Source organism: Salvia splendens, chromosome 11 (genome assembly GCF_004379255.2).
Source record: "Salvia splendens isolate huo1 chromosome 11, SspV2, whole genome shotgun sequence".
NCBI classification, from domain to species: domain Eukaryota; kingdom Viridiplantae; phylum Streptophyta; class Magnoliopsida; order Lamiales; family Lamiaceae; genus Salvia; species Salvia splendens.
This window is the reverse complement of record NC_056042.1, coordinates 12568702-12640343: the sequence shown is the minus strand read 5'-3', so window position 1 is coordinate 12640343 and position 71642 is coordinate 12568702. Positions and strand designations below refer to the sequence as shown.

Below are 71642 nucleotides of genomic sequence, written 5' to 3'. Positions count from 1 at the left end.
GGGGATCTCCGTGGTCTGCTCGGCCGGGAACAGCGGCCCGGACCCGCGGACCCTCTCGAACGAGGCCCCGTGGATCCTCACTGTCGGCGCCTCGACAATGGACCGGAAACTCACCGCCATCGTCGTCCTCGGCAACGGCGAGGAATTAACCGGAGAATCGGCGCACGGCTTCGCCCCCACAACGAAACACGAAATCGTTTACGAGGATCCAGCAATTTGCGAGGAAAATCAATTGAGGAATCTCAATGTGAAAGGAAAGATAGTGGTGTGTGAATTAGGGATTATCACAAGAACCGGAAAGGGGGCGGCGGTAAAGAACGCCGGCGGCGCCGGCATGATACTCATAAATTCAATAGCTCAGGGCAACACAACCTCCGCAGAAGCGCATGTTCTACCCACATCACACATTAGCTACTCAGACGCAACCAAATTGAAAGCATATCTCAAATCCACCAAAAGCCCCAAAGCCAAAATCATTCACAAAGGAACCCTAATCAACGGCAGCACAATCGAGGCCCCCGTGATAACATACTTCTCATCACGAGGGCCCAGCATTTCAAGCCCGGGAATCCTGAAACCCGACATCACGGGGCCCGGGAACAACATCCTTGCGGCCTGGTACACGGCCGCCGACAACGCGACAGCAAAGTCCGGCTTCAACATGATCTCGGGGACGTCAATGTCGTGCCCGCACCTCAGCGGGGTGGTGGCGCTCCTGAAGAGCGCGCACCCAGACTGGTCCCCGGCGGCCATAAAGTCTGCCATCATGACCACCGCCGACCAGGTCAACCGCGGGGGGATGCCAATGAACGACCAGAGGCTTCTGCCCGCGGACGTGTTTGCCACGGGGGCAGGGCATGTCAACCCCACCAAGGCCAATGATCCCGGCCTCGTCTACGACCTCAAGCCAGAGGACTACATTCCTTACTTGTGCGGCTTGAATCTAAGCAACGCGCAAGTGGGGACCGTGGTGCATCGGAGAGTGGACTGCAAGAAGGAGACGGGCATCCCGGAGGCGCAGCTGAACTATCCGTCGTTCTCGATAAGGCTAATTGGATCAGCGCCGCAGAATTATACGAGAACTGTTACCAACGTTGGGGAAGCGAACTCTGAGTACAAAGTGAGCGTGGCTGCTCCGGCCGGGGTGGATGTGAAGGTCGAACCGGCTGCGCTTCGGTTCGAGAAGGTGGGGCAGAAATTGGGGTATAGTGTGAGGTTTAGCCGGTCGGGTGGTGACGGAGCGGAGAGCAAAGTAGTTCAAGGAGAGATTAAATGGAGCTCGGGCAAGCATTCTGTTAGAAGCCCGGTTGCAGTTATGTTTGGATGATTACTATTCGCTATTTAATAATAAAACTTATGGGTGAAACATTTGAACCTATATATTGCATACAGCAGATGTGCTCAATTTGGAATATTGTATTTCGAGATTAAATATGTAGTGTGTTTGGTTCATAAAATTCAGTCTCATGATTCAATTTTAGATGGATAATCATGAGATAATTAGTCATAGTTAACCCCCTAAAATTAAAATAATCTCACAAACTCAATTCTAGAATATATCTTGACACTACTTTATCTAAGAAACCGAACTGAACTACGTATATTTTCCTAAATAGGCAGTCAACATATGTTTTTTATTTTATTTTCTGAGCTTTGCTTTTTAACTTCAACACTACATTAGACGAACATTGAAATGATTCTAAATATCTTCAGATGATAATACTTTAAAGTTGAAACTTCAAGAGAATGGAAGTGTTGGGTGTTATATACTTGGCTAAGTTGGGGTTCAGTTGGTACAAACGCCTCTGAGTTATGAAACTTGAACGTGGGATCTAACTAACTTAGGACTGAAAAGCAAACTTATAAACAACCAAATCCAGTTGAGCAATTTGAACTACTAACATTATGCTAAGATTGGATGGGGAGTGCTTTAACTACTTGAACTAGGCAAGAGGAATACTACACATGTTGGCCTGATGCTATGTGTCTTGCTTCCTTAAATATTACTCCCTCTGTCTCACAAAGTTTAGCATGTTTTAAACTTATACGAGCTTTAAGAAATACTTCCTCTGTCCGTGAAATGTTATTCAGTTTTTTCATTTTGATTCGTTCATGAAAAGTTGTCCACTTTATTTATTTCTATTTTTGGTAAATGGACCCCACTTTCCACTAACTCTTTACGCCCACATTCTATTATACTCCTTGCGTCCCATAAAAATATGTGCACTTTCCATTTTCGTCTGTCCCACAAAAATATGTGCATTCCATTTATGAAAAATTATATCAATTTAATAATGTAGGTCTGACTATCCATTAACACTACTTTAACTACCATTCTCCTCCTATCTCTTACTTTACCTTACTTTTCTGATCATCTCTCTTACTTTACCAATTTTGTCTTAATTCTCGTGTCATATCCATTGCCCATATTTTTATGGGACGCAATATAGCTAATACTCCCTCCGTCCGCGAAATGTTATCCATGTTTGGGTATGGGTTTTAAGAAATGCGAAGAATAGTGAGCAGAAAAAGTTTGTGGAATGTGGGTTCCACATTTATACATAAGTTTTAAAATGATTGTGAGTGTAATGAGTTAGTGAAAAGTGAGCTCCATTTACCGAAAATGGGAAAAAAGCAAAGTGGACAAACATTTCACAGGCGGACCGAAATGACAAAATTAGACAACATTTCACCGACAGAGGGAGTATATAAATGTGGCCGGGGACCCTCAGTCCACTAACTTTTTCAACTCACTTTTCTTCACATTTCTTAAAACTCGTGTCAAGTCGATCTTGGACAATATTTTTTGGACAGAGGGAGTATTATAATGGAAATTGGGTTGAAAAAGCTAGTGGAACGTGAGTCCTACTACTATATACTCCCATTATCCTCCATTTAAAGTCCATGTTTGACTTGACATGAATTTTAAGAAATATGAAGGGAAGTGGTGGAAAAAGTTATGTGAATTTAGTTATCACTTTTATATATTAATCATTTTGTCCCACTTAAGATGACACGTTTTCCTTTTTAGTTTGTCCCAACTAAGATGACCAATTTCTTTTTTTGTAAAATTTCTCTCTCCAATTAATATACCCAACCACTTTTTCCCGCTCATATTAGAATATTCATCTTTCTTTCTCTCTCTATTTTAATACTTACACCTACATTTTCTCTCTACAATTAAACATATTAACCAATAACTCCTAAAATCTCATGTTGACCTAGAAATGTGTAGTCTTAGCTGGGACGGGGGGAGTATTAGTTTTATAATACTCCATTTGTCCACTATTTATAGAGCTATTTTGACTCGGTACGAGTTCTAATAAATTGCTTGACTTTGTGAAGAAAAGTAAGGAAAAAATAAGTGGAATGTGAGAATGATTTTTAATATTAATTTTATAATGGATTGTAAGTGTAAAAAGTTAGTGGAATGTGGAGTCCGTATACCAAAAGTGTAAAAACTAGTAAATGGTTATTTAAATCGTGGACAACCTAAAATAGCAAAATGGTTCTCTAAATGGTGGATAAGGGGAGTGGTATGTGAACGTAAGAATTTAATGGAGTGTGGGGTTTACTACATAATATGGTAAAAAGTAAGTAACACTTTAAATTGCTGATGTTGCAAATTAGAAAATGGAAACATTACTTAATCGAAAAATGGAGTATTAGTTTTTTAATAAAAATTGAGTGGGATTAAATTAGAACAATGTGAGGTCCACTATCATAAATAACAAAGTGAAATATGACAAACTTTGTGGGATAGATTAAATGGAAATAAGTGACAAACTTTCTAGAACGAAGGTAGTAAAAAATATGTTTCAGTTGCATATAAAAAATGCATAGTACGTATTTCTATGTTTCTAGAAAAAAATTCTATATAAATATGTATCGCCGAAACATACGCATTGAAATCACTCAAAGAGAGATAAAATTGATGGGAAACTTTTACAAAAGCTCAACAATTAAAAAATATTAGATCTATTAATAAAAGCTAACCTCTGGGTTATGGGCCCACCACGTTTTCGCTGCGCCATTCTAATCTGATATATGTAAAATGTGTTATCAATAATAGGAACAATTACATTTTTTAAATTGAATCCAAAAAGATGAAAATATTAAATTTGAGTTGAGAAAATGGACTCGTGGGTTACGGGCCCACTACGCGGCCACCCCTCAACTCTGATTTGGCCACCGCTTTACTCTGATTTGGTAGATGTAAAATGTGTTATCAATAATAGGAACCATAAAATTTTTCAAATTGAATAAAAAAAATAAAAATATTAAATTTGAGTTGAGAAAATGAAATACTAAATATTGTCAGCCCCTCAACTCTGATTTATTGTGTCAAAAGATAGTGGTACGTAAGCAACTCTATCAGAGCCAGGTTTCGATCCTGGGACCTGTGGGTTATGGGCCCACCACGCTTCCGCTGCGCCACTCTGATTTGATATTTATAGAATGTGTTATCAATAATGGGAACTATTACTACCTCCGTCCAATAGAAATAAGCTAAATTTCCATTTTTCGTCCGCTCCATTGAAATAATTCATATCCATTTATGGAAACAATTTTTCCTTTTCTTTACTTCATCTTTTGTGGGCTCTACCATCCACTGCATTATTTCAACTACTTTTATTCCATGTCTTTTACTTTAAACTACATATTAAATCTCGTATAATTCCTAATTAGTCTATTTCTATAGAAAGGAGGAAGTATATTTTTGTAATTGAATGCAAAAAAGATGAAATAAAATATATTTTAAACAAAATTAGTGGTATGGATGTTACTCCGTCCGTCCGTGAGTAAGAGTCCCGTTTCATTTTAGTTCGTCCGCGAATAGGAGTCCTGATTAACTTTTACTGTAAATGGTAATTGATGCACTATTTTCTAGGACTACGGCTAGTTGCAAGTATACAAGACAGAAATAGTATATCTAAATATCAGTATCGGGATATCTAACATAGGGAATATAATTGCAACTGGCTATCATGTACTAAGCGCCATATACTATCTAGAGAAACAAGAGATTTGGGTTTAATTAACTAGAAATAAATAAAACAAATAAAAGAAAGAAAGCATGCAAATAGCCAAAGTAAATCAGGAAAAAAGTGGAATTCCAATGATAGAGCTTTCACAATTATGGTTTACACAAAACACAGTTATGGTACCGAGCATAGTCCATACTTAATTAGAACGAGTCACATAAATATTGCTCATGCGGCACAAATTAGATCACAGACACTAGGGGCGTCAATCCTAGATTTTTAACTCCTAAAAGCTCTTAAGACTCCTAATGTACTGTTTAAAGGCTAACCTCTTCTAACATACAAACCTCCTCTCACGATTATGTTGCGCGTCAATAGATCATCATAGAATGTGTCATTCAAACATGAAGCAATTATCCAATAGTTAGAATAGAAGCAAGTAATGAACAAAACGGTTACCAAAAACTGGAATTATATAAACCAATAAAAGTTACTAACACATCCCAAAAATTCTTACAGTTTAGCTACTCATAGACAAATAGCAAAAACTAAGTGTAAACTTAAGCGTCCTCCAAGTAGTAGGAGAGATGGAAATTTTGTGCTCCATAGGTTAAGGAAAAGATTTGGCATCAAAATATAATAGTTTATTTCCTTCTTTGAATTTTCGCTTAAATTCATCACTTGACAGCATTGCGCGACGTTTGTAGAATGTCCATATCTTTTTTTCTCCACGGAACTCCGATTGAGATGTGCGAGGTACCATCGCGAAGCTCTTTCGAAGACGAAGAGAATGGTATGCAGAACACCCTGATCGGACTTCAAAATTGCTGGGAAAAATTGGTTTGAACTGGGTCTACTGCGCACAAACAGGCCTAGCTGGCGAACGGAGAGAGTACTTTATAGAGCCAGGTTTTGATCTTGGGACCTTTGGATTAGGTCCAGTTTAAGAAAATATTCCATAGTCTTGACATACCAACTTAGCAATATGATTTGGTGTGACCAACTAATAGTTTTTTGACAAGTGTTATAAATAATCATGTGTAATATGGAAACTAAATACACTTAGGCCATGTTTGGTTGTCAGGATTCTGTCTGGGAAAGTAATCTGATTCCTTAAATTTTAAATTCCTGTGTTTGTTTCTGTTTTTAATCAAACTGGGAAAGTAATCAAATCCTGAAACAAGGAAAGTTAGTGCAACTTTCCAGGATTCTGAATCCTAACTTTTCTTAGGTATTCTTTTTCCCAGTTTTAGGATTCTTACATATTTAATGTAATATAGTACAGTTTTATTATTATTATTATTATTATTATTATTATTATTATTATTATTATTATTATTATTATTATTATTATTATTATTATTATTATTATTATTATTATTATTATTATTATTATTATTATTATTATTATTATTATTATTATTATTATTATTATTATTATTATTATTATTATTATTATTATTATTATTATCACCATCATCATCGTCATTATTATTGTTATTATATATTACAATGTTTTAAAAATAATTTAAAAGTATAAACCATACTTAATTTCAGGATAATAAATAACTATAATTCAAATTATCATAATTATAACTATATTATTAATATTTAATTTTATTTTATTATCATAATAATAATAATAATTTATTAAATAATTAAATATAATTATAATTAAATAATAATATAATAATTATTAATTTATAAATTAGTAATTAACAATAAAATTGTAGTGAAATTTTAAATTATAAATTTATTCAATTTAAATTAAGTAAATATAATGATTATAATAATAATAATCTTATTTATTATAATATTATTATTATTATTATTATATATTATGATGTATAATCCATATTTATACTATCCATTGTAATAATAAATAAAATAATATAATTATTATCATTTGTAATTAATAATTTATTAAATAATATGTATTATTATTTTTTATAAATAAAAAATGATAAGTATATTTTTAGTTTAGTGTTTAAATCAAATATATACTTTCAAATCTTGATATTTTCCAAACACGGGAAAGTAAAGTTATTAGAAATCATATTCCCGGGATTCATTTTCCCAGGAATCATTTTCCTTGCCAACTTTACTTTTCCGCCAACCAAACATGGCCTTAATATATGGAAGATTTCATCATTTTATTGACCTTTATTTCTTTTATTTGATATTTTTATGCATATAAATTTTATTTCTTATTTTAATTTTTTTATATCATACTACTATTTAAAATTGAAATTAATTAATTTAAACTTTATTAGTATATTAATTAATGAATTGATTATTTACAAGTTTTAACATATTTTATAACATGTAAAAATAATTTAAAAAATTTAAGCAAGAAAATAAAATATTAATAGTGTAAGAACACTTACATTTGTTATGCAACGGAACAAATTTATATGCATCAAAAACTTCTATAACATATACAGTAAAATGTTAAAGGTGGAAAAAACTTATTTTTTAATTAATATTAATTAATTAATTAATATTCCACGAAAATTAAATTGTAGTCATAATAAATTAATATACTAAAATGATACTTTAGTTTTTATTTTATAAACAATCTATAGAAGTAGTGATAAAATGTGATAATTTGAACTTTTTTAGTATATTGATTAACTAATCTTATTTTAAAATGACATATAAAAAGTTAATGAAAAATATTAAAGGTGGGATAAAACTTTAATTTTATTTTTTCTGAAAAATAAATTTAATATGCATCAAAATATTTAATTAAAGAAATTTAGGCCAATAAATTAAGGAAATATTAGGTGTATTTAGTTTTCATATTATACATGGTTATTGATTACATTTGTCAAAAATATATTAATTATTCACACCAAGTCATATTGCCAACTTGGTAAGCCAAGACCATTGAATATTTTCTCGTCCAGTTTGGATCATGGGACCTATAGGCTCATCACGCTTCCATTGTGCCACTTTGATTTGATATTTATACTTAGAAATAAATTTTAATATAGTTTCTCAATATTTGAATTTGAAATATAATATTACCATCAAATACTATTTGAAACAATGAGTTTTTCATTTTTGATAGGTTTATAACTAAGATAAAATTAAAAACAATTAATAAAATAAAGTAATAAAATAACTAGAATAGAACTAACAAAAATGAAAATTCTAAGATATTCATCATTTATTTTCCCTAACTCTACTTCGATCAACTATTATTTATGTTATATTACAGGACTGCTGGAATTACTAAGCATATCACACATATATTGTAGACCTCGTCTCCAATAATTTAGAGTGCTGATACACTCAATGTCTGATTAAAGCACCACATGTCGTAACTCCAAAACGATCTTATATTCTCCCTTGTCCTAACAAATTATTCTTAGAGTTCTCTACTAGTTTATTGATCTATTATGTGAGTCTCATTCTTCACAAATTCACTTCTTAATGCCGAACTAGAGACTAAATTTGGACCATAAAATCTTGAATTTGATGGATTAGATGATATGATATAGTGAAAAATTTCCCTCCTTATTAGGTAGCCAAATCAATTCAATCTAATTTTCATCATTCATTACATACTGAATTTACTTCAACTGAGAAGCAAGCCATAACACATTATGAAGTCATAAACTAGTGGAATGAGGTAATAAACTAATGGAGTGAAGTAATAGTCTAGTCGAATGAAGTAATATAAAAAGCTAAATAAACTAAACAATCTAGTTGATTGAAATAATAACCAAGTTGAATAGAACAATAAACTAGTTAAATGAAGTAATATCATATCCGAATGAAGTACTATGAAAACTAAATAATCTAGAAGAATGAATGAAGTAAAAACCTATTTGAATGAAGTAATAAAATAATTGAATGAAGTAATAGCATGACTTAATGAAGTAATAAGTTCATTACTACTATTTAACGTTTAACACAGTTAACATTGTATTTTAATAAAATGTCATATTTGCTTCATTACTAACGTTCAATTGGTTCATTATTTATTGAATATAGTTTATTACTACTGATTAACGTTTAACACAGTTAATTGTTATATCATTACTATATTTCAATAACATGTAAAAATTAATTCATAACATACATTTATTTAGTTCATTATTTATTAAGTATAGTTCATTACTACCCCTATGCGCATTTAGAGCGTCTCCACCGTTTCAGTCGCATGTTGTTGCCCCTTCCAGTCCAGCCGTCGTCGCGACTCCAATGGACAGTCACTATCTGTGTCACACTCCCCAACGTCGTCGCCAGTTGCAGCGTCGTAGCAGTGCCGGACGCCGCTCGCCGTGCTGCAGCGTAGTTGTCCGCCTCCATCATGCAGTCGCCTCTGCTGTCCGCCTAGACATTCGTCACTGCCGCCGCTCGAGCATCCCTCCATTGCTCGCTCTCCACCGCCGCTGCAGAGCTGGTCGCCGCCACCGGCGTGCAGCACGATGAGAGGGCTGGAGACGTTCTTGCTGGTGTTGGTGAGAGCATATGAACAAATTGAATATTTTCCTAATACCACAAGATTATAAAAATGAATGGATCAGATTTGATCTCTAGTTCGGTTTTTAAAATTGGTTCGGCATTGATCACAACTCTCTCTCTCTCTCTCTCTATATATATATATAATTTTTTTCAGTTTTTCCGTTTTTTCATAGTATAATTTTGGATTTTTCGGTATAGTTTGGTTTTTAAAGTTCGGTTTTCGGTTTTTCGGGTTCGGTTCGGTTACGATTTTGAACTAAATTAGGTTTTTCGATTTTGATTCGGTTTAGGTAAAAAACCGAACTAAAACCCAAATGCTCACCCCTAATTCAGTCTTGATATATTCAGTCTTCTTCTGACTTTTCTTGACTGTTTGATCTTTGATATTTGACATCTAATGTTCGACTTGGTCACGAATGGGATATTTATAACATTTCTTTTTTTTCTCTTTAGTAGTACATTCTTTTTCTTTTCTTTAGTGCATTTCTAATTTCATAATTCAACTCTTTTTTATGTATTTTTCATTTTTTTTCATAGTAATTACTCTCTCCATTTGTAAATAGAAGTCTAATTTCTTTTTGACACGGGTTTTAAGAAATGTTAAGAAAAGTGAATGGAAAAAATTAGTAAAATATGAGTTACACTTGTATTTATTAGTTTTAAATGATATGTGAGTGAAATGATTTAGTGGAATGTGAAACCTCTTACCATTTATAGTAATTATGAACTGAGATTTCTCTTCGCGGAAGGACCAAAATGAAAAATGAGAAACCTCCTCGCGGACGATGTGAGTACTTTTTTTTTTCTTTTGCTCCTTTCAACATGTTCAACATGTTATATCTCTAATTTTTTCTATAATATTTGTTATTTTATGCCAAGATCAGTAAGTATATCCCAAAGAAAATCAGGCTCAAGCCGAGCGGTTTTATTTTTTATTTTGTGTTTTTTTAGGATTTTGTGGAAGAAGAAGATGAACAATAATATTTAGGAATTGGGAATAAAAGAAGCGTTGGCATAAAAGCTAAAAGTAGAAATAAACCCTATCGACTCCACGTGGCGTTGGTCCTCATTAGTTGCCAAAATACTTATTCCTACAGACCATGCATTCAAGAAATTAATAAGAAAATAATGTTGTGACTTAAGTGAAATTAATCAAATAAGAGAGAATAACGAAGAATAATTTTAAAAAATTAAAATATGTTTTTATCTATGTTTTTTTCTCCCATTGATTTTGTTTCTTGTTGTATTGTTTTCCAAAATTATAATATAACAAAGATTTTACGTTTTTATATATTTTTTCCTCCCGTTAATTTCGTTTTTGTTATTCTAAATTCTGAGAACACCAACAATTAAAATGAATTAAATGGGAGGGCCGATAATATGGCAGGAAAATATTTTGGGAGTGAGAAGGTCTTCGCTATTATGAATGCTCTAAGACTTTTGGAGACTTCTATTATTTGTAGTAGGATTAATGTCATACAGTATATGGATTACCAAATTATGGTGCATATTTATTGGTAACTAAAATTGTAATTTGTTTTAAAATGAGTACAAACATTAAACTATACAGTATTATTTATAGTTTAATTCAATATATTTAAATATTTTGTTGTATATACAATTAAAATGCACCTAAGTAATGCTGTTTACATTAATTTGGGGGCATACCAAATTTGGTTGAGAAGCTTTTCTCACTAAAACAGAATCACAGTACTTCTTAGAGCCTTGAACTTGGATGTGTTGGCTCAGCAGTCAGCAGTAACACAAGGACCATATATAGAAGAGCCATGTGTAGCTATAGACACCACAAGCAAAACATGAAAACAGAGATCACTTGTTGTAAGTCACTCGATGCAATGCCACTTTCAAAATGGAAATTGGGAAGGGGAAACAAAAGAATCTCAAGAAATGATGAAATCTGCTCTTGTAAAATGTAACTCTTCAAATCTACAAATTTATCAAATACAATCACTCACATTTGAAAATAGTTTCAGCTCAGAAAGTGAGTAATTTTCCATTTTCGCTCATGGAGTGGTCAATTAACATACTTTAATAGTACTCATTTTTTAAACAAATCAAATTTTAGTAAAAAAATTTTATACAAGCACCATAGACCCTAAACCCTAAATTAACTTTTAAATTAATTTTTCTTAGATTCATATTATGGAATTGAAGATGTCCTAATAATTGAGATAATATAGTACTCACATTTTAAAAATGCTAAAAGCTAGTATTGTTTATATTTAACATAAATATTAGTATAATCCTTGCCAATAGTGTGTTCACAAAGAAGAATTCAGTCCATAAAGTTCGTTGCTGATTTGATTCCCTTCAAGCCTCAAGATTTTTCGTTTACATTATACATATCATCCACTAAGAATTACTACATGCAATGAATCTATTGTCAATGAGTTAAAGTTTTCCTCCCTTCGTAACTTAAATATTACTCCCTCCGTCCCCAAAGAATATACGCTTTGAATTCAGAGCGGGTTTTAATGCAAAATTGAGAAAGTAAGACAGAGGTAGTGAGAAGAAGTAATTAAAATATTGTTAGTGGAGAATGAGCCCCACCTCATTAGAGTGAAAAGAATTGGAAATTGCATATTCTTGTGGGACGGACTAAAAATGAAATAGTGCATATTCTTGTGGGACGGAGGGAGTATCACAGTTTGACCAGACACGGATTTTTAGAAATGTAATGGAAAATAGGTTGAAAAAGTTGGTAGAATGTGAGTCCTACTTTTAAAGTATTAGTTTAATACTTCCTTCATATTTTAAAAATAACAACTCTTTCCATTTTAGTCTTTCCTTAAAAATAACAACTTTCAAACTTTCTATTTTATTAAATCTTTATACTCCTATACATCAATTTATTTATCACTTATACCCCTAATAAAGTGGATCTCATAATCCACTAACATTAATTTTTTTCTCCCTCTCTCTTACTTTACCACTTTTTTATCTATCTTTCTTACTTACCAATTTCTCTCTCACTCTCTCTTATTTTACCAATTTTTCTTCCATTTCTCTTACTTTACCAAATTGTGCATTAAAACTCGTGCCGTTTTAAATATTTCTATTTTTAAAAAATGGAGGGAGTAATAAAATATAAGTGAGAATAAGTTAGTGGAATGTGGGGTCCATTACCAAAAATGGTAAAAAGTGAAATGTGATCAATTTTGTGGGACGGACGGAAATGAAAAAATATGACAAAATTCAGAGACGGAGGGTGTATTTTGTTTCACGTCTTGAAAATTTTCAATATGCTATATTTTATGGATTTGAAGTGTAATGTTCTCACCATAAATGAAAGCATAACATAAAAAAAAAGTAGTACTCCCTCCGTTTCAGCTAAGATGACACATTTCTTAGTCGACATGAGATTTTAGGAGTTTTGATTAATGTGTTTAATTGGAGTGAGAAAAGGTGATTGTAAATATTAAATGGAGAGATAAAGAGAATTGAACATTTAATTGATGAGAGAAAAGTTGGCTGGGTATAATAATTGGAGAGAATTTTTTTTTCAAAAATAGTAATGTATCATCTTATTTGAAATAAACTAAAAAAAAGTGTGTGATCTTAAGTGGGACGTATTGAGTACTATTTAAATAACTAAAAAATTAGTTGAAAGTGTAACCATGAGAATACTATATGCACAACACACACATCTATATATATACATGTTCACTTCACTAAAACACACAGAAATTACCTCTCTTAACTAGTCAATCTACATAACATATCATCGGTTCAATACAAAGACAAACACATAAAGAAAAAAAAACAAAAGTGAAAAGTAGACAAAATAAGAATAGAGGTTTTTAGGCAATGGCACCGTTCTCACTCTCACTTTCTAATATGAGTGGCAACTCTATTTGGAAAGGTACTTGAGGTATCCCTGCAACCAAATGAGTAGCATTTGTAGTAGGGAACGGGTTTGGCGGCATCACGAGATCCGTTCCGTCTCCCTCGAGCATCTGCACCACCGCTTTCATCGACGGTCGATCCGCTGGATACCACTGAATACAATGCAGCCCAACAATAGTCAACTTCCTTGCTATATTCCCCTCATCCCCTTCCTCAACATGCACCCAAAACTCATCACCAAGATTCAAATGATTATATATCCACTGTGGAAAATAAACCTTGCTATTATTTACATCAAGATCCACATTCTTCCTTCCCCCAACCATCTCAAGCAACAGCATCCCAAAGCTATAAACATCCGACTTATACGACACCCTCCCAAACGTCCTCGACAGCAGCTCAGGGGCGATGTATCCAATCGTGCCCCGAGCTGCTGTCATAGTCACAGCGCTCTGCTCCTTGGAGCAGAGCTTCGCTAGACCAAAATCAGACACCTTAGGGCTGAAATTTTGGTCTAGCAAGATATTATGAGGCTTGATGTCAAAATGGAGAATCTGCTGATCACACCCCTGGTGCAGATACTCAACCCCTTTCGCTATCCCTAGCGCGATCTCGAGAAGCTTCTCCCAGCTCAACGAAGCTCTCTTCGACTCAGACTGGAAGATGAACTTCTCGAGTGATTCGTTTGGTAGGAACTCGTACACGAGGACCCTTCTGAACCCCTCTGCGCAGAATCCTACCAAACGAACCACATTAACGTGGTGGATCCGACCGATGGTCTTGACCTCGTTCACGAACTCCTCTCCGTTTTCCTTGGAGTTGTTGAGGACTTTGACGGCGACGCTTATCTCCGTTGAGAGCTTGCCCTTGTAGACGACTCCGTAGCCGCCTTCCCCTAGCTTTTCGCTGAATTGGTTGGTGATCTTTCTTATGTCGGAGTAGCAGAATCTTGTGGGCTTGAGGGCTCTATAGTCTTCGAGAAAGCCCTCTACCTTCTTCCGATTCTCGCGGTCCTTAATGATTTTGTAGATCACAATGATGAGAATTGTGATTGCTGTCAACATAAAAAAAGATCCGACTGTCGCTGCTGCATATTCAAGTTAATTGTAAAGTTAGGTACCATAATTTACAGCCATAGCTTCCAAAAATGGTAGGAAGAATAGAATAAATACCTGCAATGATAATCTTCTCCTTTTCTTCTACAAAAAAAAACACAAGAAAAACATTAAAATCATAAAACATAAAATTAGGCTAATTCGATTCGCAAGATTATATATCGAATTATGTACACTCCTTCAGTCCATTATTTTTTCATTTTTGTGTTGTCTTATTATAAATGAAACATTTCCTAAAAGGAAAAATATCAGTATCTCTACTTTTCCATGTCTCTTACTTTATTCATTTTTTATTAACTCACAAACAGCACTACATAAAATCTCGTGCCAAAAAATAAACGTTTTTTATTTAATGGGACAGAGAAAGTATTACATTTGATTCATATGATTGAATCTTACTCCCATCCTACGTAGAGTTTTTTTTTTCTCACCCAACCCATCCTAGGTAGAGTTGTCCTAAGGTAATTGAGGTATTTTTTTTTTGGTAAAAAATTTATTCTTCTTTACTTTACTTTATTTTCATCTCCCATACCTTATTTTCTCTACTTTAACGTTTAACATATTAATTGCTTCAATCTTTCCCCAAAAAAATACCCAAATTACGATCGACGGAGTACAACTTAATCCTAAATGGGTAATACTAAATAATCTCATATATCAATTCATAGATGAGTTATTATACGATAATTAATAACCGAACGACACCCTATAAGATTGACGATGGAATGAGAAAAAAGATACCTTCATCACTGGGAGGTCTGTCAACGCAGATAACCTTCGTGGTGGACACATTGGAGGCCGCGCAAAACTTTCCGAAAGCTTCACAATTAGCGCCGCAAGCCGGCTCAGACCAGTTCAACACAGCATCGTTTTTCCCGAAGACATCCGACGGGACAGGTGGAACATCTTGGTATCTGGTGCAGTTTGTCAGAGAAACCAAATCGATGAAAGAGCTATTCGGCACGGCATAGAATTCATATGCTGAACCGCTGCTAAGGCAAGGAACATGGTATTCAAGATCTCTTTTGGAATTGGAGCAATTGAAGATGACGTAACCGTCGCCGTTGTTGCTGTTGTCGGCGACGAATTGGAACGGGGAAGACGACAAATTGAGGTCTTGGAGCTTCCTGGCAAAGCAATTTTGTGGATCGGAGAGGAAAATTCGCTGGGAAGCGTAGTCGATTTTTTTGATTTCGAGGTTGATTGAAATGGGCAGATCGAGCATGGTGTCGCCGTTGCTGCAGTAGACGCCGAAGCCGGGGTGGCTGCTGCAGTTTTGGTGCTGATTGTGTTTGAATCCGAAGGGGTATCGGATTGGGGGGCCGCGGCGGCGGCAGCGTGGCTGGTTATTGCAGTCATCTGCTTCTGCGGTGTGGAGTGAGGAAAGGAGATTGAAAGCGAGGAGGAGGATGTAGAAGAAATTGGACAAGGCAGACATTTTGTTGCTGATAAAAAAATAAAGGGAGTGGATTTATGATTGTTGCTGGGGGAGTTGACCCTGATGTACTTACAGGTTTACAAGTCATCGGTTGAGTTTAATCCATCAAATTTGCAATCCATTTTTTACCTTTGTTCAGAAATAGGGTAGTGATTAGTTTTAAATTATTGTAGGTTTGATGACAAAGTAAGAGCATCCACAATAGCGGCGAGCGCACCGACTCGCCGATTTTTGCGCGCTCGCCGGTCCGCTCGCCGAACTATTGCAACCGGCGAGCGCCAAATCAGCGAGAATTTCGGCGAGCGCACGCCAATTCCCGGGCGCTCGCCGATGCTATTGCAGCCTCCTGATCGGCGAGCGACCGACGAGCAATTTTTTTTTGTTTTGTTTTATTTTCGAAACACTATATATACGCGATTTGCACGTCATTTTCATTCGCACCACTTGTTTTAACGAGTACTCTCTCTATCTTAATTTCTGTACAAGATCAACATCGGGAAATGAGCAACGCTGGTGGTAGTAGTGGTGGGGATGCTGGGGAGTACGAATGTCGAATGAACGAAGCGTTAGAGGTCTATATGAACCGTGAGATTGATCGGCTGATGCAGAGGGCTTTGCAGCCGGCGGTACCTCGACCTCGACCACGACCAGTTGTCCACCGCTGAACAGTGATTGATCGTGATCACGTAGCTGCACATCAACGCCTATACGAAGACTACTTCGCACAGGAGCCGCGGTTCAACGCCAACCTTTTCAGGCGCCGTTTTAGGATGAGCAGAGCCATGTTTATCCGTATTGTTAACGTCTTGGAGCATCAATATCTGTATTTCCGCTTCAGGCACGATGCGGCTGGCAGACCCGGCCACACACATATTCAAAAGTGCACTGCGGCAATCAGGCAATTGGCCAACGGAGGCGCGGCAGACATGTGGGATGAGTACCTCCACATCGGTGAAACAACTGCCCTTGAATGTATGAAGTATTTCTGTCAGGGCGTGATTGAAATTTTCCGTGATCAGTACCTTCGAAGCCCTACCCTCGAAGATTGCCAGGATCTGATGCAGATGCACGGGGAGAAATATGGGTTCCCGGGTATGTTAGGCAGCATAGATTGTATGCATTGAGAGTGGAAGAACTGTCCCGCTGCCTGGAAGGGGTTCTACACGACCGGCTACAAGAGAAAGAATCCCACGATGATCCTCGAGGCAGTAGCTGACTACCGGCTGTGGATTTGGCATGCGTATTTTGGGATAGCCGGGTCAAACAACGACCTCAATGTCCTCAACTCGTCGCCCCTTTTCAACGAGCAATGCCAGGGCGTCGGTCCGGCCATTAGTTTTGTCGCCAATGGCAACCAGCATGATATGGGCTACTACTTGGCGGATGAGATATACCCTAGGTGGCCCGTCTTTGTGAAGGCGATCAGATGAGCATCAGATGAGAGGAAGGCCTACTTTGCGGAACGGCAGGAGTCGGCGCGCAAGGACGTGGAGCGCGCATTTGGTGTGCCCCAGTCTCGATGGGCGGCAATTAGGGGTCCAACGCGTTTGTGGCATATCGACTGCATTGCTGATATAATATACGCCTGTATTATCATGCACGACATGATTGTCGAAGATGAAGGTGTACAACTGACTAGTTGGGCCAACGATGATAATGAAGCCGGTCCAAGCCACGACATGGCCACCCCCAACGTACGAAGGGGGGTACCGCACGATGAAGCCGGCCTCCTCCAAGCACATGCCGACATGCGCCAAACGGATGCTCATATTCGACTCCAAAAGGATTTAATTGAAGAGTTGTGAGCGCGGAGGACTGCACGATGTTAGTTTTTTTTTATTATGTAATTTTTTTTAATGTACTTTTTTTTAATTTAAATAAAATTATTGGATTTTCCCGTATCTGTATTGTAAATTTAATTCCGTATTTTGTGTGATTGTCAATTGTTTGTTTTATATAATTTTGAGTGATGTGGCTAAGCTATTGCTGGACTATTTGCTTGTCCTGATAATGTGACATGAGGATTTTTAGTATTGATGATATGACAGGAGGAGTTTGTGGCTAGACTATGACTAGACTATGGCTGAGCTATTCTTATTGTGGATGCCCTAATCACTTTAATTGAACACACACGTGAGTGGCCGATAGGTGAAATTGTTGATCAGTAATAGAATTGTTAATGATGTCTTATGTTCGAGTTCTCGTAACATATACTCGTTTTTAATTTTCAATTTATTTATCAATTAAGAAATAGCCAAATTGTTTTTAATAATACACATATAGGAACCAAGTGTGATCCGCTTCTAACATTTTTCCTTAAGTTGCTAACATGCTAACTCATCAACATAATGCATTAAAAATGTCAACACGATGATAATGAAAATGTCAATATAAACTTAAGTTGATATTTTAATACATTTTGTTGACATTTTTTTAAAAATTAACTCCTATATAAGGGAGGAAATTACAAATAAACTCCGTTGATATTTTAATACATTGTGTTGACATTTTTTTTAAAAATTAACTCCTATATAAAGGAGGAAATTACAAATAAACTCATATACTATAGATATGAGTAAATTACAACTGATGTCAAGAGGGCTTGAACTCGGCACCTCATGCAATAATGTTTAAGCTCTTTGACGTTAGGACAAAGGCTCTGGACTACATTGTGTTGACATTTTAATGTGATCGTGTTGACATTTTTAATACAATACGTTAATGAGTTAGCAAGTTAGCAATTTAAGAAAAGTTAACATTATAACACACCACCACGCATATTTGCACCTAACTACTCTAAATCTAAATAGTTAACGCCTATTGATTAGTAGATGTATTTTTCTATTTTGGTTCATCCCATATCATTTGTCCCATTTTATTTTTACCATTTTTGGTAATTAACCTCACATTCCATTAACTCATTCCCAATTTTATTATAAAACTACTGTATGAAGTAGAACTCCTATTTTACTAATCTTTTCAACACATTTTCTACTTGCATTTTTTAAATCCGTGCTTAATCAAAGTGTGACACATATTTAGCAGTGAGAGGGGTCATCAACCTACATAATTATTAAAGTCAAGCTTGAATATCCGAATCTAATTAAGAGCATCCACAGTAGAAAGGACTTTCCCACGGACTAGCACTAGGACTTCCCAAAAACACATTCTGCCACATCACTAGGACTTCCCACCCCACTGCCACATCACTAGGACATCCCACTACACAATAGTGGACAAGCACTAAGACATCCCGGGGGACAAGTACAATAATAAAAATTCACAAATAAATAATTACAGAATTAAAATTTCGACACGAATACGGGCGGAGAAAGTGCAATAATAATTTTATTAAATAAAAAAATTAAAACAATACAATGCAACAAAAAAACAACCATTTAAACAAAGTTTAGTATGACTTGAATCTTTATAGTTTGCCGCTAGCCGAATGGGGGGCGGAGTGCCCCCGGCCCGACGGTATGATTTGTTTATGTTTTAGGCCTTCATTTTCGACGATCGTTATGCATGATATGAAATGCAAATGAAATGAAGTGCAACGAGCCGAATATATAGAGTTGAAATTAAAAAAATAAAAAGTAAAAAATAAAAAATAAAAAAACGAAAATTGCTCTCGTCCGTCGAGTGCCTGCAATAGCGGACGAGACGGCGGACGAGCGGCAAACCTGATGGACGAGGGGTCTCCGCCCAGCTCGTCCGCAACGCGCTCGCCGGTTGCTCGTCCGCCGGCTTGTCCACTATTGTGGATGCTCTAAGCAACTAAGAACAATAAAAATTTGTCCAGAGCATTTGACCTAGCGACAAAGAACTTAAACATTTTTGTATGAGATGCTGAGTTCGAGCTCTCTTAACATCAATTGTAATTTCCTCTTTCGAAAAAAAAACTAAATTTTGTTGTTCTTATTTTTTTTCAAAAGAGGAAATTACAAATAGGATCTGTGCTGTTAATTTATTGCTCTCCTTTAAGCCTACAGCAAGATAAGGAGGACAGCTACAAAATAAAAAAAATAAAAATGAACTAACAAATTCAACCGCGCAAAACAAAACCAAACAAAAATGAAAAACCTAAAAACTTGCGCTTCGATTCTACTACGATGAAGTTATCCAAGCGCCACACGAAATAGAAGAAACAAAACAAGTCTTAAAAATCTCAGCCACCATTCATCTCCTTCACTCACTCTCTCATCAATCTCCACACTCACTTCTTCTTCTTCCAAGAGAGAGAAGATAAAAGTTCAATCTTTATATAAAAATCCAATCTTTTTTATAGTCTTGCATAGTACACTCCGTCTCTGGTTAGTGGGGTTAGGCGCAATGTCTCCATGAGAAAGGCCCGAAACCCCTCCTCCACCACAAGCGGCGGCGGGGCTGCGGCGGGGATGCGGGTGATTGTGCCCTTGCAAGGACTTGTGCAGGGCAGCGGCGGCCTTGTCTTGGGCTCCGTCATCCCCTGCGCCCTCTTCTACTTTCTCCAGTTGTACCTCAAGACCCGCGGCCGCGGAGATCCGCCGCCGCCTGAGGTGGAGGCTCCTCAGCCATCTGCCGGGCTGCATAGGGTGCATTCCAGGCTACTTCTCTCGCCTCGTGGTGGGGCCACCGTGTCGTCTAGAGCTAATGCCATCGTTAGACAGCGTGACTTTGAGGGGCTGAAGCAAGCAGAGGAAGACGTTTTTGATGAGGTGGAGAATCCCAATGGTGTAATTCATCTTTGCTCCGCTGAAAATAGGGTGGGTCCACTTCAAAATTTGATCTTTTTTTATATATGTATTTATGAGAAAATGTGTTTTGCTGGCATGTTTCTTTCTGTGTGTGTTCTATGTGTTAGTGCTGTTCCATTTTCAATTGGATTCTGTCTGTTTTCATGAGATTTTGATTAAGGTCAAATGGATTGTGGTTTCTAGAGCTGTATTTCTGTTTAGGGGAGTTTGGTTTGGGTTGGTGATTAATGGATTTGGAAAAGTGCTTTTCTAATATGACAATTTGTTGGAGATGCAAATCAAAGCTATGAAAGTATAGATAGATTAATGACATGCTTGAGTGATGAAGGGCGTTTGTGAGAGATCTTGTTGGTTGGTCATGTTTTCAGCGTTATTGACACTGATTTGTGGACCAAAACTGATCAATTTTCCCTTTGTTCTTGTGTAGCTGTTGTGGGACATGGTTCAATGCTGGTTTGCGGATCATATGAGTATGACACAATCGGTAACTGGTGGAGAACTGAGCATAAGTGGGATCACCTCGTACCAACCATTTGATGGTTTAAAGGACCTGAAAAAAGTGAGTATTTGATGTGAATCAAATTGTACATTTTTATTCCCCTAACTTTACATGATTTATATAGTTTGATGCTTGCAAAAGTATGTTTTACGGTGTAGGAATGAAGCTCGGATGGTGAAAAAGAGGTTCAGAAAGCTCTCAAAATTGGCCACCCGGCCGGGTGTATTTTATGCCTAATAATTCTACCCGGCCGGGTATAATGTTCAGAATACGAAAATTCCAGGAAGTCCTCAAAATTGGCCACCCGGCCGGGTGAATTTTATGCCCAATAATGCACCCGGCCGGGTATTTCAAATCTAACTGCAAGTTGGCTGTTACTGTAGCGGTACTGTAGCAGTACTGTAGCAGTACTGTAGCAGACGTGCTGCAGAGAAAGAGAGTGATGGGACGGTTTTTGGGGAGAGCATTAATTATGGAAAAAAAACGGAGGAAAAGAGAGACGAGTTGGGGACAAAAAAATTGGAGAGGAAGAAAGAAGGAAGAAAGGAGGATTCCACGTTCAATCTTCATCACCTCGGAGAAGGACTATCGCCGGCCATTGAAGAACACCATTAACTTTACGGTTTTTCTTCTTTAGCATGTGTGGCTAGTTTTTCTCCATTGCTCCTAACACTAGTAGGATGAATTGATTGTAGAGATTATATATTTAATCATTTGCTTTGGTTTTTATCTATGGTTCGGATTTTATTTATGCTATTTTTGATGCATCAAATGTAGTATTTTATTTGCCTCTTTCTAATGTCTCTTTAACTTGGAAATTGGATGAAAACATAGATGAAAAGCTTGTGAATTTTACCTTGTTCAGAGATAGATGCATAAGTGAATGTTGATGTAAATAAGTCTTCGAAGTTGAATTAATACTTACTACGCATCCGTGAGAGTTTAGTTTGATGAGAAGAAGATTATGTGTTAAGTGTTCAGCTAACCATAATTGTTGTCGGCTTGAGAAGTTAGTCTAGTATTTACCGCGCTTCCGCAGGAATATTAGTCTAATGAGTATGTACTTCTGGCTATGTGTTCAGCTAGCATTAGTACTATAATTCTTTAAGTATGTTCAGTACTTTTAGAGTGTAAAAATGATACATCGTTCTCAATAGCTTATGAACTTGAATATAGAATCAATACAATAGTGATTCATCCGAATGTTGCTAGGAGCAATGTTCTTCATCTCTCGAGTTTTCCCATTTTCATTCTTTAGATTTAAAATTGTTTTTTAATCTCATCAAACCTTATTAAATAATCATACGTCTCCCTGTGGTTCGACACTCTTTTACTACAACTGCCTCTGTACTCTTGCAGATAGGTTGTAATATTTGAGCTATTTAATTAAACTTGTGTGTTTTTAATCCATTAATATAAAAGCTCGAAAATTACACATCAAGTTTTGGCGCCGTTGCCGGGGAGGCAACTGGTTATTTAATTTAGGATTCTTTTTGTTTTTATTTTTGTATAGTTTTCTAACATTTTATTTTTTGTTTCAGAGTTGTAGCTAGAAGACTAAGTCGAGCCAACGACTTTAAACAAAGGCGCTAGTTGGGAGGCAACCCAATGAGTTTTTAGTTTTTTTTTTTTTTTTTCTCGTAATAAATCGAGGGTTTTGTTCGCTCAATTCTTTCCTTCGATGTATTTTTATGAATTGAGTATTTTGTTTTCTTTTTGTTGTTTTTAATTTTTTCTTTTTGTAGGAGCAACATGGAGATGAGATTCACATTCGAGCTTATGAGGAAGTACACCGACAAAGGAAAATACACTCACCCACCCACCCGAATGCACTATGGATATCACGCCTAGTTTGGGGGAGTCTTCTTTCCCTTTACTTTTTATGTTCTTCTTTGCTTGCATTGAGGACAATGAAGCATTCAAGTTTGGGGGGGGGGGTTGTGATTGATTTGTTATGCATTATGCACGTTTATTGGGTGTATTATATGCTAAAGTGTTGTGAATCATGTAATTGACGGGTGCATGCTATATCTTCGGCTTTCTGGTTGGGAAATCTTGCTTGATTTTACTTGATCTTTGAAGCTTAGAATGGATGGAATTTGTGCATGTATTTATTTGAAAGAGCATGTTGTGACTACATTCGATTTCTTGAGTTGAGGAGAGTATGAAAGTCATATGTCTTGTGGAAATTATCTTGAATTGATTTGCTTTATCGAGTTGCGTGCTTGTATTCATTTGTATTAATGATTTGGGAGGATAAGGCACTAGGATGAACTCCATGGCCAAATGATCACATGCCTAGTCCATCTAATGATCCCCTAGAAGCCACTTTGAGCTTAATTCCCTTTTATTTGTGTAAACACTTAACCAATTACTTAGCCACTGAAATAAGCCTCATTTTAGCCTCATCAATGGACCTTGCTACTATTTGGGTGCTAAAAACAAGTTTGAGCTTTGGTGATTTGAGTTTTGAGTGTTGGGTGGTGAATTGTAGAGTGTAGACATTTTTAGACTTGATGTAATGCATAGGTGAAAAGAATGAAGTTTTTAGAGAGGAAAAAAAAAGAAAAGAAGGAGACGACCTCCAAATTTGCAAAAGTCGAGGTCTTATCTAAAAAAGAGAAAAGAAAGAAGAAAAAAAAATTGTGAAATAAAGTTAGAGCTTCTATTTGTTTTTAAGAGGTAATCTTGTCTAGAATGATCTCAAGTTTGGGGGAGTGAGAGTTTGGTTGTAAAATCTTGTTGTTTGATTTTTGGAAGGGAGTTGTAGGAGGAAAGAATTTGGCACTCAAATGTGTAGCCTTTGAGCTCACTATCCATATTTATCCTACCTCATCCCTAGCCCCATTACAACCTTAAAATAAGACCTTAGACCTTATTGTTGATGCTTGTGGATGTTTTGTAAATAACTTGGTAGAGTTTTTGAAGTTTGATTTGAAATCCGCAAGTCTATGTGCTAAGTAATGCTTGACGAGTCAATGATGACGGTTTGAGTTGTATGATCACATGTTTGGACTTACTTTGAAATGCACCATGACTTGAAGTTCTAGGTTGATAAGTGATGGTTCATGAGAGTGAGAAATCTTGAATGGAATTGTTGGGGGTTTAGATTTTGTCATTCATGTCTCTATGTGATTCACTCTTTTGGAAAAACTTTTGTGAGTTGAGCTTCAAAGTTTTGTGTTTTATGTGATCTTGCTCGAGGACGAGCAAGCAAATAAGTTTGGGGGTATTTGATGTGAATCAAATTGTACATTTTTATTCCCCTAACTTTACATGATTTATATAGTTTGATGCTTGCAAAAGTATGTTTTACGGTGTAGGAATGAAGCTCGGATGGTGAAAAAGAGGTTCAGAAAGCTCTCAAAATTGGCCACCCGGCCGGGTGTATTTTATGCCTAATAATTCTACCCGGCCGGGTATAATGTTCAGAATACGAAAATTCCAGCAAGTCCTCAAAATTGGCCACCCGGCCGGGTGAATTTTATGCCGCAATAATGCACCCGGCCGGGTATTTCAAATCTAACTGCAAGTTGGCTGTTACTGTAGCGGTACTGTAGCAGTTACTGTAGCAGACGTGCTGCAGAGAAAGAGAGTGATGGGACGGTTTTTGGGGAGAGCATTAATTATGGAAAAAAAACGGAGGAAAAGAGAGACGAGTTGGGGACAAAAAAATTGGAGAGGAAGAAAGAAGGAAGAAAGGAGGATTCCACGTCCAATCTTCATCACCTCGGAGAAGGACTATCGCCGGCCATCGAAGAACACCATTAACTCTACGGTTTTTCTTCTTTAGCATGTGTGGCTAGTTTTTCTCCATTGCTCCTAACACTAGTAGGATGAATTGATTGTAGAGATTATATATTTAATCATTTGCTTTGGTTTTCATCTATGGTTCGGATTTTATTTATGCTATGTTTTGATGCATCAAATGTAGTATTTTATTTGCCTCTTTCTAATGTCTCTTTAACTTGGAAATTGGATGAAAACATAGATGAAAAGCTTGTGAATTTTACCTTGTTCAGAGATAGATGCATAAGTGAATGTTGATGTAAATAAGTCTTCGAAGTTGAATTAATACTTACTACGCATCCGTGGGAGTTTAGTTTGATGAGAAGAAGATTATGTGTTAAGTGTTCAGCTAACCATAATTGTTGTCAGCTTGAGAAGTTAGTCTAGTATTTACCGCGCTTCCGCAGGAATATTAGTCTAATGAGTATGTACTTCTGGCTATGTGTTCAGCTAGCATTAGTACTATAATTCTTTAAGTATGTTCAGTACTTTTAGAGTGTAAAAATGATACTTCGCTTATGAACTTGAATATAGAATCAATACAATTGTGATTCATCCGAATGTTGTTAGGAGCAATGTTCTTCATCTCTCGAGTTTTCCCATTTTCATTCTTTAGCTTTAAAATTGTTTATTAATCTCATCAAACCTTATTAAATAATCATACGTCTCCCTGTGGTTCGACACTCTTTTACTACAACTGCCTCTGTACTCTTGCAGATAGGTTGTAATATTTGAGCTATTTAATTAAACTTGTGTGTTTTTAATCCATTAATATAAAAGCTCGAAAAATACACATCAGTATTTCCTTTCTTTGCCCGGGGTTCTTGTTCATTTATAGTGACATCTATTGAATCAAATTGCGAGACTGCTGCTTTCATGACTAATTTTGACTATTTCTGCATCTTAGCAAATTGTGTGATTTGCATCAAACGGATGCCTCTGCCTCCATGTGCATCTTGCTATTGGAAAAATCTTCGTTTTCTTTCGTTCGCGTCGATCATATTAATTCTGTACTGATTACTGAAGCAAGGTTGCTTCCTGTTTTGGCAGTAACTTCAGTCTGCTGTTGCCATTACTTCTAGGACATCCTTAGTTGTATTGCTGCTAAAATTTTAAGGCTAAAACTAGTAGATTGATCTTATCACTTCATCTATATGGCTAAGAATAGTTTTTAGTTCTTAATAGTGAAGTTCAAGCTGTAATCTTGGTTCATAAATGGATATAAACAAATAAAAGCTATGGAGAGTTTCTTTTCTTATCTATGGTCCGGGAATATTGATTATTTACATGCTCTGTACACATTATTTTCAATAAGCTTTGTACTAATTATTCAATGTCAAGGCTGTGGCAGGGTTCATGTGTCAAGTGGTGGGCAGACCGCTATTTTCAAATCCCGAACAACTAGTAATCACAGCTGGTGCAGCCCCGGCAATTGAGACTCTCGTCTTCTCCCTTGCTGATCAAGGAAATGCATTTCTCGTGCCATCCCCATACTCTCCCGAGTAAGTGTTTCTTTGTTTTCCGAGGTATGATGCATCATGGGTCATTCTTTTGTGTAACAAAGGCAGTAAAGTGAACTAAATATGCAGCCTCGATGGGGATATCAAATGGCGCACCGGGGTGGAGATCATACCAGTTCTTTGCCGCAGTGCTGATAGCTTCAGTTTAAGCATCACTGCTCTCGACAGAGCGTTCAACCAAGCCAAGAAACGCGGTCTCCGAGTTCGTGGGATAATTCTATCCAACCCTTCCAACCCCGTTGGTGTCCTGTACAGCCGTGAAACACTGTACAGCCTTCTGGACTTCGCCACGGAGAAAGGCATCCATATCATTTCCAACGAGCTGCTAGTTGGATCTACTCATGGAAGCGAAGAGTTTGTGAGCATGGCAGAGATCATCGACACAGAAGATCACGACAAAGACCGAGTTCACATAGTCTATGGTCTGTCCGAGGACATCTCTCTAGCCGGGTTCAATATGGGCGCCATCTACACCTCCAACACGAACGTCCTGTCCGCTGCCAAGAAACTAGCAAGATTCTCATCCGTATCCGTCCCTACACAGCATTTGCTGATATCTATGCTCTCGGATTCAGAATTCATCCACCAAGCTGTCAAGCTAGGCCGGGAGAGGCTTCAGCGGATGCATCACGAGCTTGTCAACAGGTTGAAGCAGCTGGGGGTTGAGTCCATGAAGAGCTCCGGAGGGTTCTACTGCTGGGCCGATATGAGCAGGCTAATCCGGCCCTACAGCGAGAAAGGAGAAGCTGATCTATGGAACAAACTGTTGAGCGTCGCCAAGATCAACGCAGTTCCCGGATCTTCTTGCCATTGCGTGGAACCCGGATGGTTCGGCTTGTGTTTTAGCACGTTGAGTGAGAGCGAGATCCCAATTGTCGTTGGACGGATTAAGGAAGTTACAGATACCTGTACATCTCTCTGAAAAGTTGTTTGGAAAGGTTCATTTTATAAGTATAGATGCCGTTGAGGGTGAAGAAGTCGCCAAAGTTTTTTTTTTAAAATTAACTCCTATATAAGGGAGGAAATTACAAATAAACTCCTATACTATAGATAGGAGGAAATGTCAAGAGGGCTCGAACTCGGCACCTCATGCAATAATGTCTAAGCTCCTTGCCGCTAGGACAAAGGCTCTGGACGAAGAAGTCGCCAAAGTTAAAGAGCCATCTGCTGCTGATGAGAATTGGAGATGCACATTGTAGTTTATTCATTCTTTTTTCTTGTGCATAATATTCCTACAAATTTGTTTTCTTACATCTACCAAGTGGAAAACCAGCCTTGTTTTGCTCTCTACAGATTATGGCTCTGAGGATTCGGCCGGTTCGATTGAAAATTGAATCGGTATTAGAAAGAAATCGATATTTTTACAATGTTTCAGGGCAAGTGAAGATGACATCCGTTTACATAGTTAGTTATGATTCTGAAACATTTATTATAAGAACTTCATCACCTGGCTCGTCAGCCTTCTGTCAAAACAGTCTGAAGCAGAGCCTTAACCTAACCTATTCACACAGGGTCACCACTTCATTTGCTGATGGGCTCCCTACCAGCTTCCAAGGATGACTTGAAAGCTATAAATGTCGATTTATCACTGATTCTCGAACTCTCTCATCAAGCTCTGCATTGTGAAATTTTTGGTGACCATTGCTTTCAAGTAGAGGAAGCGAAGCAGCTTCCCTAGGCCGAAATCAGAGAGCTTCGCTGTGTAGTTGTCATCGAGGAGTATGCTAGTGAAGAAGCGGGGGCTTGCAGTCATAGTGAAGGTAGGCTAGAGCTCTGGCGCTCTCGACTGCTACATAGAACCTTCTAGACAAGCTTCATTCCGGATTGCATCATACAGATTTCCTCTTGAGACAGAATTAGTTGCATGCTAGATGACCAAGCCGGCCTATTTCCTGCTCGAACTCATCCTGCCTCCGGATCCTTCCCAGTGTCTCGACTTTCTTCACTGCTAGCCTATGGCAATCCCACCTTCAAAGGTAGTCTTGTAGACGGGCCTAAACATTCCTTGTCTTATATTGATTAAGACAAACTAAACGAAAGTGAGCATCTTCGATCAAACGGAAAGAGTACTAGTAGTATATAAAAATGAGACTTTTATTCTACAAAGTATTTCTATCATTTTCATTCATGTATTTCTATCATTTTCATTCATGTTTTTCAAAAAAGATTAATTTCTATATCCTTATTAAATTAACAAAAATGTCCCATGAGATATTTGTATACATTTAGAATCAGTTTCATATCCAAATTAAGGCCAACAAATTTAGTATGGGGAGGCAAATTGGTCATGTTAGTTTCTTTAAAAGAAAAGAGAATGAGCTGGCCTATCATCATATTTGCCTAGAGCTATTGTAGATTCATGTACTTGAAATTATAATTTCTCCATTTGCCTCGGCACCACCATCATTATCAAACACAATCGCAAAGTGGCGAGGAGAGTGAAAGTTTCACTTGTTCTCGTGTACTGTAACGATTACTTGTCTTATATCTGCGCCACCAACAACATAAAGGAAAGCTTGCCACGTATTCTCCGATTTTCCCTCTCCTTCTCTTCCTCCATTACCGCATAATACATTCATCTTTCTTGCTCTATTTATAATAACACAAAATTGGGGAAAAAAAGCACAGAAACGGCTGTATTTTGACTATTGCTGCGAAACCCTGAATCGGAATGCCCCCCTCAATTGGTGGGGCCCCCAAAATTGCAATCTTTTTCGTTGCTGAGACACTTTAGTTTCAAATTCAATCCAATTGATCAAAATCACAAGGGTTTTTTTTTATATTCGGGTTTGTGATGACTCACAATGCCGGCCATGGCGATCTCAGGCTGGTGGGAGATTACGTGAAATTGGAGGTTGGCGTGGGCGGTGGTGGTGGTGGTGGTGGGGCCCAGTGCCTCAAGGCGGTCTCGCCTTCTTGCGGCGGAGGCGGCGAATGGCGGTGGCTGTTGTGGTGGTGGGCCAAGCTGCTACTGGTGTCGTTGTTTATTGCGGTGTTGCTTGCTGTTTTCTTGAAATGGATCGGACCCTTCGTCATGTACAAGGTTAGATTTTTCCTAATTTGGGTATTTGCAAATGAATGCATACATTTGTTTCTTTATGTTAATTTTTTGTTTGTGGATCAAGAAATTGCTAGCATTTGCACCAATTTTATGTTTAATGTGTTAGTGAGCACTTTGTCCCAACTTAGGGCACCTCATTTTGGAAACATATTGTCTAAGAATTGCTCCTTAAATCTTTAATCAATGGAGAAGTTACTTTGCATATCCAACTATTTAAGTGTAGTTGGAATCAGCCTGTGGTTTAGGAGAAAAATGTGCTTGTATTTGGCCTAATGGACTGGTCTCTTCTTTACGTATCAGTTAATGCTGATGCATTGTTGTGTCACATTCCATTAACGAGTTCACTAACACGGGATTGTGTTTCTCTGTTTTTGCTTACTATGGAATTCACAAGTAGAGTTGATGATGTTAAACTGGGGATAGTTCTCATACTGTAGTCTCTATCAGATAATCTTCGAATATGCAATTCAAATTGCCATTATGCCTGTGCCTGAGTGGCTAAGGTCGTATAACTCGACTAGCATCTGTTCACCATTCTATTCTTTAGTAGTTCCAATGTTAACTAAGTGTGATGTTTACTTTTGCAGGAGATCATCCCCTTAATTAATTGGGAGAGAGAATCGTTCAGCACCAAGCACCTAGCACTTTTAATCTTTGCTTCTCTGACAATATTCCCATCCGTCCTTTTGCCTTCTTCACCGTCTATGTGGCTTGCTGGGATGACTTTCGGATATGGTTATGGTTTTCTGCTGGTCGTTGGAGGAGTCATATTTGGTGTCTCTCTTCCGTATTTCATTGGTTCACTATTTTACCATAAAATCCAAGTACTGATATTGTTTGTCATTTTCTTTTTTAGTGTTTTGTGCTCAAATACACGTTTTAAACCTAATGTTCCTTTTTCTCAATTGTAGCTGTGGTTAGAGAGATATCCTAAACGAGCTTCGGTGATAAGATTGGCTGGCGAGGGAAGTGTGTTTAATCAGTTCAGAGCTGTAGCACTTATTCGGATTTCTCCTTTCCCCTACATCATATATAATTACTGTGCCGTAGCCACAGATGTCAAGTTTGGTCCCTACTTGTTAGGGACCCTCGTGGGGATGGTGCCAGAAATATTTCTTACACTTTACACGTTAGTTCTCTTCCTCCTTCTCTCCCTACCCCTTGTAGATGAATAAACTAACAAGATGTTAGATTTGTTTTCCTTGTGCATGTAGACACATCATTCAATTTTGTTACATTAATGTTTCCAAAATTCTTGCTGGAGATGTTTTATCTTCAATGCGCTGTTAGTAGTATTTCTGATGTATCCTCGCTCTTGCAACGATGCATATTTGATATGTTATACTTGCACTGTTGTTAATTTGGTATCCACCTTTGAGGTTTTGTATAGTGAATTCGATCATTATCGAACTATGAATACTTTCCTTTTTTGTCGGGTATATTTTTGCCTCTAGGATTGGCATGCTGCTCGGTTTTAGTATACGTTCTCTCATTACTTCAGACTAATGTGTTATTACTTCAAATGCAGTGGAATTATCATACAAACTTTAGCTGATGCTACGGATTATCAGAGAACCATGTCAGGTTCTCAGATTCTGTTCAACATTGGGGGCTTCTGCATCACTGCGGCAGCAACAGTGCTCGTCACATTGTACGCGAAAAAGCGACTGAAAGAACTGCAGATGGAAGAGGTGCTAGTCTTGCAGTAATAACTCATATGTCATGTGGCTAGGTTATTGCTTTCTATTGCAATTATTCACCCCCGTAGCTATACACGAACTGTTTCATCGTCTGGTGAGTTTATAAGTTGGCTCCTCATGCCGGGAGGGGAAAAGGGAGTTAGGCATCACAACCAATGACATCGATTCTTGCTTCCTTCCTTACCCTCCTCATTATGATCTGTACATAGTCCCCGATCTCGGCCTTTTAAGGTTATGTTACAAGAAGCCATGCATTACTACCTTGGCTATATGAATTCGAATAAAAGGATATATATGGCTGAGTTCATGTAAATCTATGCCTTAATTATGTTGTTTAGAATGTTTGCAGTGTCTTAATAGGAGTATTATGTGTATGTGTTTTTTTTTCTGAGAAGGGGATGTGATATGTTGTGCAAGGTATCACGGTCGCTGAGAAATGAGAACCTCCAGCTAACGTAGGTGCTTACCGGCCTCAGGCGTCTATCTCTCTACCTCCGAAGCTTAAAGCCTGACTTTTTCTAAAAAAGGAAAATAAAAACGAAAAAAAAGGAAGATAGAACTTGAAGGAAAAAAGAGAAATGGCCCCTTATGAAAATGGCCCCTTATGAAAAGGGGCGATTTTTTGTTTCTATGTCTGTAATCCTGTGCAATGCATGTTGTAAATACTAAGATTGAAGTGTAAAGAAGAGAAGTAATAGTTGTAATAGGAGAATGCCAAAGTATGGGAATGGGATGATGGAGATGGTTCAAAATAGGAACAAAAATTTGATACATCTCTTGCTTTGGGTTTGCCTTCTCCTCCCTTTACATTCGATGGAATTACCGATGCCTTATGTTTCCCTTTTCACATAAAATGCCTTATTCGTATAATTATTTTACTTGTGAAATATGATTACATTATCTAAAAGTAATGTAGAAATAATGTGATTAAACAATTTGGGATATACTTGCACAAATGAGTAAGAACTTATCTTAAAATATGATCACAAGTTGGAAGAAAATCACCAAGAACTCGGCTCAATGTGATGTTGTGAGTTGTGTTTCTATGTGAAAAGTGAAACACCCGTTCGGTTTCGGCCTATTCTTTTTTCTGAACCACGCATTCATGTACTATGCATAGGCTGAATGCGTTTTCACTATTTTTGTATATACCAAAATAAAGTTCCCATACTATATTCTAATTTTGACAATTTTGCCCTAATTTAACTTAGAGAATTGATATACCCAGGGACAATTACCGTTTCTCCCTTTCTGCCAAGTCAGCATTCTTTTTTTTTTTTATATTTTATTTTCACAAAATTCTTTCTCCTCTCCTTTAACGCAATCACTTCTAAAATTCACAAAAATTCACCATGCTCTCCCATCTCTGCGTTCCTTCTCCTACCAATTCTCAACTTTTTTTTTTATCAAAGATGAAGAGAATTATAGCTAAAAGAAGAAGAAAAATAGGTTGAATTCGATTTTGGTAATGCACAAATTCTCCACAAATATTCTCTTTTTTGTGACAATTATACACATACCTGTCATGCAAATCTAGAAAATTACGTTTGTCGTGTGATACTCCATGAATCCCACATCCATGGCAGGCCCCTTTGTTCTAATTTGAGAAGGATCGCCAATACTAACTGATTTATCTAAGTTTTTCCTTCTCTGAGTACTGAACTTAGTTGTTGGACTAATACCCATCTCTTTAATTTTATTATGTATATAGTCAAGTTGTTCATCCAAAAACTTTGTCATCTCATTCGTCAAAGGTGCATCATCAATCAATATTGCAGCTTTATAAGATAACTTGGAGTGCCGCGACATCAGAAGTTTTGTTGGGTCATCATTAGCGTTTTCATCATCTATTATAATTTGTATATACAACATCAATCTTTGCTTCTCGCGTCCATCGCTTGAGTATATACTTGAGTATATACTTGTCAGACAGTTCAAATATTTGGCTAATGTGGAAGAAAGCTAGCATGTGTCTGCACAGAATACCATCAAACTCAAATTTTCCCCAAGTACAAGATATATGGTCTCTTTGTCTATCATGTGTGAGTTGCCTTGGTTTCAAGGACGAAGGATTTTGGAAATTCATCACATTGAAAATCATAATATCATCTTGTGTAGAGGCATATGGCACTAAGTAACCATGACTTTGACTTATTTCATCTTGAAATTCCGTCCATTTTTTTCTTGTATACACTTTAACCATTTGAGTTTCTATTTGCCAACATGTTTTGATTTTGGGATGCTCATTCATGTTAATATGGCCTGCAACTAACTCATTGTGTCTTTGGTGTCTCAATGCTCTATTGAAACGTGTGATAAAATCCATCAATGAGTTCTTATTGGATATCTCTGACTACTTGACATCCCAGAAAAAAAATATAGCTAAAATATGTTGGAACCCACTTCATCCACGCCCGTTTTTTGCTACATAACTTCATTTGCAACCAAATGGAAGTGGATCTAGTAGAATATCAGCTTAGTGGTGATGATAACAATGACAATTGTGTCAGCAATGAACCAGATAACCAGATCCCGAATACATAGCGCATGGCGAGCCTAGCTGTAACAACCCAAGTTTCTATACGACTCCTTAAGCCATGAATCTTAGGTTATATAATTTTATTAATATTTATAACTCTTAGAAACGACTTAAAGAGATTTCGCATATTGATTGTTAAAAAAAATACTCCTTATTGTAAGCTACGTTTTTGTTCGAAAAGAACCAGAAAAAGAAAGGAAGGAGAAGAACTCCCTGTCAAGGAAAATAGATTATGAAGGTAAGGTTGAAATATTGTGACATCCCTAACTCAAATTATATATAAAAAAAATATAACAAGATGCAAAAATATATAATTAGTTTGCTAATTAAATTAGCTTAATTATATGTATGGTGCATGCGTATTATTTAGTAGATTAATTAGTTATACAAAAGTGTGCATAATGTAACATTCTTAACTAAAGTATATATCTCATTTTATCTTAAAATTATTTTGTCATTAACACGACATAACATTCATAAGCGATGGCAACAAATAATTTTTGATGACTTAGTATAGTTAAACTAAGTATATGTAATCTATAAACGTGTATATTAATTTAGAAAGGTAATGAATGTGTATGCACATATGTGCCATGTTTCCGGACTTTTGTCCAATATTTTAATAGTTTATACATATGTGTAGTTTATTTTCTTTGTGGGGTATATATATTAACTTATTAAGTTTGCAATAGAACACTTTTTCAAGTTGATATATATGGATTGGAATTTTGGACACGTGTAAGAGAAAAAGAAAGAAGGTGGCACTATTTGTTTCATATAGTTGACGTGTGTAGTGTGTAGTGTATAGGTGAGGATGAGTCAAGTTATGTTATTCATGGTAATATAAAAAGTGAAAAGTGATATTAAAGATGGGGAGAATATTAGAAAATTAGTGAAAAAAAGCATTGTGGAGGGAGGAACATGAAAGAGTCCGAGAAAGAAAAGAAAAATGAAGAAGGCTCGATGAGTAAGCAGAAGCAAAATAAACTTGGGTATATGGGTTATAGAACGGGAAGAGGAATTTGGAGTTCAGTTAAATTATCTATTTGAATCAGTTAAAGGCTATCTCTACGAGCAAGTGATGGAAGGAGTAATTAAATTCAAGTTGTGGAATTTAAACGCACGAGGTGAGCTTTCTTATACTAAAAATACAAATCATATTTTATGAATGCACGAACACATGTTCGTGACTTTTAAAGATGTTGTCTTGCCATAAATGTTTTTGTATGATGCCTATCTGTTGGCTTAGGCCAAGTGAATTATGAATGATGATATATAAGTCGAATTCGGGTCCCAGTGAGGGTGGTGTCCCCGCTCGGACTAGTGTACACGGGATACCTCTGACCGGGAACGGCAGAGAAGGTAACCGCGGAAGGTGGACACCTTCCCGGCACAAGGATACCTCTGACATGATGGGCAGGGAAGGTGACCGTGTGAGAACACCATCTCAACGGCACAATGTGATCAGATATGGCTAAGTACAGGAAAAAGGGGGCTGCAGCCCAATGTGAATATTTTTAGTAAGCTCGGTTCCTTTTCAATAAACACCCCTAAGTGTTACTGTGATGGCATGACAATATTTTTCAACGTATATGTGTATATTTCGGCAATGTGTTCACTGAGTACCTTTGTACTCAGCCCTGCATATATTTCTAAATGTGCAGGTTGAGCAGCGAAGTGGTGGAGGAAGTGCTATTGAGACAAGACATTTAATTCAGTCAGATTTTGACTCTCGCAGGTTCATGTCTTCATACATGGAACCGCGTTCATTTCCTTCCGTTGTGCATCTTAAAAGACTCAGGTCTATTTTGTTCAAACTCTGATAGTTTGAAATTTTTACAAACAATTACTCAAGATTTCATGATTGAGTATCTTTTCTTCTATGTATCAGCACTTGATTAGTCATGTCTCGCAACCAATGTCTGATTTTATTTTCCCTTATTTCTTTCCCTGCTTCTTATACCCCCACCCCTAGTCACGGTTCCCCGACTATGCTATCCTTAGCTAGTGCGGTCGTGACAGAGTGGTATCAGAGCATTCTTTCTAGCTCTGAACCCGAGAGTCTTCTTTGAAAATCTTTGGTCTAGCCTTATTCCACTAGACTATCTAATCGATGAAAATGCTCTTAGCACTCCCACCAATCACGCTCAATGAGGAAAAAAAGTAACTTGTTCTTTTTTAAAAAGAAAGTCAAGATGTTTAAAAGTTTGAAATGGAGAAATAACTCAAGCAGTTAATTTGAGTGAACAGATGAAAACACTAAGTTCAAAGAAAGAGTTGATGTTTCTTGATTTTGTAGCATGCTTAAAGAAAGAGTTAGTATGTCTTTTCTTGGCTAAAGACTGTGAATGTATGAATAAAAGAAGTAACTTTCCGAAATGGAAACGGTACTGAAATATGAAAGTATAAAGTATACGAGTCTGGTACCAATTGGTGAAATGATATCTCTTTTTGAGGTAGTCATTGAATCATGTTTCTAGTATGGGGAAATTGAAATTTCCAAAGATCTTAGAATACTTAGTTATGCGTTCCTTCTAGAACACAATATGAACTCTAACTTAGAAAGTACAGTATGAACATTTTTCGCTTTCCCGAGCGACGAAAAGAAAAGGACGCGATAAGAAAGAAACTTCGTCATGAGAAAAGCAATCCAACATAGAACAAAACGATGTTTCTAGAAAGATGGTAGGGGTGAGATGCCATTTTCTACGTCCCAATGACATGAATAATCTGGGTTAGCCGTTGTTTTTCTTGACAATCCAATCACTCCAAAGGATCATACCTTTGATCCAACTAAACGATATACACATACATAGCAAGAGAATGTGATTACAATGTAAACAAAGAACCTAGCTCTACAATATAAGTAAACAGAAACGACGTGTTACGAGGATGAGCGTTATGACGAATCGAGAGTACCAAAGAGTCGTAATCTCCACATATGGTCATCTGGCGTAATCGTAAGGTGAAAGTAGCTTGTGACCAAAGTTCCCCATAACTCGTTTACCATCCTCTATAAAGAGTTAAACAATGGAGTATCACCATCGTAGTTAACCAGGAAGATTCATCAGCAACGCTTACTTGAATTCCCATGAATTCCATTTCCTCGCATCCCCCTGATCAAAATACTTTTGTTGAATTAAGATATTAAATGACTTCTTTTGCAAGGTAACGTGTCATTATTTTTCCTCTTTTATGTCAAGGTTGTGAATCACTTTCAGTTTTGAGCTTGCTCCCTCATGTTTTCTGATAACCTCCAGTGACTACGGTCCTTCTTTACTCATTATGTATAAAAGCAATACATTGACTCTCTAAATTCTTGCCACCAAACTCCTATACTAGGAGCTGCTTTATTTATAACCTTCAGAATGAACATGTTTCCCTAAACTATTGTCTCTTCAATGATAATATATTCTTCAAAGATCATTAGTAGACCTTTAGTGTTTTCAAATGTGCTTGCTAACACTCATTAATTTATAAATAATAGTCACCTCTTCTTAATCCCACTAGATTTCTCAATCGTACCATAGATAAATCTTGATTCTTCCAGGGTGGGTTGCGTAAAGTTTATAGTGTGTCTAACTCATGATTTTATTTCTAAGCTCATTATTGTCCGTTACACATAATTTTCCTTCAAGGTGAGAGTGCTATTTGTTTGCTCATTCCCTAATGAATTTTCGATCAACTATTTGCACCTTTGCCCGAAAATTTTTCTGGGTGTCATCTTGACTTGGTGCATTTATCATACTTGTTCTTTTGATTCAGATCTTGAAATGACTCATGTCTATAAGTAGTCACCACTTTTTTTTCTAGTTTCAGTTTGTGACCCATCTCCAGTTTACATAAAATAACCTACCCTCATATTTCTGGATACCCTTAATTGACTGTTGCTTTCCCTTTGATTCATTTGGGGTGAAGTAATATTTTGACCCGATGCATTCCTACTACTATATTCTATCCGGAGACCTGTATAAATTATGGCCTTTAGAATGATCATATTTGTAAGATGATTGTTCTCTTTCAAGCTTGATATACTATTTTTCAAGACCTTTAATTCATCTGTTCGTCTTTTTCTTTTAAAAACATGAATTGATGGCAAACTCTTTTATTGCAAGAGTAGTCCCCCTTCTTAATTCCACTACAATTAGTTTCTCATGCTTCAAGCTTCTCTATAGCTCCAAGTTTAAATCTAGCAGTTTGTTTCCTTCCTTAACTAGTTCACACTAGTTGTCTTCTTTATGAGTTGTCCCCTTAAATTAAACGTCGAGAATTTATTGATTTAGCTTCGTGTCACGAGGACTAAATTCCTCATCACTTCAGCAATTTCTTGCTTTTCATATCCATTGGTGACAAATCATCCAGTTGCTATGTTAAAGATGTCATCGAATGATACTTAGGACTTTTAAATTTAACAAACCCTGGAGATTATGTTGTCGGCACTAATTATGGAAATCTACTATCATTATATCCTCAATTTTTTTCCTCCTTTTCAACTTCTTCCATCTAGGAACCTCCTAATAAGAAAATTTTTGAACTCTAAGAGTATGGTTAAGACCCTTTCAACTTTTCTTCTATTCTTATCTTGAGTGGAGGCGATAAGGCCAATTTTATATAGTTTCCACGCTTCTTGAAAACTTATTTGTACAATCAACCAATGAGGGCATGACACGAAGTTGGTAAAAGATAAATGTTAGCATCAAACGCGATAAATGAAATGTTGATGTCGTACAACGAATACGTGTCATGATCAAGGAAGCGCAAACTGGCACCAAATCTTAAGCTGATGTGTGCCGGAGTTACTCATAAAATCACCGAAGAACGAGAACAATAGCATTATCTCTTTGCACTGCCAGAGTTACTCATATAAGGAGTAAATCAAATTTCGGGACGAAATTTTTTAAAGGAGGGTAGAATGTAACAACCCAAGTTTCTATACGACTCCTTAAGCCATGAATCTTAGGTTATATAATTTTATTAATATTTATAACTCTTAAAAACGACATAAAGAGATTTCGCATATTGATTGTTAAAAAAAATACTCCTTATTGTAAGCTACGTTTTTGTTCGAAAAGAACCAGAAAAAGAAAGGAAGGAGAAGAACTCCCTGTCAAGGAAAATAGATTATGAAGGTAAGGTTGAAATATTGTGACATCCCTAACTCAAATTATATATAAAAAAAATATAACAAGATACAAAATATATAATTAGTTTGCTAATTAAATTAGCTTAATTATATGTATGGTGCATGCGTATTATTTAGTAGATTAATTAGTTATACAAAAGTGTGCATAATGTAACATTCTTAACTAAAGTATATATCTCATTTTATATTAAAATTATTTTGTCATTAACACGACATAACATTCATAAGCGATGGCAACAAATAATTTTTGATGACTTAGTATAGTTAAACTAAGTACATGTAATCTATAAACGTGTATATTAATTTAGAAAGGTAATGAATGTGTATCCACATATGTGCCATGTTTCCGGACTTTTGTCCAATATTTTAATAGTTTATACATATGTGTAGTTTATTTTCTTTGTGGGGTATATATATTAACTTATTAAGTTTGCAGTAGAACACTTTTTCAAGTTGATATATATGGATTGGAATTTTGGACACGTGTAAGAGAAAAAGAAAGAAGGTGGCACTATTTGTTTCATATAGTTGACGTGTGTAGTTAGGCATGCACAAATCGACCCGGCCCGGCGGTTAACTGGTGGTTCGGAACCGCCGGTTCATGAACCGGAACCGGGCCCGGAACCGGCGGGTTGAACCGGCAGAAGGGTCGCAGGGTCATAAGGGCCGGTTCAGGTTCGGTAATATCTTGAACCGTGAACCGGCGGTTCGAACCGCCGGTTCAAAGGGTCGAACGGCATAGGGTTCGTAGGGGTTCAAAGTAGGGATTGGTATGAACCGGCGGTTCGCCGGTTTTGGGCGAAAACCGCCGTTTTTGGACGAAAACCGCCGGTTTGAACCGGCGGTTCCGACCGGTTTCCGCCGGTTCCGGAAGCTTTTCAGGCGTAGGGGCTAGGTGAGGTTAGAAACCGGCGGTTTGTGTCGGAAAACCGTGGACCAACCCGCCGGTTTTGTGGAAAAACCGCCGGTTTTGTGGTTGAACCGCCGGTTCAGGCGGTAAACCGGCGGTTCGGCCGAAAATTTGAAAATTTGAAATTTGATTTTTTTTTATTTCTTCCAATTTTACTCCTATAAATACCCCACTTCTCCTTCATATTTCCTTACCCCATTCTTGTGTTAACAAGGATTTCATTCTCAATCTCCATTTCTCTATTCTCTCCTCATTCTCTCTAATTGCGCAAGTTTAATTCTACACTTTCTGCTCACTACTATATTTGTTGTGCTCATAATTTACCACTTCTTTTATACTTTATACATATTTCATTCCAAGTCAATATTACTTTTCATTTATCAATATATTCAATATGTCTTCTTCTCGTGGTGGATCGGGACGTGGTGATCGGGGCAAGGGAATAGCCCAAGATCAAAGCACTACGCGTCCCTCAAAATCTCGACGACCTAGTCGTCGAGATGTTATGGAAGAGGTTTCCCTATTGGCAGCCGAACGCATGCAAGTAAGTAATGAAAAATTTGTTTTCCAATTCACATGCACAAAATTTCATTAATTTTTTTTTTGCGTTCATACTTTTAACTTCTACGTACATAATATTTATAGATAGAAGAAGATCATAGGACCGCCATGCTACTTGCTGAAATGCAACAAGGTGGGGGTAGGGGAGGTCGTTCCCAACAAGATGAGGAGTTCGACGTTACTATATCGTCGGACTCGGACAACAACGAGGATAGATCGCATTCTCGTATTCCTTCTAGCACCGGCGGAAATGAGGAGATGCCTCCCCCTGCACCCACTAACACGGCAAAAGCTTTGAAATCGGACATTTTTATCAAACACTACAAGAAGGTGGCGGTGGTGATTCCAAGTTCTCACGATCCGAACTCTCAAGAAGAGACTTCGGACTTTCATGTTTACTGCAACTATTGCGATAAAGTGTACAAATGGTCCGCCGGTGGTGGATATGGCACCCTCCGTCACCATTTAGTGGCAAAGCATCCGGTAGAATGCGGCACTGCCTCTACCCAAAGCCAACTAAACTTCCAACCCGCCGGCTCGGGTTCGTCAGGTGCGCCTCTATTTAAATATGATAAAAAGAATTTTGATGATACAATGACTAGATGGGCGGCTATGAAGCATATGCCCTTTAATGTTTTTGATGACAAAAGTTTTGAGGTTACTATGCAAAGTGGGTTGAATGTAGCAATCAAAAGAATAGGTCGAATGACCGTGCAACGATCTACCGTTCGGCAGTGCTTGGAGAAAAAGGTAGAATTATCACGTTATTTAGTTAACATGGGCCACAGGGTGAACATTTGCTCAGATGTTTGGACGGATTATTTTAACCGTCATTCATACATGGGTATTACGGTTCACTTTGTGGACAACAGTTGGACTTTGAACAAGCGTTTAATTGGTTTTAGAGAATTTGAAAGTCCACACACTGCACCCGAAATTGCTTCTTTGATTATACAAGTGTTGAATGAGTTTCAGTTATGCAACAAGATATTTTCTATTGGTTTTGATAATGCAACTGCCAACACCGCAAGTATTGCCGATTTGATTGCGGCTTGTACACCGGTAATTGGAGGTAAGTATTTTCATCAAAGATGCATTTGCCATATTTTAAATTTATGTGTACAGGATGCGCTTGAATTATGGCAAAAGCATGTCTCTCCTATTAGAAATGCAGTTAGATTAATCCATCAAAAGCCAGCTATTGGCAAAGCATGGAAGAAATATTGCCATCAAAAGAATGTCAGGTACACGAATTTTACTATGGATGTGTCTCATAGATGGAATTCGACATATGATTGTCTGAATTCTACCTTGACACATAAAGATGCTTTATGTGATTTTTATAGAACTAACCCCTACCGTGATTTATATCTTTCGCATAGTTGTTGGGATAACAGTTTGGCTTTATTTAAATTGTTCAAATATTTCAAAAATGCTACTGTTGAATTGTCGGGTGTTTATTATTGCACTGCTGTTCGTGTTTTGGAGCATTGCATGTACATATCCCTTGGTTTTAAAACTGCAATGAAAAATGCTTCCTCTTCTCCCGAGTTAATGTGCGTTTTGTATTATATGATTGAAAAATGGCTCAAGTATTTCAGTGAGATTCCTAACGTGTTTTTGATTGCAAAGGTATTGGATTCAAAATGGAAATTAGCAGGTACCTCTAGAATTTTAGATTTTTATTATAACAATTTGAGTTCAATTGATCTTGGTCCCCTTCAAGCAATCCAATCGGATACCAGTGACGAATTTGGAGTCGACCTCTCAGAAACCTTTCAAATAAACCTCCCGGACCGGTCAGTTGTGCAACAAAACCTCGAGTATAACTTGCGCTCTCTCTACACCGAATATGAAACCAAGTATAACACCACTCACCAAGTCAGAAGACCACCTCCTCCACAACATAACTATGGCTTTGCATTTCAAGCCGATTATGATGACCCCGACGCGCAATCCCAACTAGCCGACCTATACAACTACAGCACCGGCGGAAGGTCCTCAGGTATGGTCAGTGAATTAGATTTATATTTTGAATCACTCTTTTCCTTTGGTGATGAAGGTCCTACTCCTCCCGCCCAAATCGACGTCCTCGATTGGTGGGGAACCCACGAGAAAGATTTTCCCATCCTTGCTTCAATGGCCAAGGAGATTTTTTCTGTTCCGGCTTCCACCGTCGCCGTCGAGTCCGCTTTTAGTGTTGGCTCGCGCGTTTTAGATGAATCAAGAAGTAAGCTCTCGGCGAAAAATATGGAAGCCGTGATGTTACTTGATGATTAGGCCAAAGCTGACGTCCGAGAACAAGAAAATGATTGGAATGATCGTCAAACGGGATCACAAGATGAATTCACCGGGGATGAAGATTAGGCCAACCGTCAACCGCCGCCGGCCAAGCCAAATAGGTAAGTAAGGTAAGAGAACTACGTGGACTTTGATTCCCTAATGCAAATGAGCAATTGGGATACGTAGGCACCTCAACTTAAATTTTTCAATTTAAGTTGAGCTCAAGTCCTTTTTCTTTTATTTCCCATTAATTCCTACTTTAAAAATATGCAAATACAATTACATAATTGTATTTGTATATACTCTAGTCGATGAAGTATATTTCTCTATACGGCTAAATGAGGGAAACTTTTGACAATTCTACTATAATTGTTGATTGTTAGACGAAACTCAACATTTAAAGTTGAATTGCTAAAGGTGTCCTTAATTTAGTTATGTAGAAAGATCTTCTTCGCCGGTTAAGAGTATATATATAATACACTTATACGTTTAAGAACTTCAACGTCATTTCTTGTCATTTGTAATTAGTTCTTCACTAGTAGTCTCATTTGTATTTAAATTTTGTTTAAGACTTCAAGACCGCCATATGTTTTCAATTTGTAATTGTTGTAACTTGTAACGTGTAATTTGTAAACATGCAATTTCAATAAAATTGTAACTTTAGCCGTATTTTTTTCAATTTTATTTACTCACATTGCATACAAAAACAAACTTGAAAAGTGTAATTTAATTTGATTAAAATTGAAAAGTTGAAAAATGCAAAAAAAAAAAAAAAATTCGTCGAACCGCCGAACCGGCCCGGAACAGGCGGTTCAAGCCGAAAACTGGCGGTTTTGAACCGCCGCGTAACCCGCTGGTTTTTTAAACCGGAACCGAAACCGCCGGGAGCTAGGCGGGCCGGTTCAGGTTCGGCAATTTCTCGACCCTTGAACCGCCGGTTCGGGCCCGGAACCGGCGGTTTACGACCCTTGTGCATGCCTATGTGTAGTGTGTAGTGTGTAGTGTATAGGTGAGGACGAGTCAAGTTATGTTATTCATGGTAATATAAAAAGTGAAAAGTGATATTAAAGATGGGGAGAATATTAGAAAATTAGTGAAAAAAAAACATTGTGGAGGGAGGAACATGAAAGAGTCCGAGAAAGAAAAGAAAAATGAAGAAGGCTCGATGAGTAAGCAGAAGCAAAATAAACTTGGGTATATGGGTTATAGAACGGGAAGAGGAATTTGGAGTTCAGTTAAATTATCTATTTGAATCAGTTAAAGGCTATCTCTACGAGCAAGTGATGGAAGGAGTAATTAAATTCAAGTTGTGGAATTTAAACGCACGAGGTGAGCTTTCTTATACTAAAAATACAAATCGTATTTTATGAATGCACGAACACATGTTCGTGACTTTTAAAGATGTTGTCTTGCCATAAATGTTTTTGTATGATGCCTATCTGTTGGCTTAGGCCAAGTGAATTATGAATGATGATATATAAGTCGAATTCGGGTCCCAGTGAGGGTGGTGTCCCCGCTCGGACTAGTGTACACGGGATACCTCTGACCGGGAACGGCAGAGAAGGTAACCGCGGAAGGTGGCCACCTTCCCGGCACAAGGATACCTCTGACATGATGGGCAGGGAAGGTGACCGTGTGAGAACACCATCTCAACGGCACAATGTGATCAGATATGGCTAAGTACATGAAAAAGGGGGCTGCAGCCCAATGTGAATATTTTTAGTAAGCTCGGTTCCTTTTCAATAAACACCCCCGAGTGTTACTGTGATGGCATGACAATATTTTTCAACGTATATGTGTATATTTCGGCAATGTGTTCACTGAGTACCTTTGTACTCAGCCCTGTATATATTTCTAAATGTGCAGGTTGAGCAGCGAAGTGGTGGAGGAAGTGCTATTGAGACAAAACATTTAATTCAGTCAGATTTTGACTCTCGGAGGTTCATGTCTTCATACATGGAACCGCGTTCATCTCCTTCCGTTGTGCATCTTAAAAGACTCAGGTCTATTTTGTTCAAACTCTGATATTTTGAAATTTTTACAAACAATTACTCGAGATTTCATGATTGAGTATCTTTTCTTCTATGTATCAGCACTTGATTAGTCATGTCTCGCAACCAATGTTTGATTTTATTTTCCCTTATTTCTTTCCCTGCTTCTTATACCCCCACCCCTAGTCACGGTTCCCCGACTATGCTATCCTTAGCTAGTGCGGTCGTGACACTAGTAATGCATGGAATATGAGAATGAATGATTTGGCTCAGTCATTGTAGGCTGATTTTAATACGTAGATATGGTGAATAATTTCAGCAAGAACTGTACTTTTTGTTGTTGTAATCGTTTCCTAACAATTGTGTTTGATGTTATATTATCGTTCAGTGTTATGCTCTGGATGCTGTTATTTATTCCAAATCGTTGCGTATAGTCTGTTGGGTCAATCCGTATAAATGTGAGCTATTGAGGGCATACAAACACAAAATCATTGGATTAATAATGGAATCAATGCAATTGGCAAATAAAGCATAAACATAGATTATTACAAAATGCAAAAACCGAACGGAAGTGCATCTAGTCTATTTGACATACATGAAGATACCACAAACTATTACAGACAACATAGAGATTACTGAAAAGATCATCTCGGGGAAAATTGGCCTATTTATTCGGCACCGAACACTGAATACTATTATAACCGAGGCTACATTAGGCTAATCCAATTGACTACAAAAGACTTCATGACAACATCCTAACGTTTTTATGTGTCATAGAAGTGAACCTCGCCCACATCCACTAGTTGGAAGGTACATTGAACACCTTCACTGAGATTGTTCTGGTCTCGGAAACAACGCCATCCATATTCAACCCAAATCTTAGATTTTTATTTAGCCAAAGTTATCTTGGACATATTCTCCTCGGTTGTCAGTTAAACCATAGATTTAATGGCCGATGTACGAGTATGTTGCATCCAAAAACCAAGAGGTATCTCTTGTTTATGTATGAATATATAAAAGACTACATATTCAATGTGAGGACCATAAGAAAGGATGGGCGATCGTTGATGTTGATTGCACCGAGTTGAGGTTCGTAGTTCTCATCAGTGGCAGAATCAGTCCTAGTCTCAGTCTCATTCTCGGATGGCTCATAGTCGTCCGAGCTCTCCACGTCGGGGCAGAATGCACCAACCATATCCTTTGCAAGCTTAGCTGCACAATGGAGAAAGTAAATCAATTTAGGTAATATTTGAGGGCATTATTCATTAAATGGTTAGATATTACGATCAATATCATCCAAACATGGATATCGGCTAGTGAAGTCATAACATTGGACTTCGAAGAGACCTGGTCCCACTAGAATAAATGTCAGAAAATCTGAGTGTGTTATGCGGTTCTCATGAACAAACTCATCTCATCCCGTAACAAAGTACCAGCCATTCGAGATCTTCAAAACTCGAACACTCCGGTCCAAATCATTCTACATGATGAGTTTGCATTGGAAGGAGGTCGCTCCCATACCCGCCAACCCACTCCGGCGGTATGCGGTATACTTAAGCAAGACGATTCAACATAAATGCATTATTATTAGTTGCTCAAATCAGTGAAACTCTTGCTGAAAGTGTGTAATAGTGACTATCAAATCCACAACACTTACAGTTGCAATACGGTCCTTGTTCTTCTTTGCAGAAAAGATCTTGAAAAAAGTTAGTTTCCTATTGTGGGGCACGTCATCTCCACTATCCATATTTAAAAAGAAAAAAAAATAAGATTGTTAGAAATACATATGGAATTTTATAATTAAGCTTTGAAAGAGAAATCTCGGCTGCCATACTCATCCATAAAGGGATCTCCAACAATAATAGAAGATTGTTTAATAAAGCAATATATCAAAGTGGTGGTTGCTTTTGAAATAAATATTTCAACCGACACCACTGGTAGTTGGTGATTTGCATTAAATCATTTTTGGTAATCTTTCAATATATATCTACAAAGAACACTCCACTGCATTGTAGTTGCTTGCATATTTAGGGTTTTCCAACACTGCATCTAACTATTCAAACTTAGAGAGTATTTTTCTACAATGGGAAATTGTCTCAAAAACTCGATGACTACTCCTATCGTCTATGTTCCCCATCAAGGGTAAATGCAATCCCTAACTTAGTCATGAACCTCGCTCTCGAATCGGTCATTAAAGAATGACAAGTAACTGAAATTTGTATCAATACTGTCAAGCTCATGCTTGATTCACTCAAAGCGTGCTATACTATCTTTGACGAGATTGTTGCGACCCGTGGTGTGCGTTGGATGATCCATTCTAACATGGTGATAGCTGATGAGGTTGCCTGGTCGAAATTACTGAAGGTATACGACTAAACTTTAGTAATTTTGAAGAGTGAAATACAAATTTATATAAGACTCACGGTCCCATTCATGCATTATATCTATATTCTCTATGATTGTTTTAGAAAAACCCCTTAGGGGGTGCTTACTACTACAGAAACGAGCCAACCACAATACTACTTAGTCGCCACTATTTTCGGACTAACTGGTGTTGACATAGATGACGAGACAATGATCGTCATACCATCAGACACCACCGAGTCAGTTGGTAATTCACATGGTCCGATTGCTGCATCTCCGACGGATCTTGACAAGGTGAACTCACCATGTGTTAGACGTGGTCCAAATGTTAAGCGCAAACTGTTTATCGACGAATCAGGAACTGCTGATAGACATTCTTCCAAAGCTGCTCCACCCATCAACCTTGGCACCACATTTGATTGTCCCTAGAAGCCCAAAACAGATAATCAACCACTACGCCGTATGGATCCAGCTCAAATGAATCTGCCTAAGTTCTCGTCAGGAAGGAGTTCGAGCGCATCATGCAGCCCGTTTCCAGAGAGCCACAAAACAGCCTCTTAGTACTGGTAAGTAGTTTATACATTAGTATTTGTTTATGCCCACTTGACTACGTTTTGCCTTTCTACCATATTAGTGGATGAATGGTTATGCAAAAGATGGTTAAAGTAGCTTTATGTGTATTAAATGGGTGTTTACTTGACTCATACATGTGGTATGCAAAATATATGTGTTAATTGCCTCGGTGCCTTATATGATAGGCACACGAATTCTATGAAATTATGCCACGTATAATGTTTTGGAATTAGATGTGAACTACTTTAATCAGCTTTGATTGTTTATGTAGTATAAAGTGATTGGGTATGAATATATTAATTTGTATAATTAGTAAGTGAATTGTGATATGTGTTTTCAATGCAATTGTACGTGGTGAAACTGTATTGCACAAAATGCAATTAAAGCCTAAATATTGTACCAAATTATGATACTAAAGTTTAATTACAAAAACCCACTAAAAGGTACTATCAGAACACATAAACCATGCATTGATCTTAGTGCAAGATCTTCAAGTGAGCATTTCATATAAAATCCACAACAAAAATGCATGTAATATATATTAAGAAAACAAGCCACATATAATACACAAAAGGTCTGCCAACACAAAAAAAGTGTAAACCAACTTCTTGAGAATTTCAGATGAGTTCTTCCTTGTCCAAGAGGAACATCACATACTCCGGGCGTACGATCTCAGGAAGCCCCAAAGAGATCAACTCAGGTTCCTTAACCAACTTCTGACCAACGTGGAACTTATGCTTCAAAGTGAGACCTGACACAACACCAAGTTGATTGAATACCTAAGCCAGCTTGGTGCTGAGATCAAACTCATAACCAATACTTGTTGACAATGTCTTCAGATGTTCATTAGTGTCTTCACACATTTGCTTCATCAAGTCAATCACTTTATGTCGATGCCTTTGCATTTCCTACTTGCTTCTTTGGGGGTGTTGGGAACATTGGGGATAACATGCACATTTGGGACATTGAGAATATTGGGGACATTAGTATTGCTTCCTGAATCGACGTTATGATTCATACCTTCAGGGAGAACTTCATCAGGAAAGAGCTCCTCAAAGCTCATAGGGTAATAAGCCCCAATGAATTCAGTGAAATTCTCTTGTTCATTGCGTTGCATAGACGCCAATTTGTTCACAGTCTCAGCAGAATCGAGTGCCCTTCCACCAATTGCGCACTTCTTGCCAAAAACCTCATTCCAGCTGTCCCAATGTGGCCAAGGCTTGTTCCTCATGTACTTCGCATTGCCATCCTTCTGTAACATAATCAAACACCAGGGTAAATTAGAACTAATGCATGTATGTGATGCACTTATTTTTTTAGCATTATAACTACTTGCAAGTATGTAAGGCATGAATAGTATAGCTAAAAGTTAGTATCGGTCAAACTCAGGGAATAGAATTGCAACCGACTATCATGTACTAAGCATCAAATACTATCTAGAGAAACAAGAGTTTTGAGTTGAACTAATTAACTATATAAAAATAAATTAATAAAGCATGCAAATAAACAAAGTAAATTAGGAAAAGAGTGAAATTCCAAGGATAGAGCTTTCACAATTATGGTTTCCACAAAACACAGTTATGATACCCTAGCACAATTCATATTTCACTAGAACGAGTCACATAAGTATTTACAATGCGGCACAAAGTAGATCACATACACTAGGGAGCCAATGTTATATTTATAACTCCTAAAAGCTCCTAAGACTCCTAATGTTCTCGCTTTCAATTAACAGTGTCGTTTTAAGGGAAGCAAATTGTAACGTCAACCAAGCTCTTCTAACTTGCAAACCTCCTCTCAGATTATGTTGCAAGTCAATAGATCATCACAGAATGTGTCACTCAAATGTGAAGCAATTATCCAACACTTAGAATAGAATCGAAGTAATGAACAAAACGGATATCAAAAACTGGAATTATATAAACCAATAAAAGTTAATAACACATCCCAAGAATTCTTATAGTTTAGCTACCCATGGACAAATAGCAAACACTACAAATTAAAGTATAAAACATAAAGAAAAAGTAAACTTTAGTCTTCTCTTTCCTTGCTCCAATCTCTAAGAATGGTGGATGGAATGATAGATGAAGGATTAGGGGTGGAGGAGTAATGAACTAGGCTATGAATGTGTGTCTATTATGAATTAGGTTTTGGGGTATTTATATGCTTGAAAAGGATTTAAACTTGGTAAAAAGTTTCCTCCAAATAATAGCAAATATGGAATTTTCGTACTCCATAGGTTAAGAAAAGATTTGGCTTCACAAGGTAATGTCTTCTTTCCTTCATTTTTTCCGCATAAATTCTGCACTTGACAGCTTTGCGCAACCTTCGTAGAATGGTCAATAGATCAGGCATGTAGAACTCCCTGATCGGACTTCAGAATCACCGGAAAAATGAGTATGAACAGAGGCTGTCGTGCGCAACTAGGCCCAGCGGGCCGCTGGAAAGAGTCAGAACTTTCTGGAATGGTTTTAGCGACCGCTGCATTGGGTCCAGCGGGTTGCTGGGTAGCACTTCTTTTCCAACTTCCAGATTTTGACTTTTTTATGCCTTTTTTCTGCTCTATTTTGCACATTTCTCACAAAAAAACATCAAAATACCAAATTGGATAAAATATGCAAATAATGGACATGTAACACTACTAGAAAATGAGCCTTTAATGACACCTAAAATTGCCACTAGAAAACTATTGTTGTGGCACTTTGCCTGTAATGGCACTTCATGCAAGTGCATTATCGGTAGCTGTAGTTATAGGTAACGTGTAAGGATAGGTCTTGTATTATGGCAATCAAAAAGTGCCATGAAACATGACGTGTAATGTCACTAGAAAATGCCACGATATATTTTCTTAAACTACATTAACTTTTGGAAAAATATACAATATACCCCAATAAATATTTATTATTACAATTTTCCATCATTTTATTTAATTTACTTTTTTCACCTACATATTTCTGTAATTTATATTTTTATCCTTCAAATATTTATAAATTCATTTTAATCCTTCAAATTTAATAAACTACTCACTCAAATAAAATGACAACTATTTGAATAATATTCAAACCATCAGATGATTTTACACAAAAATGTAACGTGTTTGAACACACAAACTAAACAATATTAAGTGTTGGTCATCTTTGACTTAAACTACACAAACAAAACTAGTACTAAAAATTATAAAGTGCTAATCTATTCCAAAAGTGCTCAACATATTACGAGAAGCTGAAATTGTAGGACTTGGTAACTGGTTGTTTATATGCTGACTGGGGGCTATATTTCGGTTACCACCTGCCTCCCTCCACTCTCTGATCCTGCGAATGAGGTCATCACCATTGACCTGACTAAGTAGTTCCGATACTCATCATCTGACACCCTGAGTTCCTTCCTCAATTCTGTTATAAGACCCTCTTTCTCATGAGAAACAAATATATCAAGAAACAGCCAAATCCAATCCGATGAGACAGTCTTCCCAAACATAGTAAAGACATAACTTATAATTGATAAACATGTAGCAGAATATACCCATGTGAGTGCATCAGATTGTGCTTTGAAAGCTCGTAAAACAGCATCGTATGCAATCTGTTCCAGATTATGTATTCGTATTCCATATCCATTTGACTCATTTGAAATGGGGCTGATGGTAGAAATGACCTTTCGTTCCCCGCCACACGACCTCCTACTGAGCCTCTGTTATACCCTATTTCAGGATTATCATCATCAGTTTTAACAAACTTTATTTAATTATAAGTAATCTAGGAATCGTGCAAATAATCAACCCAAACTCATGATCTTGAAAGTACTTAGACAAAGTTCTAGCAAACAAATAGTATGCAACAGTCTCAACTCTCAAGTATGAAATAATTATATTGACAGGCTATTCAAGCAGTTAAATTGATACTTATATTATAATCCTAACTAGCGCAATCTACACTCAACGAAATAAATCAGTTAAATAATTTTCCACTCGTTAAGAAACCAATGGTAGAACTGTTCATTATGATCTTTGCTCTAGTCACAACCTCGACCTCCACACCATGAAGAGGCAAAAGAAAAGAGGAGGAAAGGTCGACTTTTGAAACAAATTAAAATGGAGAAATCTCAATTCATCGAAACTGAAATACAGAAAAGAATCACAATCTGCATAACTTAACTTCATATCGAGGTTAAGAAGAAACAAAATTTAGCAACATTAAAAAAGACCTAACCTAAAATTTCCAACCCCAATTTCACGAGCCCACCTCTGAACCGCGACAGTCGCGCGGCGCTGCTAAACGCCGGGGAGCAACTGGTGATGACTCTCCGTCGTGAGGAAAGGAGCGACGGCAGTGATGCTCGCCGAGAGTGGAAATTTGGCGGAGGGGCGGCGACAGATTCGAGAGAGAAGAGAGAGGGCGACGGCGCTGAATCGCAGAATCAGGAGACGGCGACGGGAAATTTTCGAACTAACGCCGAGAATGAGAGAGCTAGGGTTGTTAAGTTTCAATTGGGGATTTACCTTGAAGAAGAAGAGAGAAAGAGGGGAAGAGATGGAGAGATGGAGTTATTTTTTCCCGTAATTTCTAGAGGGAGTTACTTCTCCTTTCTTCTTCTTTTTTTTAATTTCCTTTTTCTTGTTTTTTTCTTTTATTCATTTCTTATATTTTTTTTCAAAATACATTATACCTATTATACAGTATGACACTTGGCACAAGTGCCACTACGTGAATCTCTTCAAGGCATTTATTTGGAGATGCAATATTAGTTTAGGATATAAGTGTGGCTAAAGGTTGGTGTATTGAGTGACTATCTGTAGTGGCAGTTTTAAAAAAGTGCCACAAATTTAGTGTAGTGTTAGGCTAATTTTCTAGTAGTGTAATGCAACTTTGACACTCAAAACGGATCAAATAATGGCCTTAAAACAGTGCAAAATCCGAGCGTATCACTATGTTTACAACATAGTATGATTAATTGTACTTAAAAAATTAAATGATTCATCTACCATTATATGTAAAGCACAACCTGAACGATTTGCTCCCATTTCTCATCACTACATTCGATCTTAAAGTCATTATGTGCGTTGAAACCCACCCCACTACGAGCTAGGATAGTTGAGAGAGGGTATAGTTCTTCTATTATGATGTGATTTTCGACTTAATTTGTGGTTCCGCTTTAATCAGTGGTATGAAATTCATGTTTCAGACATTCCTCAGTTTGAGTTAAGTAGCCTGCTCGGAAACCATTATCCGATTTCCAACCATGTGCCACCAAATCCTTCAAGGCAACAAGAAGAATGACCTTTTCCCTATCACATGACGCGACCGATCTATTCTCTCCAACCTGACCCTGCCTACATTTTGACGGCCTGAAGCACCTAACGAATTAATTGAGAATTGAATTCTATGGATTTTTTTTATTTTTATTCAGAGGAACAACAAATGTATAATTCTACACTTACCACCGTTGACTAGGCCACCACTATCGCTGCCGTGAATTTGAACTCCCATGATGCCGTAAATCACGCAGACGCATTGAGAGATGAATGTGTTAAAGACCGTCAAATCCAGTTCATAAATTTTGACACCAAAGAACCAACACAAAACACAATCAATACCAAAGTATGACACATCCATATGAACCACTATATTTATTGCATGATCTAAGATTACAAATATGGACGGCGGCAATTAAGTTTCAATAATGAATGTTCTTTAGGTGAATTTTACATGTAGTCGGCTTTTTGTGATTTTCCTTGTAGTGAGTTGCAAGTTTCAAAGTGAGACGACTTGCTTATATATAAGATGGATTTCGAGTGTGGCAAATGAAAATGAATTTTATGCTATTTGGTGGCAATTAGGGTTCCATAGGATAAAATTGCAATTTCCCTTTAAATAGCAGGGTCATTTCCCGTTGAGTGAATCTCGGGTTTTACTTAAAAAAATACCGAAAAACACTAAAATCATTTCCATCGTAAAAGGTGTCTGCACAGACAACAACAACATCATCATCATCATCATATAACACATCTGAACCATCATGTGCAACGAGAATGTGGCCACAAACTCGATCACTGGACCGGCCAACCCAAAAGCCTGCTCACGATCCCCATTAGTGCACTAGCTTAAGTAGGGGGGATCAAACCCTAGTTAGACCCGAATTCGTTAACCATAAAAGTCTAGTAGGATAACATCCTACTAGACAATCAGATAGGCAATTCAAAATATAAGAATACGACATGACATAACATTTAAATCACACTTATAGCATAATACTCATATCTATGGAAATTAAAGAGTTTAAATAATAAAGCCCACCTCAAAAGCTTAAATTTTCCTTAACTCAAACGTCTCGTCCGATCTTAACTTGCGCACGAAGGCAACCCTTTTGAAAAAAACAATTAAAGTGCACACATCAATCTCGAGAAATAAATATATTGGAATGCATGATCCTGCGAGATATTCAATCTTACCCATCGATCTCTCTTAATAAATTCAGAAAATTTCCGTGACTTTAGAATGTCTTGTTCATCTCCATTAAAATTTTCGCGGTCGAGCTCCAAAAGATTTAATAGGGCAGGAGCTTCCTCTCCATCGGCCAAGCATTCAAATTATTTATCTTTGCCCAACATGAATAATGACAGCCCAAAATTTTCAACTATTTCAAGAAAATTACTCCAACCCAACACATTATCCTTTGTCCCAATGATAAAATTAAGCAAGTTGGCCAATACTAAAATCATTATCCCATTAGCCCGAAATAAAAACTACTACAACCAAAACTCTTCTTACCCCAAATCACTTCTTCTTCTCAAGCAACGTCCCTCAGGAGATCCAAATCCAGAGCCGGTGATCTCCGCTTTTCACCTAGGCTCGTCGCTGCTATTCGCAACCGATGCCAGTGCCAATGCTCCCTCAGCCGGCAAAACACCACCAATGTGGCGACGCAGCAGGAGCTGTTGCTGTGGCCTAATTGGCCATTTTAAAAGATAAGTCAAAAATGGAATGGGCTTGAAGAAGAAGGAAATTAAAGTATTGGGCTCATAAGAATTTATTTCAAAATAACATCATTTCCAACTCAACTAAAAAGTAGAAAAAGTGTGCCGAATTCGTTTTCACTAAAAAAAGCCTTCCCATATATTCTAATTTCGACCCATTTCAGAAATTTTCCGTAGTGTAACTTATTCTCTGTATTTTAGACCATCACATTTACATTACTCCCTCCCTCCGTCTATAAAATGTTGTCCATGTTTAACTTGACACGAATTTTAAGAAATATGAAAAAAAGTGAGTGGAAAGTTGGTCCCACATTTATATATTGGTTTTGAAACAGAATGTGAGTGTAATGAGTTAGTGGAAAGTGGGGATCATTTACCAAAAATGAAAAAAATCAAAGTGAACAACATTTCGCGGATGGACTGAAATGACAAAACTGGACAACATTTCACGGACGGAGGGAGTATTTTTTTTTGGTAATTGCCAAGGGTATCCACAAGTGAGCTCAATAACTATTTTCTACATTGATTTGTAGGCATTTCAATGGGTAGGACAGCCGGCCGAAGGATTTAATTGAAGAAAATGAAAAACTTATTAAATAAAATGAATTTAGTAGATATTGATATTTAGCATGTGAAAGGTGAATATAACTGAGAAACATGCGTTATCATTTCTTTTCTTCTTCTTCTTGTTTCCAATTCTTGAAAAATGGTAATGATAAACTGTGTCTCCCTTCCAAAACAATTCTCTCTCCCAAAATTGGAGTCACCGCTTCCTCCATCCAAACTCGAGGCTAAAAAGGTCATGTTTAGCCGTGGGGCCACAGGCGTCTTAATCGGAGCTGCTGGAATTACCATAATGTCCCTCGCCGGACCCTCCTCCGCTGCTGAGTTTCCGATTCTCACTGAGCCACCCAACGCCCTCTCTCTCTCCACCTGGGCTGTTCACGTTTCCAGCGTCGTCGAGTGGTAAATTTAACTTCCTATGAATTCCATTGAAATTTAAGACGTATCTGATTCGATTGAGATGTAATTGGATTCAAGGGCTACTGCAATGGCTTTGGTGTGGCAGTACGGCGAGAAATCTGGTTATCAATCTTGGAAGGGTCTCTCTTGGGGAATGGTTAAGTATTCTTTTCCCCAATTTCAGTAGCATTATTCTGTATTTCATTAGCCCCAATTGTTAAATGTGTTAGGGTTAATTATAGAGAATTTCAGTTTATGGTCTTAGCTTCAATTTATATTTTGTATAGTGTCAATTTATAACAAATTTAGTTCATCAATCAATGCACGAGCTTTGTTGGACATGAAAATGGTTGATCTTGATCACATACTAATGCAGTAATGTGGGTGACAATTTTGATTTTCAAACCTCTATCAATTTGTGTAGGTACCCTTGTTAGGTGGAGCACTTTGTGCTTGTACATGGCATTTCTTTTACAACGCAGAGTCGCTTGAGGTATGAACTTTGCATATTTCACAAAGTTTTGTCGTTCTATAGCTCGTATGGACTTTTCCCATGTCTCCAAGTTCTGAATATCCCGAATGATCTCCTCAATAAGACAACATCTTCAGAACTAGGAAACAACTCTTTCGTCAAAACTAGGCCAAAATAAATTCAAATTTTTTTGAAGTCAGACGTTCTGCCTTCTGACTCTCGGGTGGAATTTAAAGTGTGTTGGTCAGAGTTTCTTATGTCGACCGATAATTCAAGTTGGAAGAGAATGCCACTTAATTTCTTATGCTAAGAGTATGTGTGGCAAAGCTTATTTTTGAGAGCTTATAAAGATAGTAAATAATGTGTTCAAACCGTATGAGTTGTGAAAGTGCTTGAATATTTGAGATGCCTCCTCTAAATCCAGCCTACTTCTCTACTAAAATTTGATTTACACTTTACATGTAGCTGATTTTGTTTGTCAATTTCAATACTTGGACTTGTGGAATGTCTGCCATTATAACCACATATTCTGCATAATTTTAGATCTTGGTGGCTCTTCAAGCAGCTTTGACTGTGATTGGTAATGCGACAATGTGCATAGCTGCCTACCGCATCTACGCATCATCACAGGAACGCTCCAAAAACTCTTGACTTGGATCTTTAATATGGAACTCAGCCAAAATGCTTCTTCCTTCGCTGTCTCAATGGTAACTCCTTTCCTTTTGGATCAATGATCTCTCTTTTTGTTTAGAGGAAGGTGGAAAATTAGTCTACTATTGCTGGCTAATTGTTTAAATTTTGCTATGCTTTCATTTGTTTCACATTTGATTAACAAAAGATTGCAATAGCAGGTAAGAGAAAGTTCTTGATGTTTGAGGGTATATTCATAAAGATGCGAGTAGAAGTCTAGTTTGAAAGAATTGGACACTATTCTTTCAAATGATATAAAGGGGATCTTCTTCTACGCCTATTTGTCTTGCTGATTCTCATGTTGTAACTTTCTTTACATTTCTAGAGGCATATAGTTAGTTGGTATTTAATTGTGTATTATAGCCCATTTTAATTGTTTAAGTTTAACAGCATTTATTACTCAGATCTTGTTACTATTCTTTATGCTTAATACCATGTAATAAAATAGAACAATAGCTCAGACATAATGTTGGAAAACAACCGTGATTAAGAGCCAAGGCCTTTCTTAGGCTTTTACTATTACTAGTATCTACCCGTCACATTGTATTTCATTTCAAATGTAGTGATATCAAATTATTATGTATTAAAATAGAAATTTATAAAAATCAATTATTAATGAAGTCTTTTAACAATTTTCTTCAATATAATGCAAAAATATTACACAAAAATTTTAGTAGATAAAAATAGAATGAAATGATTGCAACAATACTTTCATACATTTTTACAATAATATAATAAAATAGGTTAATTTTTTGCATTTTTAGATGATTACCACAATGTTATAATTAATACTAATAATAAAGCATATTAACAATGGTTTGATATAGGTGTCTGGACTCTATTTCTCACAAAAAAAAAGCAAATAGGATCATTCCTAATTTGATCATTAAACTTATCTTTTAAAATGCAGGGAATGTTCCTTGAATCCTGTTGGCCCATAATTTTTTTATTAATAATTAATAGTTTAGATAAATAACTAAAAAATGTAATAAGATACGAAACAATACTTATATTGTACGGCCATGGAAAACACATTTAAGGAAATTACATTATTTGGCTCCACGTTTAGTCATTTCTAAAACACGCACATACCGGACTTTGATGACCGGTGAAGTATTGCTAGGCTTTAGATCATTGAAGAATGTTAATTTCATTGTTTCAATTTTCTTCCTCTAGTAAGATCACAATATTAGAATACAATAACACAAAAAGAGTGCTTAAAATGATGAATATAAATATACTGAAAAGAGTAAGAACCATGCATACTGAAAATAAATTCTTATTTTGTAGAAAATTCGTGATGCAACGGAGGAAAGAATTGTGAAAGTGAAATATAAGCTAGCAAATGATGCGTATTTATAGAAAAAAATATCAAGTCATTATTATATGGAGTAATTAATTTGGCAATTTAAACGCACATCGCACGACATGGACAACATATTCATATTCACTAAATTGTGAATCTTAGAGAAATTAATAGTATAATCATATCATATAATTAGGTTAAAAAACGCCACACATGGAGTAATTTATTGTTTTAATTCTAAGGTTATATGGACTCTTATTTTTGTAACTGAAATAGAAATGGACAACACGAGTTTTTCTCTTTTTTAAAAAAAAAAACGGACAACAGGAGTTACATTCCGTTCATTCCATTTTCATTCAATACGTGGCCAAATTCAAATACATGACCTAAGAGCATCTCCCGGTGGTCGGCGGACAAGCAATATTAAATAAATATTAGTTATTGCAGTACATTTTTTCAGTTATTGCATTAAAAGTTGACACACAAATTAAATAAATAATTGCATTCAAAATTTATAAATATTCAACATCCTGCTCAAAACTTATAAATATTTAAATTCATACCCAAAATTCATTAATATTCAAATTAAGTTTAAAACTTGCCTGTTATATATGTATAGATTCTTGAGGCTTGGTCCTTTTTTTTCAAAAAATCAATCTCATTATATGATCCGTTAATTGTAAGCTTTTCAAAGTCCCTCCTATAACATATAAATAGGTTTGGGTTTGAAACAGAAGAACACATAAATTTAAAAATATTTTTCTCTCAAATGTTTTTTTTTCGATGTTCATGTAGTATTTGCGTTTGCATGTTACATGGGTGTTTGTCTGCGCGATTCTCGCAACCCACTCAGGTTCGTCGTTGGTGTGGGTTTCTGTGTTTCGATTCATTAGGAGAAAGTCGTTTTATCATTATGGACAATATGCCAATATGAGAGCACTAGCCTAGATGTAATTTATCTTATAGAAATAGGGCTTTCTCAACTCAACTTGCAATTGGTTTATTGTATTTTTGTTGAATTTCCATTATAATTTTATGTCGTTCTTTTACTTCGGTCGTAATAGTCAAAGTACCACTTGTACACAACTTGAGTTGTATCCTATATTTTTAACGATCACAATACAAATTAGTGTACTCTTCTTATTGGAATCTTGAATTTAAGATGTCCGGTCAACGAAATTTGACCAATAATAAATGTGACGACACATTTAATTTTTGGAAATTAAATGATATAGCGTCGATCTACGTTCCGCGTAGATGACCGTAGTATATTCACTTTCTCAAATCCGATTCCCGGTGAGTGAGAAAAAGTGGATTAAAGTTGGTCACATTGTAGCTTTTAATAGAGTTAAAGATTAAAGCTTATGGAGTAATTAACTAGTGTTAATTATCCCACATAGGAGATTAGACACATCTTTTAATGTGTATTTATTAAGTGACTTTACTACACTTAATAATTATAGTGGACTAAGATGGGTTAGAGAAGCTCACACGCTCGCCGAGCCGAGCCCGTGCCCGTGCCCGTGCCCGTGCCCTTGCTCCGTTGTTCATGGACTTGGACTTGGACTTACTTGGACTTGGACTTGGACTTGGTGCGTAGGCCCAAACTTAATGTTTTGGACCAACGCTTAGTCAGCGAGACCAGTGGCATGACACATCGTCAACTATGACGTAGTCAAAGTCTACGAGGCTGACATGTAACGAAGTCCACGTGTGACGGATGAATTGAGAATGTATTGTGCTTAGATTCATCGTCAACCTCTCCAGCTTTGAAATCTGTAACGGCCAGCCGTTACAGCCACGCCATGATGAGCCATGATGACAGTCATCAAGGCTGAGTTGACCCCTGCAGTGGACTAGGCCTATAAATAGGCTAGTCATTTCTTGCATCAATATAGAACATACACACAAAGCATCATACTCTCTCTGCATAGTCTTTTCTTCCCGAAGCTCTGCCCTCTCCTCTTCCAGTTGGGCCGGAGCTCTGCTGATAGCGGTGCTGCTTCACCAGAGACGTTGTCGTTTTATCTTTGGGGACGACACGCCAAACCGAGAGCACTACCAGGGCGTATCTCATCTTGCGGAAAGAGGACTTTCCTCGACTCGGCTAAGTTTGATTTCATTGTTTTCATTGTATTTTTAGTTTTTGTTCTTCCTTCTTGGGTTGTATTACGCTCAGTTTTGTTTATCTCTTGTAATTCCAATCATTCTACTAATAATCGCAAAATGAGATATACTTGTCGTTGAAGGATCGAACCTTAACTGAACTTAAAACTATCGAAACCTAATCCTTTGCTTGGAGATGTCGACCAACGCCAACACCTCCTCTGCCACTACTCCGGCCATCACCGTCTCCACTGTTCCGGCCACCAAAGCCTCCACCGTTCCGGCCACCACAGCCTCCACTGTTCCGGCCACCGCCGCCTTCACTGCTGCCGCTTTCTCATCAACATTGATGGGTTAAGGTAGGCATGCACAAACCGACCCGGCCCGGCGGTTAACCGCCGGTTCGGGCCCGCCGGTTCATGAACCGGAACCGGGCCCGGAACCGGCGGGTTGAACCGGCAGAAGGGTTGAAGGGTCGGAAGGGCCGGTTCAGGTTCGGCAATATATTGAACCTAAACCGGCGGTTCAAAACCAGCGGTTTGACGGTTCGAACCGCCGGTTCAAAGGGTTAAATAGTGTTTCGTAGGTTAGGGGTTCGTAGGGTTCGCGTAGGGGTTTAGTATAGCCGTTGGAACCGGCGGTTCGCGGGGTAAACCGCCGGTTTGAGGGGTAAACCGCCGGTTTGTCGGGGTAAACTGCCGGTTCGGGAGCCGGTTTCTGACGGTTCCGGCAACTTTTCAGAGGCTAGGCCGTATGGTCAGTGTGTAGGCCTGCAAAACCGGTCAGAAATCGCCGGTTTTCGGTCAGAAACCGGCGGTTTTCTGACGGAAACCGTGGACAACCCGCCGGTTTAGGGTTGAACCGCCATATGTTTTTGTATATGCAAAAACAATTACATAATTGTATTTGTATATACTCTAGTCGATGAAGTATATTTCTCTATACGGCTAAATGAGGGAAACTTTTGACAATTCTACTATATTTGTTGATTGTTAGACGAAACTCAACATTTAAAGTTGAATTGCTAAATGTGTCCTTAATTTAGTTATGTAGAAAGATCTTCTTCGCCGGTTAAGAGTATATATATAATACACTTATACGTTTAAGAACTTCAACATCGTTTCTTGTCATTTGTAATTAGTTCTTCACTAGTAGTCTCATTTGTATTTAAATTTTATTTAAGACTTCAAGACCGCCATATGTTTTCAATTTGTAATTGTTGTAACTTGTAACGTGTAATTTGTAAACATGCAATTTCAATAAAATTGCAACTTTATCCGTATTTTTTTCAATTTTATTTACTCACATTTCATACAAAAAACAAACTTGAAAAGTGTAATGTAAGTTGATTAAAATTGAAAAGTTGAAAAATGCAAAAAAAAAAAAAAAAAATTCGTCGAACCGGCCCGGAACCGGCGGTTCAAGCCGAAAACCGGCGGTTTTGAACTGCCCCGTAACCCGCCGGTTTTTTGAACCGGAACCGGAACCGCCGGGAGCTAGGCGGGCCGGTTCAGGTTCATACATTCCCCGACCCTTGAACCGCCGGTTCATGACCCTGAACCGGCGGTTTTCGACCCTTGTGCATGCCTAGGTTAAGGCACTCCATTTTTTGCCTCAAATACCTCTTCGGTATGGGACAACCCCTTTGGGGCGTCCACTGGATCCACCTTTAGTGGGTCGATAGGTTCCACTTTTAGTGGTTCCTTTGGATCCTTTAATGGATCGAGTGTTGGTGCCTCCGGGCTCAATACTAGTGTTGGATCTACTGAGATCAACACGAATGTGGGGTCATCTATGGGCCACACATATGTGGGGGGCAATACGCTCAACACAAACTTTGGAGGCTCAACTGGAGCCAACATGAACGGTCCATATCAAGGACCAAGCTTGGTGCCTTTGATGCCGAGAATGATGCCTCCCGCCGAGAAGCTCTCCAAGTTTGGAGGATCCGACTTTAAGAGGTGGAAACAGAAGATGCTGTTCTACTTGACAACATTGGGGGTCGTTCACTATCTCAAGGAAGATGAGCCGCCCACGCCAAGCGATCAAGAGACAAGGTTGGTGGTCTTCTCCGATTACGACGCATGGCACAAAGGGGATTATCTATGTAAAAATTTCATTTTAAGTGCATTAGATGATAGCCTCTACAATGTATACTCTAATGTAACCACATCTAAACAAATGTGGGAAAACCTAGAGAAAAAGTACTGTAGTAATGATGTCGGTACTAAAAAATTTGTAATAGCTAAGTAATTGGACTACAAAATGGTCGATTCAAGACCAGTGATAGACCAAGTACAAGAGTTCCAAATAATCATCCACGAACTTGCCGCCGAGGGGATGATCTTGCCAGAAAACTTTACTTTTGGCACTATAATCGAGAAGCTTCCACCTAGTTGGAAGGACTTCAAGAGCTACCTTAAGCACAAGCGAAAGGAGATGACCCTTGAAGAACTGATCGTGAAGTTAAGCATTGAATCTGACGTGCGCAAAAACGACCTAAAGGCTAAAGGCCATGGCCCCTTTGAAGCCAAGGCCAACTTGTTGGAGCGAGGCGGTCCCTACAACAAACGTCCTCGCCTAAATCGTCCAACGTCAAAGGACAAAGGCAAGGCAAAACAACCTGTGAAAGGCGACTGCTACAAATGTGGCAAACTTGGGCACTACGCCAAGGATTGCCGAAGCAAGAACAAGAAGCCTGCTGCCCACGTCGTCAAGAAAGAGTTCAAAGGAAGTTGGTACATCGACACTGGAGCAACCGCTCATGTTTGTGCCAATAGGAATAAGTTTTCAACTTACAATCCTGTTGATGGGAGGAAGATCAACATGGGGAATCAAGCATCGTCCGAAGTGAAAGGAACTGGAGATGAGATCCTCAAAATGACCTCTGGCGTCTGTATCACCTTGAAGGATGTGCTGCATGTGCCCGACATCCGAAAGAACCTAGTCTCGGGATCTATATTAGTTAATAAGGGTTTTAAACTTGTATTTGAATCCGATAGGTTTGTTTTGTATAAGTTTGGAAAGTCCCTCGGAAAAGGTTATGTAACCGATGGAATTTTTAAGCTTAGTGTGGCTACGCGCCTTGTTCCTAAGCCTTTGGCTATCAATAACAATGCATCTACTTCCTCTTACTTGATTGAATATTCAAACTTGTGGCATTGTAGATTGGGACATGTAAATATAAACGCCATTAAAAGATTAGTAAATCTTGATCTACTAAAGGCAAGTGAAGTTTATAGCAAAGATAAAATGTGAGATTTGTCTTGAAGCCAAAATGGCTAAATTACCATTTCATCCAGTTGAAAGAAACACGAAACCCCTTGAATTAATTCACACCGATGTATGTGACTTAAAATTTGTGCAAACAAGAGGCGGTAAAAAGTACTTCATCACATTTATATATGATTGCACAAGATATTGCTACATCTATCTTTTGAATAGCAAAGATGAAGCAATAGAAGCGTTCAAGAATTATAAGAAAGAAGTTGAGAATCAACTTGGTTATAAAATCAAAATGATTCGAAGTGATAGAGGAGACGAATATGTAGCCACGTTTGAAGAACTATGCAACGCAACTAACATAATTCATCAAACAACTGCTCCTTATTCACCCCAATCTAATGGGGTTGCAGAACGCAAAAATCGAACTCTAAAAGAGATGATGAATGCACTGCTTCTGACTTCAGGATTACCACATAACATGTGAGGGGGAAGCGGTTTTGGCCGCCAACTATATCTTGAATAAAATCCCTCTCAAGGGCAAAGATGTTACCCATTATGAGCTGTGGAAAAGAAGGAAATCATCCTACAAATACCTCAAAGTGTGGGGGTGTTTGGCTAAGGTGATGGTTCCACCGCCCAAACAAGTTACAATCGGACCTAAAACGGTTGATTGCATCTTCATTGGATATGCACTTAATAGTAGTGCATACAGATTTATGGTCCACAAGTCCGAAATTCCAACAGTGAAGAACAACGATTGAATCAAGAAACGCTATATTTCTTGAAAAAACATTTCCTTGTAAAAATAAGGAAAACATAGCATCCAGTTCTGAGACAAGAATTGAGAATGAAGCCACCAGCTCTAAACCATTGGAGATAGAGCCCGATTCACGCAAACGTGCAAGGCCTGATCCGAATGAGGCAGCACTGAGACATGGGAATAGGGTCAGAACACCAAAGACATTTGGTCCTGACTATATTGCATTCATGTTGGACGAAGAACCAACATCGATAAAAGTAGCCTTTGCAGGCCCAGACGGGTTGCATTGGAAAGAAGCTGTTCAAAGCGAAATTGATTCAATTTTACTAAACCACACATGGGTGTTGGTTGATCTTCCTGAAGGTGCTAAACATTTAGGATGCAAATGAGTCCTTAAAAGAAAGTTTAAGGTCGATGAAACAGTGGACAAGTATAAAGCTAGACTGGTAGTCAAAGGCTTTAAACAAAAGAAATGGTACGATTTCTTCGATACCTACTTACCTGTAATGAGGATTACATCAATTCGAGTGCTTCTCGCGATTGTTGCTGTACACAATCTTGAGATTCATCAAATGGATGTTAAGACTGCGTTTCTAAATGGTGACCTTGAAGATGAAATCTATATGGAACAACCTGAAGGTTTCGTAGTACCTGGACAAGAGGAAAATGTATGCAAACTGGTTAAATCCCTCTATGGATTGAAACAAGCGCCGTTGCAATGGAAAGAAACTGTTCAAAGTGAAATTGATTCAATTTTGCTAAACCAAACATGGGTGTTGGTTGATCTTCCTGAAGGTGTTAAACCTTTAGGATGCAAATGGGTCCTTAAAAGAAAGTTTAAGGCCGATGGAACAGTGGACAAGTATAAAGCTACACTGGTAGTCAAAGGCTTTAAACAAAAGGAAGGGTACGATTTCTTCGATACATACTCACCTGTAACGAGGATTACATCAATTCGAGTGCTTCTCGCGATTGTTGCTGTGCACAATCTTGAGATTCATCAAATGGATGTTAATACTGCGTTTTTAAATGGTGACCTTGAAGATGAAATCTATATGGAACAACCTGAAGGTTTCGTAGTACCTGGACAAGAGAAAAAAGGTATGCATGCTGGTTAAATCCCTCTATGGATTGAAACAAGCGCCGTTGCAATGGCACTTGAAATTTGATAACGTGATGTTATCAAATGGAATTAAAATCAACGAATGTGACAAATGTGTCTACATTAAGAACACGAATAATGGATACGTTATAGTGTGTCTCTATGTTGATGATATATTAATCATGGGTAGTAACACCCAAGTGATTAACGACACGAAAGCCATGTTAAAAAGAAACTTTGACATGAAGGACATGGGTCTAGCCGATGTAATTCTTGGAATGAAAATTCAAAGAACATCCGAAGGAATCACCTTAACACAATCTCATTATGTTGAGAAAGTACTAAAAAGATTTAACGCTTATGATAGCACGCCGGCTAAGACACCTATATAGCTAAATGCTCATTTAACCAAGAACAAAGGCGAACCTGTAACACAAGAAGACTATGCGAAGGTCATTGGGTGTATTATGTACCTGACTAATTGCACTCGGCCAGATATCCAATGCGCTGTGAACAAATTAGCATGCTACACGAGCAATCCAAACAAAGAGCATTGGACTTCTCTTGTAAGGGTTTTGAGATATTTAAGATATACTCAAAATCATGGGCTACAATTTACGAGATACCCCCCGGTACTTGAAGGGTAATGTGATGCAAACTGGATATCCGATAACAAAGACTCACTTTCTACAAGTGGATACGTCTTTACTATTGGGGGTGGTGCTGTCTCGTGAAAATCCACAAAACAGACTTGTATAGCCCGATGAACAATGGAATCTGAATTCATAGCTTTTGATAAAGCTGGTGAAGAAGCCGAGTGGCTTGAGAATTTTCTAGAGGACATTCCTTGTTGGTCCAAGCCTGCACCTCCGGTGTTAATTCACTGTGATAGCCAAGCAGCTATCGGAAGAGCAAATAATGACTTCTATAATGATAAGTCTCGACACATTCGTCGACGACACAACACCGTGAGGCATTTGATCACAACTGGCGTGATTACAATTGACAATGTAAAGTCAATAGATAATCTAGCGGATCTGCTAACCAAAGGGTTAAACCGTGATCAAATGAATAAACTGCTAGAGGGAATGAGTCTAAAATCCACAAACTGAAAGAACAATCATAGTGGTAACCCAACCATGATGACTGGAGATCCCAAGAACTCGGTTCAATGGGAAAACTAAGCTACGAGAGTTCATGAGAAACACTCATCTACATCTATTTCCTAAAGAGCAATAGAGTGTTGAAAAACCTGCCTAAGTGGTAAATGTTAAGTCTATGACTTTTAATGGTTCTTAGGGATCTCAAAGAGATGGAGTTCTCAAAGAGACCAAGTAGGGCAAGGTACTTGACTAAGAATCACCTATGTAAATGCGAAGTGTGGTCGCTTCACAAAACGCATTTATGAATCTAAAGTGGTGTCCAAGACCGCAATGGACACAAACTGTAAGAATGGAAGAGGTTGAGATGTTTAAGTGTTAACATCATTTTCTCGGTACACGCCGTGGAGGAATAGTTCAAAGCATCGCGCTACTAGTCCGCCTGTGAGCTATCTATGGATGATTCAAGGCCAAAAACTACCTATCCTTATACTTATATACCTCGTGAGGGTTGAGCTTGTGTCTGCATGCATATGCATTTGGCTTTTTCCACTCATGTGGGGTATTATTGGAATCTTGAATTTAAGATGCCCGGTCAACGAAATTTGACCAATAATAAATGTGATGAGACATATAATTTTTGGAAATTAAATAATATAGCATCGATCTACGTTCCGCATAGATGACCGTTGTATATTCACTTTCTCAAATCCCATTCCCGGTGAGTGAGAAAAAGTGCATTAAAGTTGGTCACATTGTAGCTTTTAATAAAGTTATGAGATTAAAGCTTAGGGAGTAATTAACTAGTGTTAATTATCCCACATAGAAGATTAGACACATCTTTTAATGTGTATTTATTAAGTTACTTTACTACACTTAATAATTATAGCGGACTAAGATGGGTTGAAGAAGCGCACACGCGCGCCGAGCCGAGCCGTGCCCTTGCTCCCTTGTTCTTGTTCTTGGATCTTGGCAATTGGTCTTTGAGTGGTCTTTGGGCTTAGTGCTTGGGCCCAAACTTAATGTTTTGGACCAACGCTTAGTCAGCGAGACCAGTGGCATGACACATCGTCAACTATGACGCAGTCAAAGTCTACGAGGCTACCATGTAACGAAGTCCACGTGTGACGAATGAATTGGGCATGTATCGCGTCTAGATTCATCATTAACCTCTCCAGCTTTCAAATCCATAACGGCCCGCCGTTATAGCCACGCCATGATGAGTCATGATGACAACCATTAAGGCTGAGTTGACCCCTGCAGTGGACTAGGCCTATAAATAGGCTAGTCATTTCTTGCATCAATATAGAACATACACTCAAAGCATCATACTCTCTTTGCATAGTCTTTTCTTCTCGAAGCTCTGCCCTCTTCTCTTCCAGTTTGCCGGAGCTCTGCTGATAGCGGTGCTGCTTCACCAGAGACGTTGCCGTTTTATCTTTGGGGACGACACGCCAAACCGAGAGCACTACTGGGGTGTATCTCATCTTGCGGAAAGAGGACTTTCCTTGACTCGGCTAAGTTTGATTTCATTGTTTTCATTGTATTTTCAGTTTCTGTTCTTCCTTCTTGGGTTGTATTACGTCCGGTTTTATTTATCTCTTGTAATTCCAGTCATTCTACTAACACTTCTAAACTTGGATTATGTCAACGGGAGTTGGAGGAAACGAGAAAAGGATGTACATGATTTAGGATGATCTAGTATTCCCCGCCCCATTGTGGGTAGTTTAGTTGGGTTTAGCCTCCATTGATACCAAATTCAACTGGTTGACGTTTCTTCATGTGCCAGATAAATGTATTGTATCCTCTTCTATGTGTAGATTTGAACAAATTGGTACGTAATTACAATAAACAGAACCCCTTCGGGCCATCGGGACCATGACTTACTCGTCTCTCTCCACTTTCTTGATATTATGTAGGTGATGGGTAAATATGTAATTTAATTAAAGATTAAAGTAAGCACACTAGAGAAATTGAATGTAAAAGTAGTATGAACACAAAGAAACCGGAGTGGAAGAGAGAAGAAATAATTGGTAAGATATGAATCTTGTTTTTTTTATATGTGCAGCAGATGCACCAAAATGCTCAAACTCCCCAGCGAGAGGTGTGCAAAGAGTTATAAAACAAAAACAAAGAAAACAAAACGACAAACCAAAGCTACTTTGGGGCACTACGCACACCAAGTTAAGACACCGAAGACAAAGAAATAGTTTTTAGTCTAATCTTATACAATCACAAATACCATAACCACAAGAAGCTTAGAAAGCCAACATTTCCACATTAGTCGCATACCTCCTGCAAACATGAAAAAGGATGAAAGGTATGAATCTTGTTAACACAAGATTGGTGATTTGAGTATAAAGGTTGCATGGACAAAATTTAAAGGGGAAATTTTCAATTTGAGGTGTGAATATCAAAGAAAAATAAAATAAAATTTAAGTAAAAAGTGAGTTATTTTTGCCAAAAGTTGGCCATTTCCCCGGTTTTAATTGTAAAACTGGAACTGCAAATTTGATTTGAAATTGACGATTCCAATTAATCATACACATCTATGACTCTAATTTCTATGTATGAGTGTGTGTTGCAATTCAAAATTAATTTGAACTATAAGAAACGACACTAAATCTTTAATTTGAAAATTTGGAACCGCCAATTTAATTTGGAATTGATGATTCTAGTTAACTATATGCTACATGTTGCGATTTTGTGCATGGCTGTGAGTGCATGCCGTTGGAATTCAAAATAATTTAAACTATAAGAAACGACCCTAAATATTAAATTTAATGGTATTAAGTTTATTGTGAATACTTTGACGAAGAAAATCTGGAATAATGGGCCGCATATTAATATTTGTAAAATATGGGTGGCTCAAATTTGCAGGATTATATTTTGGGTTTAAATATGTATTGTGTTTGGTTCCTGAAATTGAATCTCACAATTTAATTCTAGATAGATAATAATGCATAATTAATCATCAATTCTAACTAAAATAATGCATCTCACAATTATTTTATCTAATAAATCGAACCACCACTACCTTGATAGTAATAGTTAAATGAAATGTTAACTTTTTTGACATGTTCAAGTGCAATAAAGGGAAGCCGCGTTCAATCATAAAATTAAACTTCACTTTCCAACCTATGTTGAGGAAAGAAAATCAGGATGCAGATGTAAAATCCCCATCAATCATACATTTAAACTTCACTTTCCAACCTTTATGGTTTCCACCTTCTCAATTAAAGAAAAAGCAATCCAATTTATGCAATATACACTTTATCAAAATTCAGTTGGGAGAAATTTATGATACTTAAGTGCTCAACATCACAACCCCACCACCCACACTTTCATATTATTATTAACAAGAAAAGGTTAATGGTGACATACAAGTTTACAACCATTTCATTTGGTCAAAGAAATAATAGTCATATTAAAAACACACACACACATATGTACACATTGTGTGAGTATTTTATAAGTATCATCCTTATTTTATGCATGTTTAGCGGTGTTTGTTTTATTTTATTTTTTTATTTAAATATATCAATAATGTTATTGACATATTTAATTTTATAAAAATTCATAAAACTTAACTTGACTCGTTCTTCTTTTGTTATTTTATCTATTTATTTGAAATTATAAAGAACAAATAAATTGAGCTTTAATTTTATTGAACTTTATAAACTTAAAAATATTAATAATACTTTTAATATATTAAAATCAAACTAAATACGTATACAACAAAACAGATAATCTAAATCTGCTATGATGAGGACGCACATATAAGGTGCTTATATAAACTAAAGTTTGTATCATATCATTTTTCTAACAGTGACTACTTTTTATATTTTTTTTTCACGGCGACCATTATCTTTCTTACATCATACATAATGGCTATTTTATGTTTAAAAAGCATATGCCACATTTCATCATTAAAAGTATTGATCTTATTTGTTTATGGTAGCTCGTTATTTTACATTCATATGTTAATGATTTGGGAATCAGTACATTTATTATTATTATTACTCATTTTTAATTACAACTCACGTACATCTAATATACCATGCATTTAAGATGAACGAAACCTCCAAACCGTTAGGGCTAGTTGATATGATGGAAAGGAATGTAGGATGTCTTTATTCCATTCCTATCTCCATTTCATTTCTTCGTTTAATATTTTATTTCCTTAGGAATTACCATTTCATTTAAAATCATCATTCCACTCCTCATAGAAATAGTCATTCCTTCCATTTTGCTAAGAAATGACCATTCCATTTCATACTTTTTTCTTCTTCTTTTAAATTTTAACAAAATTATAAAATATATTATACTATTATATTATATTTAAATTCAATATCACTCGATACTATAATTTTAAAATTTTATAATAAAACTAGAATTTTAGAAATTTTGATTATTAAAAATAATCCACACTACACACACATTGCATAAACACACACTTCACACACTACATACACACTCCACATACCACGCACACCCCACGCACTACACACACCCCACTCACTGCACATAATTTACACACTCTACACAATTACATTCCATTTGTATCTTATATATATTCACCAAACACAAGAATGGAATGAAATCCTCGTTCCATTCCCGACCTAATTACATTCTCATCTTCATTCCATTCCCTCCTTATTCCATTCAATCATACCAAGAAGTCCCTTAGTTGAATATAAACCCCTTTAGTTACCAATTAAGCAACAAGACGCTCATACAACGTTGTACGAGCATCTCCAATCATTACCACTAAATTCAAACTTATTTTAGTGTAAATGTCACATCAAATAGTGATTTTACTCCAACAATTTAACTCAAACTTAAAAGATTATTCTCTATGTTATGCTTTTTTACTCACAAAAATTGAAAAAGATTTTATTTTATTTTAGTGTAAACCTAAAAATAAGTATTTTTTACTCAAAAAAAAAATGAGATCGATTTTAGAGTATAATGGGAACTAATTGTCTATTCTATGTTAGGATTTAGTATACCATTAAAGATGGTCTAAAGATAGAGAAATTAACCCTTTGGATAGCTAACTTTTTTTTCTTTTTGGATAGCTAGCTTATTTTTGAAGAATGGCGTTGCATGTATATTAAGCAAGCCTCTTTAGGTGTGGAGCAAATGTTCAAGTGTTTATTAATTAAAACGTTAGGTATTATTTCATTTCATCATGAGTTGCATAATTGACATGTGGTTGGGTCACGGACTCATGGTGCTTGGTTATTTAAAATGAAATTACTCATTTTCTAAGTCAGAGTTCAAAGACTTGCTTGCTCCCCTCCCCCCTCTATACTTCCCTACTTTAAAAAATATAACACCATATTTTAGTTTTAAAAATGTACTCGAGATAGTAGATGTTTTTAGAAATAGATGT

At 37.2% G+C, this 71642-nt stretch overlaps 5 protein-coding genes, 2 long non-coding RNA genes and 1 other non-coding gene across 14 annotated transcripts in view; 5 read left to right on the top strand and 3 right to left on the bottom strand.

Moving 5' to 3' along the window:
- LOC121754446 (subtilisin-like protease) overlaps nt 1-1327 on the top strand; it is a 2136-nt gene extending 809 nt beyond the window's left edge. Inside the window, exon 1 of the mRNA XM_042149806.1 lies at nt 1-1327. This exon is cut by the window's left edge and continues 809 nt beyond it. Within this exon, the coding sequence (XP_042005740.1) occupies nt 1-1327 (1327 nt within the window).
- Nucleotides 1328-4372: 3045 nt separating this feature from the next.
- Nucleotides 4373-4444, bottom strand: TRNAM-CAU. The gene has a single exon. It is a non-coding gene; the product is annotated as a tRNA-Met (tRNA).
- An 8725-nt stretch (nt 4445-13169) lies between these two features.
- On the bottom strand, nt 13170-15938 carry LOC121753899 (rust resistance kinase Lr10-like). 2 transcript variants are annotated; one of them, XM_042149193.1, is made up of 3 exons: nt 15185-15938; nt 14501-14524; nt 13170-14415 (listed from the first exon to the last, which is right to left on the bottom strand). In XM_042149193.1, the coding sequence occupies exons 1-3, from the start codon at nt 15879-15881 to the stop codon at nt 13283-13285; spliced, it is 1854 nt and encodes a 617-aa protein (XP_042005127.1). In that variant the 5' UTR covers nt 15882-15938; the 3' UTR covers nt 13170-13282. The 2 variants fall into 2 exon arrangements, with proteins under 2 accessions (XP_042005127.1, XP_042005126.1); XM_042149192.1 differs by having other exon boundaries at nt 14501-14527; nt 15185-15935.
- Nucleotides 15939-20001: 4063 nt separating this feature from the next.
- LOC121755155 (probable aminotransferase ACS10) lies at nt 20002-27715 on the top strand. The gene is made up of 4 exons (XM_042150437.1): nt 20002-20626; nt 21045-21176; nt 26247-26407; nt 26495-27715. Exons 1-4 carry the CDS (start codon nt 20222-20224, stop codon nt 27345-27347), a joined length of 1551 nt encoding a protein of 516 aa, XP_042006371.1. The 5' UTR covers nt 20002-20221; the 3' UTR covers nt 27348-27715.
- A 1037-nt stretch (nt 27716-28752) lies between these two features.
- Nucleotides 28753-31764, top strand: LOC121753530 (transmembrane protein 64-like). Of its 2 annotated transcripts, XM_042148729.1 has the most exons (5): nt 28753-29468; nt 30074-30310; nt 30398-30615; nt 31015-31177; nt 31604-31764. In XM_042148729.1, exons 1-5 carry the CDS (start codon nt 29220-29222, stop codon nt 31643-31645), a joined length of 909 nt encoding a protein of 302 aa, XP_042004663.1. In that variant the 5' UTR covers nt 28753-29219; the 3' UTR covers nt 31646-31764. The 2 variants fall into 2 exon arrangements, with proteins under 2 accessions (XP_042004663.1, XP_042004664.1); XM_042148730.1 differs by lacking the exon at nt 31604-31764 and having other exon boundaries at nt 28754-29468; nt 31015-31526.
- A 14822-nt stretch (nt 31765-46586) lies between these two features.
- LOC121756269 lies at nt 46587-47769 on the top strand. Its single transcript, XR_006040904.1, has 2 exons — nt 46587-46977; nt 47082-47769. It is a non-coding gene; the product is annotated as an uncharacterized LOC121756269 (long non-coding RNA).
- A 2818-nt stretch (nt 47770-50587) lies between these two features.
- Nucleotides 50588-55011, bottom strand: LOC121756270. Of its 5 annotated transcripts, none has more exons than XR_006040908.1 (3): nt 53996-55011; nt 52985-53907; nt 50588-51247 (listed from the first exon to the last, which is right to left on the bottom strand). It is a non-coding gene; the product is annotated as an uncharacterized LOC121756270 (long non-coding RNA). The 5 variants fall into 5 exon arrangements; XR_006040909.1 differs by having other exon boundaries at nt 53841-53907; XR_006040906.1 differs by having other exon boundaries at nt 52985-54141; nt 54315-55011.
- Nucleotides 55012-55143: 132 nt separating this feature from the next.
- Nucleotides 55144-57048, top strand: LOC121756267 (ycf49-like protein). The gene is made up of 5 exons (XM_042151765.1): nt 55144-55486; nt 55562-55640; nt 55908-55976; nt 56499-56662; nt 56807-57048. The coding sequence occupies exons 1-4, from the start codon at nt 55227-55229 to the stop codon at nt 56604-56606; spliced, it is 516 nt and encodes a 171-aa protein (XP_042007699.1). The 5' UTR covers nt 55144-55226; the 3' UTR covers nt 56607-56662; nt 56807-57048.
- Nucleotides 57049-71642: the final 14594 nt, after the last annotated feature.

Excerpts from the sequence above, each read along its gene's own strand:
- LOC121753899 (XM_042149192.1), bottom strand. The coding sequence starts at position 15,881 with ATGTCTGCCTTGTCCAATTTCTTCTACATCCTCCTCCTCGCTTTCAAT. Across the intron at positions 14,528-15,184 it reads CAGACCTCCCAGTGATGAAG|AAGAAAAGGAGAAGATTATC; the intron begins GTATCTTTTTTC and ends TTTTTTTTGTAG. Across the intron at positions 14,416-14,500 it reads GGAGAAGATTATCATTGCAG|CAGCGACAGTCGGATCTTTT; the intron begins GTATTTATTCTA and ends TTGAATATGCAG.
- LOC121755155 (XM_042150437.1), top strand. The coding sequence starts at position 20,222 with ATGAGAAAGGCCCGAAACCCCTCCTCCACCACAAGCGGCGGCGGGGCT. Across the intron at positions 21,177-26,246 it reads GTTTAAAGGACCTGAAAAAA|GCTGTGGCAGGGTTCATGTG; the intron begins GTGAGTATTTGA and ends TTCAATGTCAAG. Across the intron at positions 26,408-26,494 it reads CCATCCCCATACTCTCCCGA|CCTCGATGGGGATATCAAAT; the intron begins GTAAGTGTTTCT and ends CTAAATATGCAG.
- LOC121753530 (XM_042148729.1), top strand. The coding sequence starts at position 29,220 with ATGACTCACAATGCCGGCCATGGCGATCTCAGGCTGGTGGGAGATTAC. Across the intron at positions 29,469-30,073 it reads GACCCTTCGTCATGTACAAG|GAGATCATCCCCTTAATTAA; the intron begins GTTAGATTTTTC and ends TTACTTTTGCAG. Across the intron at positions 31,178-31,603 it reads AAGAACTGCAGATGGAAGAG|GTATCACGGTCGCTGAGAAA; the intron begins GTGCTAGTCTTG and ends ATGTTGTGCAAG.
- LOC121756267 (XM_042151765.1), top strand. The coding sequence starts at position 55,227 with ATGGTAATGATAAACTGTGTCTCCCTTCCAAAACAATTCTCTCTCCCA. Across the intron at positions 55,487-55,561 it reads GTTTCCAGCGTCGTCGAGTG|GGCTACTGCAATGGCTTTGG; the intron begins GTAAATTTAACT and ends ATTGGATTCAAG. Across the intron at positions 55,977-56,498 it reads ACAACGCAGAGTCGCTTGAG|ATCTTGGTGGCTCTTCAAGC; the intron begins GTATGAACTTTG and ends GCATAATTTTAG.